The sequence below is a fragment of the Siphateles boraxobius genome, unplaced genomic scaffold (assembly GCF_051911475.1).
Source record: "Siphateles boraxobius isolate OS27281-9 unplaced genomic scaffold, OSU_SipBor_1 22, whole genome shotgun sequence".
Lineage (NCBI taxonomy): Eukaryota > Metazoa > Chordata > Actinopteri > Cypriniformes > Leuciscidae > Siphateles > Siphateles boraxobius.
In genome coordinates, this window is record NW_027508833.1 from 38366008 (window position 1) to 38426955 (window position 60948).

Here is a 60948-nt window from a genome sequence, read left to right on the forward strand (position 1 = left end):
CTAACAAACACTCCCAAGACCTTAGCAACCCCATAGCAACATGTTAACCAACGCTCCCAACACCTTAGCAACCCCATAGCAACATCCTAACAAACACTCCCAACACCTTAGCAACCCCATAGCAACATCCTAACAAACACTCCCAACACCTTAGAAACCCCATAGCAACATCCTAACAAACACTCCCAACACCTTAGCAACCCCATAGCAACATGCTAACAACCACTCCCAACATCATAGCAACCCCATAGCAACATGGTAACAACCACTCAGTAGTGCAGTTCCCAAGAGCATCCTTAAAGTTATAACCAGTCTTAAAGAAATACTTCACTTGAAAATTTAAATTCTGTCATCCTTTATTCATTCTCAAGTTGTTTCAAACCTGTATGAATTTCTTTCTTCTGCTGAACACAAAGGAAGATATTTTGAAGAATGTTGGTAACCAGACAGTTAATGTACCCCATTGACTTCCATAGTATTTTTCTTCCTTTGTGTAAAGAAATATGTAGTTAATTGTAACCAGTGGCAGATTATTACAGTACAGGGAAAACACTAAACTGAAAAGAGATTTATAGGGAAATGCTTTGTAAAAAGGCCCATTTGAGAAACCTTAAAAAAAAACCCAAGTAGTATGCAGTGGTAAAAATGTCATTTTTAAAACGGAGGATAAGCTGAAATGTGCTGGAAACGGTATGTACTATTACATCTACAATGTAGTTGGCTACAAACTTTATAAGAATTCCATAACTCGTGACTCTGAGCATCTTAATAACACATAAAACTGCAGTGTTATTCTTGGGCAAATGTAATAATCCCCTTTGGTCCGTCGCATCGTACTGCTTGCCCATTTAAAGTCACTTTCACCAAAGGAAACTTCAAAAATATCCTGTCATAAAACCGTTGAAGGAAACTGTACTGCCGTTGCAACTCTGATGAGTGAAGAAAGCGAGACCTTGGTATACGAGGCCATGCAAATTTAGATTAATTGGCAGTTTCTCTATTTGAGTATACTTATACAGGTTTATCACATAATAGCTCCACAGCAGTTTCAGTTCTGTTATTGCATCTAAAAATCTGAAATATCCTTCCTGTGGGTTGCAAGTGTGAGGGGTTGTAATCCGCACAGCTGTGTGATCTCAATTATATTGCTATAAAAATAGATGCATTTCAGTATATGCATGCTCAATGCTTCTTTCTCTGAAAAATATTTTAAATAGCAATGCGGGGAACAACCCTTTCTCTCTGTCTCATTCTTTCATTCCAGATCTCACCATGATAAAGGAGCGTTGTTCAGGGGCAAATGCTAAAGAGAGACATGCTGAGCCTTGGCCAAGTCACTGTTGGTTTTTGTTTGTGTCTGTTACCATAGCGACCGCTGTCCTCTGACCCAGCAGCAGCCGCTCTGTGTTGGATGGTGGGAAGGAGTTGAAGGGGTGTAGGCACACAAGTCAAACAGTCACAGACTGGAAGTGACACTCCCTTTCGAGCCAGTCACTTCGAAATATATGTGGGATTCAGTATGTGTTCATTCTGGTATGTTACCATATAAGGGTATTCTAAACTATTCAATAGTTACCGATTAACCCTTCGAGCAGGTTGTTTCCTGGTCTTCCATGATTTGGAAATGGCATTACTCTAAATTAACCATGGGTGCTTCTCATTTCTTATTTGTGCATCCTGGTTTCCTTTCCTCGCTTCCTTTCCTATTGTCTCAGCTCCACCCCCTGTAGGTTGTGAGGGAAGAAAATTAGGACGGAGGAATCGAATGAAAGCTTTTTTTATACATTGGAATACTTGATCACTCGAGCTTCACTTCACAGCGGCATCAGCAGCGCTCAAAGGATCTGCCCTTATGTTGTTGAAGTTTGGTTATTTAAGAAATTCATAATGAATAATAATAAAGCCAAGATACCCTGGGTGCTTCTCAATATCGCTCCTCGTCTCCTCGCTCCTCTGTCCTCCATCCTATGACCCGGAAACCAATCAAGCACAGCCATCTTGAAGGACATCTCAATTCTCTAATTGCACCGCGAGGAGTCGAGGAGTTTCTGGAACTGTGTCAGTGATGATTAGTTTTTCAATATAAAGCTCAACATCTGTTGGCTTCACCTCCTCTCAAAGTGGAAATTGCTTTGTTAAAGAGCCATCTTGTATGGTGGGGCAATATTAACACTCGCCAAGTGCCAAATAAAATAATAATAAATCTCCAGTTGGCCGGTGTCCTAAAGCTTTTCTTCTTCTCCACGTGAAATATTTATCACATTAAGCTTCTAAAATGAAAAGAGAAGTAACAAAATCATGATGCATCATCTCATATGATGTTATAAGTGACACATTTGGTCACAAATGTGTAGGAAACTATCATTAGCAGCATTTACATGGAGCCTAATAATCCTTTTGTAACCACGTCAATCGGAATGAATTGGCAAAATCTTGTAAGATGTGAATTAAACTTTTCTAATCAGTTCGGAAATGTAAACCGAAACTGGAATGTTCTGCGTATGTGCAATGACATAAAAATGGCGTAATGAGTCACGGAACGAGTTGTTGTTGTTGTTGAACGCATACATCCCTACTATATAGTAGGCGAAAAACAGTATGTGACAAAAGTAGTAGGTCCGAATTCACAGTACTCATAAAAAAGTAAGCAAAAAGTACCTGGATAACCTACTACTTCCAGCGAGATTCTGAAGTGTGCATACGCACTACCGGCACATCCGGGAACTTACCTGTCAATTTCGTCCCCGCCCCTTTTTAGGGGAAAACAAACTAGACTTCCCATAGACTTCAATACAAAATAACGGCACAAACCAACGTCCGTACACAGCCGACAGCCGTGAATAACTTAAGAAATCACTAATATAAAACATGTCAAGTAATTATATGTCCACCCTGCCTGCCATAGAGCGTGAAAGATAGACAAAAAACAATTTGGTCAATTTGAAAACATCATTCTCTCAGCATCAAATTGGTGTAACAACCCCACCCAGTGGGGTTATATATTATTAGATATATTATAATGTATATCATAAGACATAATACATATTTAAAGATGTTTATTTTAAAAACGAAGTAAAATCATTCACTTGCTTACTGGTTACTCGATGAGGTACGACTACGAGTAAATGTCCAGGTAAGACACCTCTGGCCACTTGGTGGGGTTGTTACACCAATTTGATAATTGATAATGACAACGTGGCGAATGTAGTACACACATTCCTTGTCCTTGCTTCAGACTCTCATCCACAGACGCCCAGTTCTGGGTGCGGGAAGCTGCGTTTTTACTGCATAATTAATATAAGCAGCATCGCATAAGCTTTATGTGCTTGACGTCTTCTGATTAGGACCCAAAATAGATCGATATTAAACGTGCAGTGTGTGATTTTTCTAGTGGTGAGGTTACGAATTGCAATCAACAAAAGTTACGGTGGCCGGTGCCAAAAGTTGGATGTTCCTGCACTTGTTCTTGTTTTGTTTTAGGCCTTGTCCTGCCTTTGTTTTGTGTTTGATTTATGTTTGGTATTAAAAGTTTGCGTTTGTGACCTCATCAGCTCGCCTCCTGTGAATTGATTCGTAACAATATTTGTGCAGTGTCTGTGTGTCAAATGATCAATTCTGATTTAAAGCTTGTGACATATAAATGCAAACATCAACCCGACTTTATTTAGCGTTCATGTAAACGCTATGTTAAGATTCATCAATCGGAATGATTTCAAAACAAAGTGTCCATGTAAATGTAGCTATTGTCAAAAGGATAATAAAAAAAAACCAATGCAACATTTTGTTTTGTGGATGGACAAATATATTTCTAATATATTTGATCATTTCATTTGAGGAAAAAAATGTGAGGGACAAGTGTAGAGGTTTAAAACGTACATTTAATGTATAAAGTTCAGTTTAATTATAAAGGGGTCCCTTCATTGACTAGTACCCAAATGAAACATCATTGTGTGCTGCTATAGCAGACAACATTTAAAAAAAAACTGATTATACAAATTAGTACTTTCTAAAACATGGCATGGCTTGGTCATTTTGTCTTTGGTTTAACAATATGTGGGTAAAAATAGTGGCATAAACAAAAAACAAAAATCAAGCTCTTCTAAAAAACAAGCTTATGGAGTGAGAAAAGCCTGTAAATGGAAAAGAAGAGTACAGTTAGTGCATGTCACATCATCTACTTTGAGTATAAGTTAAATTGATCCTTTTTATTTTGTAAACTCACCTGTGCAATTGCCTATTTGAATGTGTGGCTCTCAGTGCCGCCACGTCCAAAACCTGAGGGCAAAAAGAGAATTAAAATTAAACATTCATTTTAGGACACTGAGAATTAAAACCACAAAACACTCTCTGAATTAGTGTAAGGGAGACATTTGCATTAAGTACCACTGGATAATGCAAGAAATTTGAATAAATTCATGCGATGAGAGATTGTATAGTGGTCAAGTACTGTCCCCAGTTCATGTGCTTATGAGGTGAAGCAGTAGTCTGTCATGTGATACTCTAGTTTAACAGTAACCCTATACAGCACAGTAAAATGATGCATTGTAGAAACGTACCTTTAGGTCCAAAGAGTGCAGCGTAGCATGGGTTGTTACAATAGGGCTTCCCCTCATGCTGTGAGGTGAAACACATTAGTCAGTACATTAACGGACTTGAACAGGGCCATTATGAAAGACATACTACTCTGACAGCCCAACCTCCTGAAGTGTTTATGCAAGGTAAAAGTATGCCAAAAGTGAACTGAACTCCATTAAGTCTGCCTGGAGCATTAATCTGTCCCAGTAAGAGGTTGGCATTACGTGTGTAATTCTGCTACTGACTTACCTCTGCATGTGAGCCAGCCGACAGGGTCTTATTGCATTTCTCACACTTCAGACACGGTCTATGCCAGTCTTTGCCAAGTGATGACACTCTCTCCGCTGAAACATTAATGATAAACATAATTGATTCATAAAACCACATAAAATGGGCCAACATGGATTGATTTCTGCAGAATTGCAGTGCACATTATTTACAAAATTTCCCAGCCCCTAATTGTTTATTTATTTAATTTGTATGCATTTTGTAGACACTTTTAACCAAAGTGGCTTACATAGCATGCATTTCGAGGTAGGCTATATTTTTTATCAGTTCCCAGGGAATTAAATATTTGGCTTTAGAGGTACCAACCCCTTCCCCTTCCAGTGATGCCAGTTCTTAGCCAAAATATGGAAATTGTTTTATAAATATTTAAAGGGATAGTTCACCCAAAAATTTACTCACACTTTTGTTGTTTAAAACCTCTGTGACTTTCTTCCATTGAACACAAACGATATTTTTAACAACGACTTGACTTATGATTAGTGAAAGTCAATGTAGTTCAGTGCTGTTTTGGACCCCATTGACTTCCATTGTATAGACAAAAACAGTTCAACGTTCTTCAAAAGATCTTCTTCTATGTTCTGAAGAAGAAAGAAAGTCAAACCGGTTTGGAACAACATCAGGGTGAATGAAAAATGACTGAATAAAATTTTTTGGATGATCTATCGCTTTAAATATTTAATAAATAATTTAATATTTTTGGTTAAGAATGGGAATCATCGGTGGGAATAGGAGATTTATTTTAACACAGTTTAACGTTTAAATCCATTGATCTAAAGATGCAAAGATTCCCTCTAAAAAAAATGCTTAAACTTCGTTCCATCTGGGCCAGTTTATGACCTCATCGACATCTTGGAAGAATCGAAATGATCACTCATTAGTCGTAAAGTTGTTTTAACAAAAGAGTCGGGAATGCAAAGTCAATCAGATGTGGGGAAATGAGTTGATTTGCAGACATTATGTGGTCCAATTAAAGTCATGATGAGCTTTTAATCTTAACAAAGCTCAATCTGAAGTCTCAAATCTGTCAGATTTTCTCTGAAGTCTTCCTGCGCGCTACAAGTCTTGTCAGATTATTGTGTTCTCGGCTCTAAAGTCATGACGGCGAGAACATGGGTGGGTGTGGACGCTGTATGCAGGACACTCCCAGAGGAATTCATTCCTCCCTTTCCCTTTAAAATGTCCATAAAGAAGTCTTTATCTGCAGCCCTCAGCAGAAAGATTCCTCCAAACAACCCTCATGATGAACATCATAAAAGAAGTGGGGAGGGAAGACAAAGTAATGCATGCTCAGGCATCTCCAGTTAGGGGAGGCGCTCGATCGTGTCCTTTACGAGGGAGGTTTTGGGCAAGCATCTATATCTCATAGACTGTCTGAAAGCATGGCACTCTGAAAGATGTCAGATTCATCAGCTTTGTTTTGGCATGCAGAAACTAAAGGATGGACAAAGAGCAGATTAACAGTTCCCATCTGTGACATAAATGTGATGAGGTGATGGCAAAGACCCCAGACACCAAGTAATGCTTCATAATTCATGTAGTAGGCAGAGTGTTGACGGATAACACATAACACTACATAATCCCCACTGTTATGTACTACTGTGAGCTGCTATAATTGCATACAACAGCTGTAATAAGAGTCATACTCGTCCCAGCTCAGCTAGTCAGTCACACTACGGTGGATGACGCAGGAAGCTCTTTTGTTTAGTACTGGACTGTGAACTCATGATCCAGACATACTGGGAGAGAATCAATGGTCCATGTGAGAAAGAACATTTTAAAGGACAAAACAGGCCGAAAGGAATTCACCAGGATGGGTTTGGGCCCTTGCAGTGCTGCCAAGAAATAGTATGGTCATCTGAGCCACACCTAAGACGGTAATTACTTAACTTCCCTCAGTCAAATACACAGAGGACACACTAATCTCTCTCTGTAAATGCTCTATATCAATGCAAAGTGTCCTAGACTGGGTGTAAAGTCTACAACACAGAGATTTGTAATCCCCCCATAACATATGAAAACATGAAACTGTTACTCATTCTCATGTGCAAGTAATTAAAAAAACATTAAATAATAAAATAAATAATAATAAAAATATCAATTATCATTAATAAAATTATTTCATATTTATTTAAAATGTGTTATTTTCAATTGCTTGCAGAGGATTTTTAGCTAAAATGTGATTTTTTTTTCTTCAATGTTAAAATATTTCCACTCAGAATTTGAACTATCAAAAACATTTCTCTGTTTGTTTAAGCTTCCTGACCAGCCAGACAGAGCAACAGTGACTCATGCCAATTGTGTGATTTTGGGGCGGGACTATCTGTTTGACTGACCAATAGGAGTGATTGGGAAACCCGTTTCAAAACTGTCATTAACAGTAAAAATAAAAATTACACACTTTAGCTATAAAGTTGTTGAAACTGCAAGTATTGTAATTAAAACAAATCTCTGAAAGCGAACCACAAAAAATTAGACTTTCTGAATCATCATACCTGTGCATATATATATATATATATATATATATATATATATAAAATTTATTTTATTATTTAAGTGTAATTTCAGTTAATATATATATATATATATATATATATATATGTTAACTGAAATTACACTTCAGAACAACCACGTTTTATTTGCAGTTTCGGAAAAGCTGGAAAATAATTTTATTTGGATTATACCAGTCTCTATAATCTCTATCTTATCTTCACGGTGGATTTTGTCTTTCCATCTCTGAGAGGCTGCGGTTGTTAAAGCTTCCATACGAACATTAAACAAGTCCGAGTGAAGGCAGACCAGCACCAGCCACATGAGGCAGTTTTGTATGATGGAAAAGTTGCAGGTTTAGCGGTGAACAGGATGGATGGTGGTGTGAGATGCGGTATGAGGGCTTTATCTTTTTCTTACTTTAGAGAAAATGTATGTAAATCATATAAATAATAGATACAACTTTTAATAAAACGCTGGCTATGAAATTGTTTTTTAGAGAAAGACTTTGTTTCAAAGTGACTGAAAACGTCTGTAACTGTTGAATGGTAGAAACCTACCACAAACTGCCTGCCATGTTTATATTGGCTATGAATGTACAGTAAATAGCAAATAAGAAAAAAGAGGTAGAATGGATGGTCAGGACAAAACCCAAGCCCAGACTTGCAGTATGAGAGAGTCTCAGTGGAGAAGCTTGGCATGCTATTCACAAATTCATTTGCCATAGGCTATTACATTTTCCATATTATTTCCCTATAATTCTTTGATAGAGATACATATCTGATTCCTGGATCAATCGGAGCCAAATAGTTGCCTAAAGTTCTTTAAACCATTGTCTTGATGCCTTCATGTACATAAGATATTCAAATAGTTTGTTTGAATACAGAATGCAAAAAGGTTACTTTACAATGTAAAGCCGAATTTGACGTTGTCGTTTGCATAGTTAGCCTCGGCTGTGCTGACCCCTCTCTGATATTTATGTTATTATTATTTCTTAATTATTATAAATATAAATAATGTAAATTACAGTCACATTCATAGTATGATATATTTTCTGTTTTTCAAAACTAATTTAAGATTTAGTCTAACCACCCTACAGCAACATACAACACAACACTGTGCAACTCTCTATTAATTCTAACAATTCTTTATTCAAACGTTTATATATATGCTGCAAACATGTCTGCACAAGCTATTTTGTAAATGCTGTTTTGCAAAAGTTTCGAGCAGGAAATAGTGTCCACATGCATCAGTTGACATCTCTCTTCCTGATTAATCCCTCGTGCATTCAAACTAGTTTACACATTCATTTAAACATCGAAATATTTATAATAAAATATACAACAACAACACAGTAGAGTATTTTGACCTTCTTTTCACCCTTTTCCTTAAAGTAAAAAAGTAGACTGTATGTAAATATGAATATTTTTCTTACCGAAGTACACTTCCTTCTCGCACTTGGGGCATTTAGGCATGTTTGCGGTGATTTAGTTCCTCGGAGGAGAAAAGTCCAGCTTGAATAGAGTTGAGATGGAGTCCACCTGCACACTGCCACGCCTTTAGTGTAAGACTATCAACTCTGCAGCCTTATTTATAGTACTGTGGAAATAGTTTGCACACGGTCACGGAGAGAGGGAGAGAGATAGAGAGCGGGAGCGCGCATGTGTGCGTACATGAGAACGCGCCTTAATTCATCTAGCTATAGCCTATTCTTCGTGTTTTTTACTCTGTTCATTCTGTAGGCTATTTATTTGGCTTTTAATTAGTTTGCAGAGAGAATGCAAACAACGGAGATGAATTGCGTGTGTGAATAACCTCAGGTTTGCGCTCAAAGCAGATGAGTTCTGTGCTTGCTTGAAATGAAGATGGAAATGTGACAGAGAGTAGAAATATGATCCTGTACTAGGTACAAACCTTCATTCCATTCAGAACGATTCTTTTTCAGAAGAGACCATCCATGCTGAACGACGCATTCATAATCAAACAGCCATGTGGAACGTTGGCCATATGATGTCATCAAACAGTAAAGTTTTTAGAATGTTCGTTTTTACTCAGAATATCATAGACAAAAGCACATGAACTAGGCTTCTTTCTCATTCATTCACTATTATGAATCGGGTGCATTGTAGAGTACTGTACGTGTATGTCTGAGTAGCTATTTTATGAATGCCTATGCGTTTTAACATTTCGTAACATCAGTATTTAGATAGATCAAATATTTCCTGAGAGGATATAGGTGTGTCTCTGCCCAACCCCTGAACTGATCAAATGCACCATGGCAACTGCTCAACATGTTTTGAAGGGAAGCGAAATACATCATTGATGTACAAAATTGAGTGTCATTGATGTATCAATATCAATCTCATTGAAACATCAATGACGCGCGCGCGCACACACACACACACACACACACACACACACACACACACACACACACACACACACACACACACACACACACACACACACACACACACACACACACACACACACACAGATATTTTATGGCTGTTTAACCAGATTAAATGACATGACACATTGTGTCTGGATTTATTAATTTATTCATAAATATTTTAAAAATGTAATTCATACATGCAGTGACTTCAATACACCTGTACTATGATCAACACGTTTATGAATTAAAATCCACTTCTATATTTCTGCATAAAGTAAAAAATACCAGGGTGATATCCTGATTTAATAATGAACAGATAAATAAATATTTTATAGGTAGCCTATTTTCAGAAAAAAAAAATAATGTAGCAGTTTTTTATATTAATAATATTTGAAAGAAATCTGTTTAGGTTGTGCGAAGAAAAACTGATATAAAACTGATATGATATCACATTCATACTGTAACTTTGTGTCAAGTTCAATAAGTTTCTTCGAATATCAGAACATTATGCTATTTATGAATTAAAGTTTTTTTTACTTTTTACCTTTTCAAATACGTGTGCACTAACATTTTAAAAATCCCCAAACATTAATTTGAACTTAATGTCGACATGAAACGAAAGTTTAGGTAGTCTTTTCTTTCCTATTGTGACGTATATCTAAGTGAAACGAATTTGTGCACGAATAAATTAATTATAATAAGCACTGCAATATTCAATAAAAAAAAAAAAAACAGAATTGTCTATTTTGCTTTCATGGTGACTTTAACATGAAAAACAAAGTGGTCACAGACTGTTGGACACCACTGTAATATATTGTATGTTTGTGCACCGAATAGGAATATATACTGAATATTTATGCTGAATATGAATGATTCTTGTGACACAGTATGTGTATGTATGCAACCCTCTCTCTGTCTCTTCTTTCCTGTGTTTGATTTATCATGACAGCTCTACCCTCAGCTAATCCATCAGCAAGCTCCCAACTATCCTGCCACCCATGTTTACCCAGTCATGCCTGGCCACGGTTTCATCTCCGCAGGCTCCTACTGCCAGCAAACAACCCACCCGCCGTTTCATCTCTAGCTTTCCCAGTGTTACACTGTGAGGTTCACCATCAAGGATTTTCCACTGATCTTCATTTCCTCCCTCTGTTGACAGTAGATCCAGCAATCCATGCTGAGAGAGAAACTTTCCTGCCAGTCTCTTCCAGCTCTATTATCATTGTCTGCTTACCATCACCAAAAGCGTTATCTGATCTGGACACCCTCATTGCTCGCTTCCCCCGACTGTTTATTTTTTAACGATGCATAAGCATTAAGCTTTAAATTTGTTGATTGAATCATCATGTGACTGTCACATAAAAACAGACATGCGTTAGAACAGGGTCACCGTGATTTTGCCAAGTAAGACATGTTCCTGGAACAACTTTCAGATCAAGCAATAAGATTTGAGGGACAAGTTTACAGTTTATGTCAATTTTAGGCTTAGAACCAGGGTAAGGTGATTCAACATCAGTGTTATTCAACTATTATTTCCCTCTGATTTTATGGAAAAGTTATGGGTAGGGTTAGGTTTAGGGATAGAGTACGGACTAAATTTTGGGGCAGTAATGTTGTTCCAGGATCAACAAAATATGTTGATCCAGGATCATGTCTTACTTGGCAAAATCACGGTGACCCCCAAAATTTAGTCCTTACCCTATCCCTATCCCTAAGCCTAACCCTACCCATAACTTTTCCCTAAAATCAGAGTGAAATGGTGAATAACACTGATGTTGAATCTCCTTACCCTGGTTCTAAGCCTAAACTTGACGTAAACTGTAAACTTGTCCCTCAAATCTGATTGGTTGATCTAAAAGTTGTTCCAGATTGTTGTTTTTGTTGAAATCACGTTCACCAACGAACAGTGCTACTCATGAAAGAAGTTGCTCGTTCTTTATTGTTATCGTTCACACCATAGACCTTATTCAGACCGGCGCCATGACATGTATGAAAGCAAGGTATGTTTTCAATGGCATTCGCTGTAAAAAGCTAAATAAAGCTCCCCGATTACTTATAATTTTCCACAGCTCATGTGTTCGGAGTTTTTTGTACTGTAACTTCTTGGAAAGATATTTTTGCAGTGTTTCATCAGCAGAACAATCCAGAAACATTAAAGCGGCACTATGCCGTTTATTTTTTTATTTTTAGCTTAACTGAACAGCTTAGGAGTTATTGTATGGTTATATGACTCTTTTCGGGTCCCACTGAAAAGATGTGTCTATCCCTCACTGCCTCGCTTTCATTCCAGTTAAAGATCAAAGATGGCGCTACTGTGAATAAGGTCTATAGCCTTTAAAACAATTATGAACAGTGTGTCTCCACTTCATTCCATTGTAATATCACAAAATATCCCAGTAACGGTCTTGCCAATACGTCGTTCAGAGCCCAAGTCTGCGCTCAATCGCAAGCACAGCTGTTAATCATGGCGTTACACCCCGTTTTTTTTTTGCATCAATTAATTGAATAAACCAAACCTATTAGAAAATATAAAATATAGAATTATGATCTATACTGCAGGGGGCGATCGAAATGCTTTGGCTTCACTTTTCAGGACCTGTGCGGTACACTTGGTTCACACCAAGAACGATAACTAAATATAACTGTAACGATAACTATGTTAACATCCACACCAACACACAATAACGTTCTGTTTAAGCGCGCGCTACAGTTAAGTCGTCTGCCGCTTTAAATGCTTTCTAATGCTCATCAATTAAAGCAGGAGGGATTCTCATTGGCTGTCACTGTTTTTATTGTTCATCAGCTAGAATTTTTTTTTTGGAGTGCACTCAACTAAGTCTGTCCAACATGTGATGAAGAATTGCATATGAAAAGGAAAGAAAGGAATTATAGAAAGTACTTGGCAAATTGAAACTAAACTTCACTTTAAAAAAGGTGAAGGTACCTTGGCGTTCTTTTGAAAGAAACAGGTCTGATGAAGTGAGTATAAAAGTAAAAAAATATAAATATACTGTAAATATAATTTTTATTTTTCCCCTTCCCCCCTATCCTGCCAAATCTTCGGATCCACACTCCGGTCCAGTAGGTGGCGGTAAAGCACCTAAAAGCTGGTTTGCAAACCGGCAAAAAAAAAAAAACTACGAAGAAATCGTTTTTAAAGTAATTCTAACTTTATCATTAATTTGTGTCTTTATAGTTGTGGGTTTAGACTCCTATTCTTTTACATTTAGAATGATTTTTTGCGCTTGAACTATATCTTTATCGTTATCATTATATTATTGTACTTGAACAGGCCTTAACTCTGGAACTGGGAAAGCTACATTATATTGAAAAGTGCTGAGCTCCAGCCACGCTACTGAAAATACAGTAAGTTAATAGAGTTGCTTATTCCAGTCAGTTACTCCACAACACTGCATCGGTCAATGGTCAAAACATTCATACGTCTCTGAGGGAGCACGATTGTAATCTGTCTGGCAGCCAATATTTGGCATTAGCGAACTGCCGTGGTTCACAGATCATTACTCTAAAATGCTTCTCTTATAAATAACTTGATTTCCTGGTGTTATTCACTACAAAAAGTAAGCGTAAAATCATATTTTTGGCATAATCGCAGATTGTTTTGGAGCGTAGTGGGCTATTTGTGGCAGCCCAATGCCAGTTAGAGAGAGAGAGAGAGAGAGAGAGAGAGAGAGAGAGAGAGAGAGAGAGAGAGAGAGAGAGAGAGAGAGAGAGAGAGATGAAAACAAACACAGACGTCTGTGATTAATCAATCAGGATCTGTGGAATAACAGTTATCTGGACTAAACTCATCACTGCTGAACACAAAGGGAGGGCTGAGATTCAAGAAATGTGTTCTTTTTATGAGCTGAGAACAGACAAAATGTTATAGCTTGACAATGAGTCAAAGATGAGGAAACACACACACACACACACACACACACACACACACACACACACACACACACACACACACACACACACAGACAGAGAGAGACAGTCTACAGACCTTGAGGGTGATTCGTTTATTGCCCATTACTGTTGCATCACATGTTCACACAGCAATGATGATGTCAATATGGGTGGGTGGAGATGTTGCCATAGTAACTCTGTTATGGGTGAGTCTGTACCCTTGATTGACAGCTGAAAGATTTTTATCACTCTCTCAACACACGTGATTGTTGAAAAAATAAAATCACGGACATGTTATTATCCACTTTACATTAACAACGTCATCATTCTATTCATCTCAGGCTTACTGTACTAGCTACAACACCTTCTCATGTACGTCATTACAACAGTTGCATGTCAATACCGTTAATAATGTGTATCTTGGAAAAGTTTCAAGATGGTTCACACAGTCACAGGATTGTTTAACTCATACTTGTCAACCCATGTTTTTAGTAAAACGGTACATTTCTCTTTGTAAAGTAACCTGTTTGTGTTTCAGCCCTTAAGTATGTTTATTTAAAAAAAAAAAAAAAAAAAAAAAAAAAAAAATATGCAGATGTAATCGGTTCACTTGGGACTGGTTTACATGTGATAATCTCAAACGATCATCATTAAGCTTCATTTTTGGTGTGGCACAATATGGAAAGAATACAACTATTTTCTCAAAAAGGAGAAAAAAAATTGTTTCCTTAGCAACCGGCTGTTATTTGTCATAGTTTACTTCCTGTGCTATGGTAACAAGAAATAAAACAGGATATGATGAGCTTGCATGTGTTTTGAAGAATTTAACAGTGTTGCAAGTCGTTACACTGCACGGAAAGGCGATTGTATCATCCCATGTCTGTTTTTATTTGCCAGACAAATATTTATGTTAACATGTTATCAAGTTAGATGGCATAATGTATTTGATTAGCCTACTGTCGTTTGTTAACTAAATGGCAAGCATATGTTGCGTCAAATTTATGCTAGAACAGAAGAGAAAACTGACACCCTTAGAAGAAGAAAAAAGAGAAAGGAAAGAACTGTTTGTTTCCTTGCACTTCCTGTGTAATTATTGTGAGATTTGACTTATCACCGGGAGTGCATACTTTGTGCAGGAGTTTCACGGTTCTCCTTATTTACTACCACTAAAACTTTATGGCCTGAGCTGTTCATGATTTGGCAACAGTTTGGCATTAAACGCCTGTGTTTCATGCTGGGGTGTAATTGGCATTTATTTTCCAAGGTAGCTGTTGCCTGAGCTGAATGATGAGGATTTTTCCAGTATAATGGGCAAATGTTGAGAGAGCATGTCACATGAAGCTGAGATGTGTGATATAATCACTGGCAGACAGACACCAGCTGGGCGAGAAGCGAATCCCTGCTGGCCTTCAGCAAGCAAGTGCTCGACACAATGCTTGGGTTAACGTAACTGGGTCATCCTACAGAACGGCTGACTTTTGTTTCCCTCATTAACGTGTAAAAATTAACAATGAATATCTGATGCAATTTTTGTTGTCTCTGTGCTAACATTATTATAAATAATCAACAACAAACATACAAAAAAAAAACACATTTTTATTTTTTAAATGTTTTTTTTCTTTCATCATGAGGATGTGGCCCCAGACAAATGTTTCAAGTTTCCCCAAATTCATCTGAAAATTATCAACCCCTTGAATTGAATCCCTCACAACAACACAAATCTGCAAATCGGGTGTTGTCTCAAGCACACCTGATGCAACTCATCAAGGGCTTCATTACAGTTGCACCAGGTTTGAACACATGAAATACCTGAACTGGCTGAGTGTCACGTTTGACTGCATGTTAGAAAAATGGTTATTTCAAAAGAATGTTCTAAAAAGTTAAGAGAATATATCATCGTTCTTTACAAACAAGGAACAGGAAACAAGAAGATAGCGAAGACACTTAATGTTCCTGGAGACACTGTTGGAAACATAGTTCACAGGTTAAAAGTTAAAGGGGAACTTGGCAACTATTTCAACTTAATAAAACCGTGTAGAAATCATTCGGATGGTTTAATAACCTGTTCTGGTGAGAATGGTGAATTTCCCCGCTCCCCCCAGCGTTCCCTGGCGGAAAACCAACCTTGCAACATGGGGATTAACTAGGGTGGCCATTTCCATAACACCAAAAAGGAGGACACAGACATCACAACCTTCAAGAAGTCATTTTACGGCTATATATTTTGGTGATCAGTTTTGTTGACGGGGGGTTGGGTTGGTGCTGAGGGCACGCAAGGTCTCTCGCTGTCTCCCTCTCTGCCGTGCGCACGCTACACGGTTTGGAGCACATACAGTAGGCCATGTTCTGTATCGCATGGGCGGCTCTAGATTCCAGGAGATTTGAACTAATTTACGGGCATCAGGGAGCCGCTATCAATATGCGGGATTTTTATAGGTTAATTTTTTTAAAACAATTCAGCGCAACTCCAAAAAGGAGGACAAATGAGTGTCCGGCTTGAGGCTGAGCCGGGTGCGGACAGGGGGCTTAAAATCCGGACTGTCCGGCAAAAATCCAGACGTATGGCCACCCTAGGACTAACGTCCCGGTAAATTGGAAATCTCGTGAGGAGCGAGAACGAGCGAGAAACACGAACTGCTTTACGGTAATTCGACATTAACATACACATACATAACATACATTAACATACTCCACATGATAAAGTTGGCCGGCTCCGATAATAACAACTGCACATGATCAGCGGTAGAAAAGGGGAGGGAAGACCGCAAGTGAGTTTTTTTTACGACAGTGTTGTGAAATATACACCTCACAGCTGTAGGGGGAGCTCTCTGAGAAAACATGCGACAACAAAAGTGAAAATCAGAGAAGAAATGGCTAGAGTTGCCGAGTTCCCCTTTAAAGGAACAGTGGTTGCACTACCTGGACGGGCAGAAAAAGGAAGCTATCTAAAGCTGCAACCAGATTTCTGAGAAGGCAGGTTCAGAAAAAACCCATGAGTAACTGCAGAAGACCTGCAGCAAGACTTGCTGACAACAGGCACTGAGGTTTCAGCTTTTACAGAAAGGCGCATGCAAACAAGCACAAGAAAAGTCGGGTACAATTTGCTCAAAATCATATAAATATGCCACAGAAGTTTTGGGATTCTGTTCTGTGGAGCAATGAAAGAAATTGAACTTTTCAGCCCTATGGATCAGCGGTATGTCTGGAGGAAGAAGGACAAAGCATGTGCTGAAACAAACACTCTTCTTACAGTTCAGCATGGTGGTGCTCTTTGATGCTCTGGGGCTGCTTTGCATCCTCTGGCACTGGAAACCTGCAGTGTGTGGAAGACAAGATGGACTCATTGAAGTATCAGAAAATTCTAGGAGAAACATCACGCCGTCTGAAAGGAAGCTGAAGCATTGGACCTTCAAACAGGACAATGATCCCGAGCATACCTCAAATTCCACCAAAGCCCCTTTCACACAGAGATTCCGGAAAATACACGGATAAAGTGACCTGTGATTTGACCCGGGTTCGTTTGACTTTGGTTCATTCACACTGCCAGTGATTTTCCGGAATCAGAGAGTGCGTTCACAGACAACCCGTAAAAATCCCGTAATGACACGTGACATCGATGTGACATGTAATGTCTCAGCAGCGTCTATAGTTTGCTTATTTCTCTCTCGAGAAACCACGCTTGTGCATTTTTTTTTCTCTGATTCGATCATAAACTAGCGCCGTAGCCTACCGTTTCACGCTGGCGAACGATCCCGGCTTATGGCCCATCATTACGACACGGCATTGATTACGGCTTTTGTTCACACAGCGTGCGTTCCGGGACTGAACACGGCAATGTTACTAGATCCCCAACCCGGCATCGATCCCGGCATCAATCCCGGGTCGTGTTTGCGTTTACACAGAAGGTGTTCTGGCAATTTCCCGGGATCAACGCGCTGTGTGAAAGAGGCTCAAGGCTTGGTTGCAGAAGAAGTCCTGGAACATCGTACAGTGGTCATCACTGTCACCTGACTTGAACCCCTCAGAAAATCTCTGGTGGGATTTGAAGAAGGCGGTTGCAGCATGCAAACCCAAGAATAATACTGAACTGGAGGCCATTGCTCATGAGGAATGGGCTCAGATTCATCAGAAACGCTGCAGTTGGTACATCGCGTTTGCAAAAGGGTGCTCTACTAAGTACTAAAGATGCTTAAAATGAAAGGGTTGAATACTTTTGAGACTGCAGAAGTCATTAAAAGTTATATTTCAGTTGAATTTGGGGAAACCACTTGACAAATTTGAGTGTTGAGCTATTTTAATTACTTTTGTTTGATCTGTTCATTGAAAACAGCTGAAAGTCTGTACATTTTGCAATGGGGCTTAGATAATTTTGTTTACAACTGTATAAACTTTTATCCCAGTACTTCTGTGATAATATGATTATTTTTAACACATAAATTACATTTGAATCGCGATCATGATCGCTTTCTTTTAACCATTAATCATGCATCTCTAGTAGAAACATCAGCTTTAATTTAACTAAGCTTATAGTTTCATAACCTTGAGAACAAGGAGGAACTTTCAACCCTGTTCCTGTGGACACTGTAACCATCATATTTCCCATTCCAAGGTAATGTATAGTTTAATGTCATAATGACATTATCATTCTTTTAAGAAGTGAACTTTTTAAGGACAAGTTAAAATCTCCTATTGTTTCGATTTTCCCCTAACGACAAAACGTGAACCCTGTTAACTGTGGATAATTTTGGATAATTTAAAAGTTTTTTTAAAGTCTAAAACATAAGTGTACTTCATAATATTCCCCGCTCAAAGTCAAATTACAATGAGAACTTTTTAGAGTGCTTTCAAATAAAGTTTTTGAGAGTGAAAAAAGTGTGTGCTGTGGGTTCATAATTGCCTAAATGAATGATTTACTTTCTTTAAAATGTTATCTGTCAAGCACACCTGAGTACTAGACTCATTTTTAAATATTAACCACAATCTCAGTTAAGTGTGATATCTGAACTCTGAATAAACTTGATAAAAAAACAAAACAATTATATTAACTGTACTTGAAACATCTATTACTGTATTTCAGCTATTGCACACTAGTAGAAAATATCAGACAAAATCAGCTTTGTAAAGTGCCAAGTTTCCATGCAGTTTCTGTTTTCACTCACTTGATAGGTAGTCTAGCAATAGGCAAATCAAACTTGACTTTATTTTGGCTTTATTTTACAGCAGAGAAAATTACTCTCATATGCAACAGTACAACTGGTTGAAAAGCCCTGTCTACCGAAAGAAAATGTGGAAGACAGAAATGTTACATTTTGCAGGATTTCAGAGGCAGATCAATAAGCCTCAAAGTGCATTTATTGCTGGATTACCGCCACAAGAATACCACAATCATCCACTTTACTGTGACACCGCCTTACCCTTTCTTGGCCATATATACTACCATAAATCCATTGATACAAAATCAGACATAATATTTGGGCAGGCCACATATCCACACGGTTTCAATTATGAGGCCACCAAGCCACAGATGGCATAGATCAGTAACACAAATGACCAGGAATAAAAGTTTATTGGTGTCTTGGTGAAGCTTTGAACTTGGGGATTTTCTTCACCATGTTCTTGCAATAGATCCGCAAGGCTCCTGCATTTCAGGCAGTTAGGCAGTTTCCATTTGTGAACTCCGGAGTCTTCATTAAATCAGTTTATCAGCACGGAAATGACTGTGGTTGAAATTGAGAGAGTTTGGCGTGGGACACATGGTTATGTCATAATGGAGTAATAGGCTGAAGGAAAGCAGAACATACAGGAAAACGACTGTTCGGTAACGATGGTAACCTGCCACTGTTATACAGTATCAATTCCCTAATCCATAACTTTAGGCATTTAACACCTATCTGTAAAATAAACCAGTGAGTAATAGAGTGAGAAAACTTGTCAGCACACTGAAGAAAAAGATTTAAGGATAGTAAAACTTTTATGTCAAGCCAATACTCTGGCATGCCTCAGAATAAACTAGAATGAATGAAAGTGGTTTTATATGGAAACTGTGCAATTTAAGAATGGCAGACTGTAGGACATCAGGAAAATGTCCTGTGGATCAGGATCCTGGAGAAGCGATCATGCTCTTCTACTGTATTTGGCACTGCTCCATCATTGTGCTGCAACCAAAGGGAAATGTTTAAGCCATTATGTTGGAGATGGGTTGATGTTTGTTCTTCTCCAAAAGCCTCTTTGTGTTAAAATCATTTCCAGCATAAAATGGAATGGTTTTTATTTGAAGGGTGTAGTGGAAATCTTTATGCTGATAAGGCTCTTAAAGATTTTGGCTAATGTATCACAGATCCTAATATTATTGTGGTTAAGTAATCATTAAATATTAGGCTGGGGATTCTGTGGTCACATGTTTGTGAATACTGTTGTCGTTATAAAACTGGCCCATTTAATATGGCATTACTGTGGAAACAGCTTGTAAATCAATGTCGTGAAATAAAGGACTCTAAGGGGAAAAGGAATGAGAAACACATTATATTTTGAACTCTAAATCACCACAAATCTGTCTATTCTTTGTCATTATGCCTTATGGAATCCTGTGTAGGTCCTCTAAAGTGTCTCTGATTACTAAAACAAACCCATTTGTATAACACTTAATTGTACCTTGCTGATTGGGTCTGAAAATCCACGTTATTAATCCACGAGTTCTTCCTCGTTTAACTGTTTGTATCTCTCTGCTTCTTGTCTGAGGACAGGACAGCTGCTGGTTCAGAGTAATGGGCTTGCCAAAAGAGTTGTTCTGAAAAATAGGGACGTGTCCAAAGGTACACAATGCTACAACAGAAACTAACCCCTAACCCTACCCACACACTAACGATCAATTGACCTTTCAGCACATCTTCTATGTTTCAGCACGTCTATTACTTCAACCTTGGGTACCATCCATCTTCATCATCATCACATCTGCACTCTCTCCCTGCAGGATTCACTATGTCACTATGACCTCATCTTCCTCATTACAGAATGACACCTCATCCTCACCCTCATCAACTGACAGTTGTGTTTTATACCTTTTTAGGTACTATAGAAAACGTGCAGATCATAATATGTGCAGATTTAGTATGTGATTTACTATTCATTACAAAATCATGCAAAAATTAAAACATATTTGGATAATTCTAACAATTTTCCTTACAAATATAATATACACTGAACAAAATTATAAACGCAACACTTTTGTTTTGTCCCCCATTTTTCATGAGCTGAACTCAAAAGTTCTAAGACTTTCTCTATTTACACAAAAGGCCTATTTCTCTCAAATATTGTTCACAAATCTGTCTTAATTTCTGTTAGTGAGCACTTCTGCTTTGCCGAGATAATCCATCCACCTCACAGGTGTGGCATATCAAGATGCTGATTAGACACCATGGTTATTGCACAGGTGTGCCTTAGGCTGGCCACAATAAAAGGCCACTCTAAAATGTGCAGTTTTATCACACGGCCAAGTATTGAGGGAGTGTGCAATTCATACTTTGCACGTGACGTCACAAGTACTGGCTGGCGGGCAAGAATGTCGTTCTCTAGCAACGAAACCCAGTAAACTAATCAATGATCTTGCCAGGACGTCGCCAGTTTTAATATACAAAAGTTGGTGTTTTGAGGTGTAAACGGCATGCCAGATAGTTGTTGTGTGATTGGATGCACTATTATTCAGCGTAATCGGGTTAAGAACGTGCATGTAAACTCGCTCATTCCCCGAAAGTGAAAGTAGAAACGGACTGAGCTTTCAGCATCTGTCGCTGCATTAATGTCGCGTTCTCTCAGAGACGACGATGGATATAACGGTAAAGCGACGACTATCTTAATTTACTGCCTTAATATTTCTCTTGTGGACCTACATTAATGACATTAATGAAATATTAATTTTTGAAACAAGTTTTTGAAGCTGCTTTTGATTTTCACAGATGACAGAGTTGTGCTGTTCGTGAACTAAAGACTGCTATTTTGTTTCCATAGCACATTAACAAAACATTTAATGACACTAATAACACTAAAAACAATACAATTACTAAATATTAATAATATCACTAAAATGATATAGAGCTCGGGATCGTTTAGTCATTTTAGTGATATTATTAATATTTAGTAATTGTATTGTTTTTAGTGTTATTAGTGTAATTAAACGTTTTGTTAGTGTGCTATGGAAACAAAATAGCCTCACTTTTTATAATTGATTATTGGAAATTTGCAAGGCTGCAATTCCCCTGGCTGCCCACTGTTTGTCGCCATTTTGTCAGCGTTTGCTGCCCGCCAGGTATCCATGGTAGTCACGTGACTGTAAAGTATGAATTGGCATGCTGACTACAGGGATGTCCACCAGAGCTGTTGCCCGTGAATTGAATATTGATTTCTCTACCATAAGCCGTCTCCAAAGGCGTTTCAGAGAATTTGGCAGTATATCCAACCGGCCTCACAACTACAGACCACGTGTAACCACAGCAGCCCAGGACCTCCACATCCAGATCTTCACCTTCAGGATCGTCTGAGACCAGCCACCTGGACAGCAGCTGCAACAATCGATTTGCATGACAAAATAATTTCTGCACAAACTGTCAGAAACCGTCTCAGGGAAGCTCATCTGCATGCTCGTCGTAGACCTGACTGCAGTTCGTCGTCGTAACCGACTTGAATGGGGGAGTATGTTATAGAGAACGAACACAGGTGCATTTTATTGATGGCATTTTGAATGCACAGAGATACCGTGACGAGATCCTGAGGCCCATTGTAGTGCCATTCATCCACGACCAAAAAAGGGGCAAAAACAAAAGTGTTACGTTTATAATTTTGTACAGTGTATTTGTATCCAACCTAGTATGCCTGGTGTGGCCTTATGCGATTCTGTTGTGGTACAATGTTGCCCTTAGGCAACACACAGTTTTTTGTCATGTCCTCTAAAACATTTGATGATATATGATGTAAAGTTCTTGAAAATACTTCTTTTTATTGCCAGTGAAAGTGACTCATATTTTCTGTTGGTGATTAACTGGATGGAAATTAGTACATATGGAAAATATGGAGCCATGTGACCTGGGCACGTGTGCTGAAATAAGACTCAAAATAGACCCCTGTGGGTCATATGACCACGTTTTTGCACTTTCATTGATAAGTATTTGAGTTCTTCAGTGAAATAGGCTTGACCAATAAATGGGCGTCTCATTTTATTAAAAATAAATGAAAATAGACTTTTGCCTGGAGGCAACACCGTACCATAGAGGGTTAATACGTTCCACAGGTTTGGGCGTCTTCTGATCTGGTTCTTTGTTGGCTGCCGTTTTACTTGCTAATCAAGCGCTAATCACATGTTAGCGTACTAACAGATCAAGAGAGATTTTCTGAGGTCATTTTGAGGGCTCATTTGTCTTTTAAAATTAGAATCAATGTTAAACAGAGACCTCACTTTTCTTAGTGGCCCCTAGTTAATATTAGCCTAATCTTTCTCCTGGAGGAAATAAGAGGGAGGGTTTATTTAACATGCCTGTTGCATCAAAGAAAGAAAAAAAATAGAAGAAATATTCTGGAATGCTGAATGTCTGAGAAACCTTCTGTCTCTATGGAAACCGTTGCTCAACACAAACAAATGCTGATTCGCTCTCCAGAAGTGAAAAGAGAAGAAACGTTTTCCCAAAGGAAAGAGTTGGACCAAAGGGTTCCTCTGGTGGGTTTATGTGGGAACTCTTTCAGACCACTGATGAATTCTGCCAAGTCAAAGAATAGCAGAGCAGCTGCTTTATCTATCGCAGGACACTGGGCATATTTCAGTCTGCCTGTCAACCCTTTTTTAATAGCATTTATCAAAGTATACTGCTTCTACAAAACTGGTGAGAGAAAAAACGAATAAAAGACTAATATTAGAGTCTCTGACATTTTTGAGCTTTTATTGCAAGGCGAGGTTAGTTGAGGTTGTAAAAAAAATTATACTTAGGCTATATTAATAATTCATGATATTTGTAAAATAAATACCTTTATTTTTTTAATTAGTCAAACTTCAATTTTTTTTTACAAATATTTTTGAAAATAATGGACACATTTAATCACATATGTAAGAAACATTTCTTAATATTTTTATTATACTTTTTTTTAAAACCCTATGATAGAAACATTTCCAAAAACTTTTTTTTTGGGCAAAAATTTTGTGCCGTCTTATTTGTTATTGTGGGGAACTGCAAAGGCATGTCTATAGAGGGCTGGGTTTTAATGGCATCCATGCACAACTCTATACTGTTGCTATAGAGTTCTGTTGCTATTCAGGTTTTTAATTGAAGTCTATGGGACTGTAAAGTAAGCAATGATGTTACAAGGGTGTTGCCTCTTTGGCTGCTGTACAATTATTGGTTTTGGCCTTGAAGAAGAGTGCTTAGTTTGGCATAGATCATGTCTTCGCATGATTTTGAGGTAATCCTACGAAAAAATATAGAAGTCTTGAACAAAAAATGTGCATGAACTCCCGTTTGTCACTTTATTAGTGTGTCTAAATCAGTGTGTCAACCATTTTAGTGCGTAACTGAGGAACAGATGAGGAACATCAAAATAAAAGACTACAGAGATGGAAAAGAGTCTGGGTTGGATTAATGGTGGGAATGCAGCCCAGTTTAGATGCTGGGATGGGGAGGCAAACACATAACAGGAAGTTCAATGGTAAAAGAAAGGAAAGATTGAGCGAGACCTGAGGAAGGGCCAGAATTGTCACATAATCAGTTTAACAGTTTTTCCCCATTTCTTCAATGAAAGAAGGAAGTTTCTGTAGCCTATGCTGGTGGTCTCAACTGGATTGTTTTAATGTAGAATGGTATACGTTGTCCGTCTTTGCAATGATTTAGTTGCCTCCGTTGTCTTTGACTGTGTTTTCTACACAGATTTTTTGGATTGTCTTTAGCCACACGTTTGGCTGTCATGCAAATGCTGTCAGAAAGTTGTTGTAGGCTTTGTTGGGCAATGGACCGTGAAGGCCGGCCACTGTCAGCAACCTTGTGTGCCTTAAAAAGGGGTTTGTGTTTCATAATGCATAATGTATTTGATTCTACACAGCACATTTCAAGTATGGTACACTTTGATGTCCATCCTGACATGAAGTGAACCCTTTCGATTGCACCCTTATTTATTTTTTGTTTTTTGGAATATTGCAATATTTAATGTAAATTATTTTTCTGTGCACATTTTTTAAAAATCCATAAATTGTAATCTTAATCAAAATAACTTCCCCTCCCTCTTCCCCAGACAGCAACATAGTGTCGGCCCAGATCCGGGCCACATCTGGTACATGTGGATCTCACCCGTACCAGATGCGGGCCGGATCTGGGAAACTATGTTGCTGTCTGGGTCTCTTCTCTGGTGGGACAGCTTGTCATCACTCTTGCTTGCACAATCAAGTGCAAAACATTTCCATTTAAAATCCGTTTAACACAGTTATACATCACAATAGGGAAAGGAAAAGACATCACAACTTTCGTTTCATGCCAACTTTAATTTGCACCTTATTTGTGGAAAATGCCACATAAAGCAAGACTCACTATTGTAAATGTTTTCTTTTTTAAGTATAATTTTTGTGTGTTCTCATGTTTCCATTTTTCCTCTCCGTATCCGCAGGGAATGTTTTTCCATTGTTTTGTTTTTTTAAAGTCTGACTTCCTAAATTTGACAATAGTCAAACAGTTCCAGCTTGAGAAATGAAAAGACAAAGAGATCAGCATATGGAGGAGTTTTATGTTTGGCTGCACAGAAGGGCTCAGCGTCACTGTCAGATCTCTGCGTGTGGTCATCGACAGTATGTGATCTGCCATCAAACAGATCCATTAATGATATTTGTACTTCAGGGTTAGGGATATACTTGGAATATTTGAATGTTTGGCTTTTGCTTTGTTAAACCTAAAACAAAATAGTACTTTTAAAGATACAATAATTAAGATTTTTGCATTAAAATATCCAAAAACCACTAGAAAAAATGGCATATATTTTGTTGACTTGTGTACTTGTTTTTTTGCAATTTTTATAAAATTTTTTTTTTACATTTTTACAATGTTTAAATCCATAGAAATACGCAATTTTAACCTGTGAAACGATCATATCCCCGTACCCTCAGCTGTCAGAAACCATGAGAACACACAGTGTGCTTCCTGAAAAAATGCAGAAGTGGTGAAACTAACATACTGTGCCTTTTAATTATTAAAAGTAATAATTTTGATTATTTTAAGCAGTATTGGGTAAGTTACTTTAAACAGTGTAATTCGATTACTGTACTAATTACACTCTCTAAAAAGTATTTATAAATCCCATATCAACCTCGAGTTGATCAATACAAGGATAGATGAAACTGCTCTTTTAATTCTTTCATATAAACAATATACACTATTGTTTTATATAGAATTGGCTAACACTTTAGAATACTGTTCCGTCATTAATGAATAACACAGAAACAAATGAGTAATGCAATATTAACACACTAATAACTACTAACTAACAAGAAACTCTGATTAACGAATTAGTAAGTAATATTGCTCAGTTGAATGTGGTAGTTCACTATCAGCTTATCAGTAACTACTACTTTTTTCATACCTCTGAAAAAAAGAAAACTAAGAACTATACAGGTTCATAATTAATATGAGTAATGTATAATAATAATAATAGTAATAATTCATTTTATTTTTGGGCGCCTTTCAAGACACTCAAGGACACCTTACAAACAGTTAAATACATTAACAATGAATATACAATACAATACAATACAATTTTATTTGTATAGCACATTTAAAAACAACTGGCGTTGACCAAACTGCTTAACAAGGCCCAAAAGACATACAATACAAGTAAAAATATAAGCATAAAACACACATATCAAAATATATTAAAAGCTATTGAGAAAAAATACGTTTTCAAAGTAGACTTAAAAACTGACAATGATTGGGCAGATCTAATGTAAGCCGGTAGGCTGTTCCATAGCTTCGGTCCAATATAAACATGAACAAAAATGGTGTCATTCAGAATAAGCTAATTTTACATGATTTAAAAATTGAAAGACTAGAACTATTGCGTATGTCTTGAGGTAAGATATTCCAAAGTCTCGAAGCAGCACAACTACAGACGTACAGATGCATTACTAGAGTCGTAGTAGAAGAAGACCTAAGAGATCGAGTAGATGAATACACATGAAGTTCAATCAAATATGAAGGTGCTAGATTATGGAGAGCCTTATAAGTGAAAAGTAACATTTTAAATTGAATGCGATAACTAACTGGAAGCCAATGGAGTTGCATTAAAAGTGGAGTAATTTTCTCAATGAACAATACAATTCATTCTTAAGTGAAGATCATGGTAACCCACTAGTAAGGACTCAAGTATTACCAAATCCTTTAGAAGGAATTACTAATTATTTGGATCAGCATTCTAAGCTTTTGAGGTTTTTGTATAGTAATGACTCTACATCCTTTTAAAAGAACTACTAATTATTGGGATCAGTTATCAAAGCATGATAACTCCCTAGTAATGGCTGCAAGTCATTGTAAACTTTTGAAGTTTTTGTACTTTTTTTGGAAGGTTTTGGATAGTAATTCCTTCTGATGGATTTGGCAATACTTGAGTCATTACTAGTGAGTTACCATGTTTTGAAATATATTATTTATATTAATTATGAACCTGTATATAGTAGTTCTTAGTTTTCCTCTGGGATGTATGGAAAAAGTAGTAGTTATTGATTATCTAATAGTGAACTACCACATTCAACTGAGCGTTATATTACTTACTTATTCGTTAATCAGAGTTTCTAGTTAATAGTATACAACTAGCATGTTAATAGAGCGTTACTCAATTACAGAAGAAGGTTACACTTTATTTTAAGGTGTCATTGTTTCAGTGTAATTATATATTTAAGTACTGAGTAGTATTAAAGGTGCAATGTGTAATATTTCTGAGGATCTATTGACAGAAATGCAATATAAGATCCATAACTATGTTTTCAGTGGTGTATAAAGACCTTACTATGCAGTTTTTTTATCTTAACTGAACAGCTTCAGAGTCATTGGAATGGTTATATGACTCTTTTCGGGTTGAATGGTGGTCGTCTCGCCCCCCTCTGGTGCCTGTGAGCGGAAAAACCGGACTTGCAACTTTGGGCCGGCGGACCGAGAATCTGACAGCGCGAGGAACCGGACAAGAGTCCCACTCGCTCAGGCTTTCACTGTTAAAGTTGATTCCTGCGATTATCATGAGAACAGTTGTCAATATCTCACATAATTATCAGGACATAAATAAGCCTGCATGTTGTAAATAGTGTAAATGAGCGCAATTTGCGAACTATTAAGATAAATTGCAATAATCATGTCTAACAACATCATGATAACGGACATTGCTATGAAATAATGCGACGTACATGATGTAACTTTATTGATGTCATCTGGCATTTAGGCTCAAGTTAGCCTAACGCGGTAGGCTACTTTATTATTATAAAGTGGAGAGGCCGTGAGTTCAGACCATAGACTGTTACGCTCTGCGTGAGTTGTTCTTACAACAGTAAGGTCAAAAAGTACTCTACAGCAACTCTAGGGGTCGCTGTTTGACAAAAACGGAATTCCTGCATATACGTGTGACGTAGCTCTACGCTATCACACTACGTTAACTGACTTAGAGAAGGAAATGAATAGTTGAAATAAAGTCGTTATTTTTGTTTGTTTTTGCGCACAAAAAGTATTCTCGTCGTTTGATAAACTTAAGATTGAGCCACTGTAGTCACTTGGACTATTTTAACGATGTCTTTAATTACTTTTCGGGGAACAAGTTTCAATCCCTTAGAAGCCTATGGAGGAGTGATCCAGCTCTCAGATTTCATCAAAAATATCTTAATTCGTGTTCCGAAGATGAACGAAGGTCTTACGGGGTTGAACAACATGAGGGAGAGTAATTACTGACAGAATTTTCATTTTTGGTTGAACTATCCCTATCCCTGTAAAATAAAGTGTTACCCAGAAAAATTAAGAGTAATCCTTTACTTTTCCAAGGGAAAAGTAATTTAATTACAGTCAATAGATTACTTAATAATTAATTACAACCAACACTGATTTTAAGGAAAGAAAAAACAAGTCAACTGGTCATTATCGCAAAGTAGATCCTGACAGATGATCAGGATCCTGATGTGGCACAAAGTGGTAATGAAAAATGTGGTTGTGCAAACACAGCCCTGAACAAACTCAGAAACGTGCAAACCCTCTGGCCTTCAGTCCTGATTGTGGCAGGGTGCCATCTTCTCAGATCTCTCTTTTATATCCGCCAGTTTGGATATCTGCCAGCCCACCTGTGCAGCTCAATCACAATTGTGGGACGATGACGGCAGAAACGTGAGATAGGGGTTCAGTGTTTAAGGTAATGCTGTGGGCTCTTAAGGTATCAGGGCTATGGACTTGCATTCTGCTCTCTTTCATCATTGCTGACGTTATAAAAATCAGGGCTTACAGTGCCAAATATCAGTAATGTGTTTTTCCCTGCAGGCTGGAATGAGGCGAATACAAGTAGAAGGGAATTTCCCATGATGCACCAAACGTTCAAATCCCAGTAACACATGTGGCATCAAGGCTGCGCTTGCAGCTTAAGAAAGAAATTGGACTTATAAACATAAAGTGTTTTCATGCCAGTGCGGATGCACATCTGTGTATCATTACAAGAGGAAAGAAAAGAAAACACACTGAGCAGTGAAAGAGACTTGGATAATATACAATAAAAGATTGTTTTAGGCAGGTCAGTGCTGAAGGCTTTGCAGTGTGTTACAATGATGGATAGAGAAATCATTGACATTGCATTGATTTTGCAAAGTCGTTGAATGATTCGATTTGTTGAATTACAGCAGTTTATTCAGATGCGGAGAGTTTTTCTGTATGTCAAGTAAAGTGCTACTTCATAGCAAAGTTTTATTAAAAGCAGACATTGCATTCACCCTTGTCTTGACATTTAACAATTTAATTATCTGGGATAAACACATGCAGTTAATGTGCAGATTCTACGGGAGCCAAACGATGACTTCATTCATTTGGGTTAGAAAACATCCGTTTGGCTAAAATGCTGATAAGGCATAAAGGCTACAATTCATTTAGATTTTTATTTTTGTGGCATAAAGTAAAAAATATTAAGTTGATTCAACTGTCCTGATTTATTGAAGAAAAAAGCCTAATTAAAATGTAAAAATTCTTGAAAAAATAGGTGCAACCAACAAAGTCATGCGGTGCAACCAACATGCAAAATATGCATAAACAAAAACATAAAACAGGAAAATACCCCTGCAGATCCTCATGACTGTGTCAAGGTCAATTTAAGTTGTTTATGTCATGAGGTGCAACCCTCCAAAAAATTTAAAGATAATTATGAATTAATATTAATTCATGGAATTTATAAAAAACAAAACTCTACATTGAGAAATGTATTTTTAAATGCACTCCCATATACAGTAGTCAACATTTACAATGGATCAAAAAAGTTAATCAAAGTTGTCCTAGACGAGAACGGGTATTGTTCAAAATTCATGTATAACTTTGATGAAAGGTTTTGTTCCACATCAAATGTTGACTACTGTATTTAAAACTACTCATTTGTAATCATTGATTATGAGTATAAAATACTTTTGAGCCTGACTCAATCTTTTCCAATGCTTAATGGGGGTGAGCGGTCACAGGGTGACAGAAATGTGTGTTTTCGTGGTAAAAGCAACTTGTCTGATTCGCCCATCTCTCCTCAGCATTATGAGTATAGTGTAGTTCTTTACTGGTAATTCAACATTTAAAAAATAAATAAAGTTAAAATCATGCTTACTTGCGGCTTCCATAGATGCATATACCTTTGCTTCACCTCAAAGCTCAGGATAGGTCTGAAAGATTTATACATTATTGCTATAAATAAATTGCTACGTCTTTCTATGGAGACCATAAATGAAGCCTTCCATAGCTCTGCAGAAAACCAGATCTTATCATTCTATTGAGTCTTTGACTTCACTAAATGCTTTTGCAGGAATCTGTGAAATAATTCAATTCAATGGGGACGAACTCAGTCAACCCTGAGATGACGTAGTAGGTACTTTTGATACTGATTTTGGTCCTAGATGTAATTTAGTGACCTATTGAAACTCCACATACCACAGTCACTTTATTTAGGTGAAAACCATCTGGTGGATGAATCTATGGGCTTTTCACTGTATAGGAAAATCCGGTTTCAGAAATTAGACTAAGCAAACACTCATTCAGAGCATGATGAAAGATAATATTAAGAATAGGTGCAACATATTTCCACTTTTTTTGTGTGTGTTTCCACCCATTTCTGCCCAGTGCCGCCCATGGGTCTGGCCTTTATTGCTGGGCAATGTGCTGATGAACTAAGCCTGACAATAGCCAAACTGTTCCAAGTTGAGAAATGAAATGTGCAGCAGACATTAGCCATCTGGTGGATGAATTTTATACTTTCCCCCCACAAAACTAGAAGAGGAAATTAAAAACATTCTTAAATGAAAATTAAGCAAAATTTGATTTAAAAGTACACTCTATTTTTAAGTACAATCAATTTGGATGTTTAAGTCATTTCAACTTAAATGACATTAAACTGACTTAAGAAAATGAGTTGAATCTTGTATAGCTTATAAAAAAGTTGAAAATTGCTTAACTTATTTTGATGAATTAAAGCAATGTCCAAATTTTTTTTTACAGTGTACATTCAAAAAATATACATGAAATAAAAAGCCTTTATTTTGTATCCAGAAATATTTACTACTGTACAGTTTTACCCCAAAGAAGTGAGTAACCTTTCTTACAAATATGTTTAAATGATGCTCTATATCTAACCAGACTGTGTTGCCAAAGTGGCGGTTTTTATTTATTTCCACTTTGCAGAGGCAGATTTTTTTTGTTTTTTTTCCAGTCATGGAGTTGATTGAGTTTAAAACGTTTGGGAATGGACCGGAAGTGTATCCTGGTAACCAAATTGCTCCCGTGTGTATGGCAGGAGCCACTGTCCAGTCAAGTTGAAGACAGAACTGCAGTATTAGGATCTTACCAAATATGGAAGATTAAGAAAATTAATAGAAAAGCTCAAAACAGCATTACATAATCTGTTGAAAGGCGCCAGTTTGCAGGAAGTTTCGACAGTTTAAAGGAATTTACTACAGTGTTTAGATTAGCACAGTGGTTGATAATCCTCCGCCTGTGTGTTTTTTAAGAAGTTCTCAGGGTGTATGCGGAAACTGTAATGCGGCTTTACTCCAGTTACTGTATGTACAATGATGTCAGGGTTAAACTCCACAGAAACTGACTCTCAGTCGAATTCCATGTGTGTACAATTATTATTACTCTTTCTGTGGTTATAAACAGTGGCCCTAAAAAAGTATCCGGACAATTATGCCACACTTCAAAAAATGTATGAGTTTAATTGCATTAGATTACAACATTGGCAAACTGGCAGAATATCAAGTGGCATTTGCAAGCAAATGATGTTAAACCTTTTCTCAGAACTAAATTCACTTTTCTGAGCCATTACTTTAAACCAAATGATCCTATTTTTAGTGGCTGTATTTCCCTAAAGTTCACTCATCAGGTGACTTTGAACATGATCCAATAACGTTTGAGAGAATTCCAGAACAACAATCGTTATTGTCTATTTATCCATGTTTGTTGCTGTCTGACATTTAAAAATATATATTTCAAATGTCTTTATAACAAAAATTATAACACACCTGCAATATTTCAACTAGATGACAGCATTCAGTGATAGTTTTGATGGGTAAGTCATTGGTTGCTTTAAATGGGATTGTTTATGGCATTGAATGATGAAGTTGCTGTAATCTGAAAGCAAACATGCCGCAGACTCAGTGAGAACATTAAAGAGTGCGAGTTTGACAGTCACAGCTCTAAACATGTTGAATATGAATGGACAGTTATCACAGCATCATAAATCTTCTATTCTACAGCTTTGATTTGTTAGTAGAGGTTATCCACTCTTCTGTTTGCATTGGGATTGCACAGTCACACTGTTTTTGTCACAGAAAATGATTTTTTTTTTTTGCATTTAACTCTTTTGGAAGCAGATTTTTTTTTACAAAAATGAATGAAGCTCTATTCATAAAAGCTTATAAAAAAAAAAAAAAAAAATATATATATATATATATATATATATATATATATATTTATATACCAGTCTCAAGCACCAATGCTCTGCAGACTCACACAGTTCTACATTTTTCTTTGAAGCAAATGTATGAAACTATTAATAATAAGAATCATCATCATCATCATCAATACACAGACAAAACTGAGCAGGTCTAATATGACCGAATATAGCCTTAACTGCAGAAACTCAGATCACAAGAGTATTCCCAAAACCACCCCTTAATTGTAAAATGGAGGAAAACAAATTGTTACAAAGTTATTTTAGGATAAGAGCACAATTCACATCCACTTAATGATATAATAAATAATATTAATGGAAAATAGTAACAATGGCAGTGCTTTCAAAATCATCTACATCAATTTACCTTCATTCCCATATTGTTTGTCTTGTTATAGCATGTCTCAATACAACAGACACATTCAGCTAGACATAAATAAGATATTCAAGACGAGGGAAAAGCATTATGTAAACTTTATTATGGGGTTAAACGTACAGAAGCAGCAGGACTTGACTTGCAGGCTCTGCATAAGAAAGTTCTCAAAAGAAAATAGGCCTGATACAGCAAAAATCAGACTTAGAGTACAAATGCACATTCAGTAAGAAAGTAGTCGAACTTACTACAAACTAAAGCGAAACATAATACTTCAGTTTCAACACTTTGAGAAACTGGGGTTCATCTAAATATTCAGATCACAAACAATACAAAAGATTTATCTTTTCCTTAATCCATTTCCATGTGTTATGTAACAGTAATAGATTGGCATTAGAAATATTAGCTGCAGCTACTTGGTCATCAAGCACCAATCACATACACCAACTGTCCCTGTGGACTTCCACTAGCTACCCCATAAATCAGCGGTGTCCGGGGACGCTCCTGCAGAATCTAGCTCTATCCTGTCCCAACACACCAGCCTAAAGTTTCTAGTAATCTGGAAGACCTTGATTAGCTGGTTCAGGTGTATTTAATTCGAGTTGAAGCAGGACGGTGGCCCTGCGGGAGCAGGATCTGTCCTCCTCTTAAAAATAGGAGCTTGGCAATTTTAGTTTACTGTCGTGTACATCCTGAAAAACTTCTACATTTTTAAAACTCAGGAATGTTGCCATATAGCCAAAAAGTAAATCTGGGTTTGAGAATATGTTTTAGATTTATGATGATGTGCTCCTGAAAGCATCTGTGCACAAAGCCTCGAAGGAGAGATTCTGCTCTCTGTCAGCAAGATTTTCAAAAAGCCCGGCTCCTCTGCATAAAACAAAGCTCCCCAAGTGAACTTCTGTTGTTTTATCTGCTACTAGAACACACATTACACACACATCCTACTGTACATGCAGTATTGTGAAAGTGGGGTCTTGGTTTTGTCCTTAGTAGTGGAGCTATATGCAACATTGTAATAACTACACAAACAAAGATAGTGTATACAATTAAATAAATTAGCTTTAAATTAATTGTAGGATAGAAGCTCAAATTTTCCTTTTGTTGCGGACAGTTGGAATTGGGGTCGAGGACTATCAAGTGGACCAATAGGAAGAGCCCAAGGGACTGTCAGTGGTGCAGTTGGAGCTGAAGGCGTGGTTGTGGCATGTGGTGTCACTTTTCTGCAGAAAGATCCGTGATAAGGCAAGAAGTGGGGCAATATGTGAAAGTGCGTGAGGTACTGGTAGTGGCTGTTGTTATAGTATAGTTGAGCTTCCCAAAGACTGAAAATCAAGGCTGAGCCTCCGTGTTGGGCTCCTTGTCGTAAATGTAGCTGCCGACCCCACCAGTGTTTACACCTAGAAATCCAAAAGAGCCAATCAGACTGGGTTGATAACCAATTTAACTAGGACATATACAGTTATCAAGTAATTAAGAAAGCAAAGGATCATAGAACATCAAAAAATGCATGAAAAGTGCTTTATCTTTAATACTAATAAAAAACGACACTATTTTGAAACCAGATTATGGTCAGTAAATGAAGCAATAGCTCCCCCTAGAGTTGAAAATTATCACAGTACCTTTTGGGCCGAAGAGGACAGCATAACACGGCTTATGGCAGTAGGGCTGGCCATCGTGCTATAACACATAAAAACACATTTTAGGACAGATTCACGCCTTCAGTTGATAATTGTATAGGTATCATCACTACCAACTGAATACACTTTCAATGCCTTTTTACTTTTCACTGCACATCAGCTAAAAAATGTATTGTGTACATGCATATACAGTCAGTAAAACATTATTTCATTGGCTTCTATTGGGACACAGGAAAGTTATATAAAGTAATATTCGTTATTGTCATATTGTCAAAGTCATATTGAGATTTCATTTTTACTACGAGTAATTGTACAGCTTTACTCCCAAAGAAAATGTTCAAAAACATCGAAAACAAACAAACTGGGAATTGTAAATTAAGATTTTAATACTTCTTAATGGCCTTTATTTCCAGCAAATGACCCACAGATGGCCTGCGGCTTATTCAAGATTTATAATGTAAAATTGATTCTTGATTAACCTCTTTTACATGGACAGAATTAATAAAAGCAACATGGCATCCATCTATGCACTTGTACTATAAGCAAACTTTATTTTCCTCTCACCTCTGCGTGGCTGCCCGCCGCCAGGGTCTTTCTACATCTTTCACAGCGCAGACACGGGCGATGCCAGTCCTTCCCCAGTGATGTCACCTTCTCAGCTGCCGCAAGAACGTAAAAGAACATGTTATTCTGCTAGCTCCATTACACTTCCATATGCATTCCCTATAATTAAAATCCAAGACACAGTATGAAATGTTATTAGGACAGAGAGAAACATACCAAAATACACCTTCTTGTTGCATCTGGGACACAGGTTTGCTTCCCCAGAGAAGGTGGTGATGCATCCAGCTGAAATGAGAGGTGCATTCACTCTTTGATCCAAATAAACTGTAATATGTCATACGTTATATTGCAAAACATTTAGAACACAATTGTTTGTAGCTAAAGGGAAATGCATATAACCTCTATGTTGCAGATCAGAATAAGTCAGTTGCTGCTGATTCCTACTGTTGTTTGTACCTTTAGATGGCAGCCTTGAAGATGCTGGGACCCATTTCTCCTGAGCTTTGGGTGCGGAGTCCACGGTGCATCCGGGTGGGGAATTGTTGGCGGGATTTTCATACACATATGATCCTGCACCTCCAATGTTCACACCTACATATTGAACAGAGTTTCATGAAAATATCCCACTATCATGCGAAATGTTCATTCGTTAAAATTAGCTAATGCATTAGATATTAACTGACAATCCTATGCTATGGGATTTTTCACCTCATTCATGTACTATGTATAATTAAAAAATGAACAATAGTATATAATCTAACATTAACCTACATTGATGCTTATTGTAAAGTGTTGCCAGTTGCCAGTCTTTCTCCAAACAAAAAGATTCCTAATGCCCAGCAGAGGGCACTCTTTATTTTCAGAATAACAATGTTGCATATGTAACCATTTATTCATTTTTTAGACTCTTTGCCATGGCCTATATGTACCAGAGAGCAAAAATCTAAGTCAAATCAATCATTTCACAACCTAATACACTGTTATAAATGGGCAGAGATCAGAACACAGTTAGTTCCATGGTAATAGACCGTATTCAGAGCAGTGCCATGACAGGTATTAAAGCGAGGCTGTGAAGGATAGCGCTGTAAAAAGCTGTAAAGCTCCTATAGATCACTTATAATTTTCCACAGCTCATGTTGTCTGTTCCATAAAAGTTTCTTGGATAGATATTTTTGCAGTGTTTCATTAGCATAACAATTTAAAAACACATTAAATACCAGTACAACCCAATGAAGAGATGCATGTCTATGTCCCTTACAGCCTCGCTTTCATTCCTGTTAAAAATGGCAAAGATGGCGCTGCTGTGAATAATGTTGATGTCACAGAACTTCGACTTGAAATGCTAATTGTGTACTCACCTTTTGGACCAAAGAGGGCAGCATAGCATGGCTTGTGGCAGTATGGTTTCCCATCATGCTGTGAGGATGTAAAACAGAATAAAAAACGTCTCGGTTACGTATGTAACCCTAGTTCCCTGATAGGGAACGAGACGCTGCGTCAAACGCTGCGGGAACGCCCCTGCGTTGTGCGTCATGAAGCACGTATGGAATCAGCCCAATGGAGAGATGAAACGTCATAGGCGGGTGACGTCATCGACCAGGAAACTATAAAGCACCCCAAAAACACAAGCGCATTAGCTTCTGATAGGCTTGAAGGAAGCGCTAACGGGAGTGCCGGGAGTATGGCGGAGCGACGCAGCGTCTCGTTCCCTATCAGGGAACTAGGGTTACATACGTAACCGAGACGTTCCCTTTCAAGGGAACTTCGAGCTGCGTCAAACGCTGCGGGAACGCGAATACCCACGTCGCCATAGGACCAAATGACCGTCATGTGAGACTAGCGCACAGAGGACGAGAGCACCTGTGCCCCAGGGGTAGAGCTTAAGTCTAGGTCATAGAACTTAATAAAAGTATGCGGTGAAGACCATCCAGCCGCATCACAAACATCACTCAGGGAAACCCCCGACAAAAGAGCTTTAGAAGCAGCCATACTCCTGGTAGAGTGAGCTCGGACAACCAAAGGTGAAGGCTGGCCAGCCGACTCATAAGCAAGTGAGATAGCCTCAACCACCCACTTGCTCATTCTCTGTTTAGACGCCGGACACCCTTTCCTGGGTGGCCCGAAACATACAAAAAGTTGTTCTGATTTCCTCCACAGGGCAGCTCTGTGGACATAAGCGTCTAATGCCCTAACAGGGCAGAGTGAATTAAGTTTCTCCTGGTCCGATGACATAAATGGAGGAGGACAGAAAGCCTGCAGAACCGTAGGTCTAACAATATTAGTAGGAACCTTAGGAACGTAACCTGGTCTAGGATGCAGAAAAGCTTTAACCATGCCAGGTGCAAATTCCAGGCACGAGGGTGAAACCGACAGAGCCTGCAAATCTCCGATTCTTTTTAGTGAAGAGATAGCAAGCAAAAAGATAGTCTTAAAAGTGAGAAACTTCTCGGGAACTTCTTCGATAGGTTCAAAAGGAGCTAGGGAAAGACCTTCTAATACAATGGCCAGATCCCAAGTCGGCACCCTCGTACGAACTGCTGGCCTCAGCCTCAAAGTGCCACGGAGGAAACGAGTTATAAGCGGGTGTCTCCCAAGAGAAACTCCACTGAAAGGGACGTGGTAAGCAGCTAGTGCCGCCACATACACCTTTAGTGTGGAGGGGGATAACCCTGTGGAGAAGCGCTCCTGCAGGAATTCCAGCACTGCACCCACTGGGCAGTTAACTGGGTCCTGCAGGTGTTCTCCACACCAAGAAGTGAAAAGTTTCCACTTCAAGGCATAAAGCTTCCTCGTGGATGGAGCTCTGGAGTTAAGAATGGTCTCAACAACCTCGGTTGAGAGACCGGAGTCTATGAGCTGGGCCCCCTCAGAGGCCAAGCCCACAGTTTCCACAATTCTGGGCGGGGGTGAAGTATCGTGCCCCCCGCCTGGGAGAGTAGATCCCTCCTGACCGGGAGCTCCAAAGGAGAACCGTCCAGGAGAGAAATCAGGTCCGCAAACCATACTCGGGCCGGCCAGAACGGGGCTACTAGTAGTAGACTGACCCCGTCCCGGCGGACCCTCTCCAGAACTCCTGGTAACAGAGCAATCGGGGGAAAGGCGTACAGACGTGACCTCGGCCACGGCTGCACCATAGCATCCAACCCCAGGGGGGCTGGAAGAGTGATGGAGAACCACCGATGACAATGAGTGGTCTCCTTGGAAGCGAATAGGTCCACCTCGGCGCGACCGAAACTCAACCAAAGGAGCTCCACCACCTCGGGGTGGAGTCTCCATTCCCCTGGCCTCGGCCCCTGCCTCGACAGGGAGTCTGCTACCACATTCAAATACCCAGGGAGATACATTGCTCTCAGAGATAGTAGCTTCCCTTGGGACCACAGGAGGATCTGACGGGCCAACTTGTAAAGCCGGCGAGACCGCAGGCCCCCCTGATGATTTATATAAGAGACCACCGACGTGTTGTCTGATTGAACTAACACATGATGGCCTCTCAGGTCTGTTAGGAAGTGTTTCAGAGCCTGAAACACAGCCAACATCTCTAGACAATTTATGTGCCACGAAAGATGATGATCCTGCCACAGACCTTGGGCTGGGCGACCACTCATGACCGCCCCCCACCCTGTGAGGGAAGCATCCGTCGTTAGCGTTATGCGACGACAAAGAGCCCCCAGCACAGGACCTTTGGATAGGAACCAAGTTTCTCTCCACATGACCAGAGCACGAAGGCAGCGCCGCGTGACTTTGAACGTGCGGAGCGGATTTCCCCTCGGGGAGAATCCCTTGGTCCTGAGCCACCACTGTAGCGGTCTCATGTACAACAGGCCGCAAGGTATAACGTTGGACGCTGCTGCCATCAGACCCAACAGTCTCTGAAACTGCTTGACAGTGAGTAGCTGGCCTAGCTTCACTTGTTTCACAGCTGAGAGAATCGAAGCGATGCGGGTCGGAGAGAGTCGCGCCCGCATCGATACCGAATCCCAAACGACACCCAGAAAAGTGGTCTTCTGGGAAGGAGATAATACACTTTTCTTTGCGTTCAGCCTCAACCCCAACTTTCTGATATGAGCGAGGACGACATCTCGATGCCGAACCGCCATCTGCTCGGTCTGAGCTAAAATCAACCAATCGTCGATGTAATTGAGAATACGAATGCCCTGAAGCCTCAGAGGCACTAGTGCTGCATCCATGCATTTCGTGAAAGTGCGGGGAGATAAAGCTAGGCCAAACGGAAGAACCCTGTACTGGTACGCCTCGCCCCCGAAGGCGAACCTCAGGAACTTCCTGTGTTGTGGAAGGATGGACACATGGAAGTATGCGTCCTTCAGATCTATCGTGACAAACCAGTCCTCGGACCTGATTTGAGACACGATCTGCTTGATAGTGAGCATCTTGAATTTTAGCTTCCCTACCGAGCGATTCAATATGCGCAGGTCTAAAATTGGACGCAACCCCCCATCCTTCTTTGGAACGATGAAATATCGGCTGTAATAACCTGACTCCAAACTGGGAGGAGGAACCCGTTCTATAGCCTCTTTTTGAAGGAGCGTTTTCACCTCTTGTTCCAATACCAGAGCCTGCTCGGGGCCCACCACTGTGTGCAGAACCCCTCTGAATTTTGGTGGACGACACCTGAACTGGATAGCATAACCCTTTTCTACTGTCTGCAGGACCCAATGAGATATTTTTGGAAGGCTTTTCCACTCTGCCAGAAATTCTACTAAGGGTACCAGCCTCTCGAGACTGGCCTCTGGTGTAACTTGAGCAGCAGACGCAGCGCCCTGTAACGGCGCACCGGCAGGGAACAACTGGTCTGACCGCTCTGAGACCCTCCTCAGAGGGAGCGAGCGTCCCTCGGGAAAGCGCTCGCTGGGATCGTCTGTGCCCCGGCATAAAGGCGGGGTTGGCAGAACGAGCCCCTGAGGGCACCGAGGAGGAATGGGCACCGTAAAAAGAGGTGAACACCTTTCCGCCTCGGTGGGGACCACCCTCAGCATCCTGAACGGCTTGGCGTCAGGACTTCTTCTTAGCCGAAGCCTTCTTAGCCAATATAACTGTCCTCAGATCAGTTCTACTGGGAGAAGGCTTCGGCTGAGAGTGTCGCGGCTGAGCCCACTGTCCAGCAGGGGGAGCACGAGACGCGACACTCTGCCTCTGCTGCGCTCTATGTGATGAGCTCGAAGACGGCCGGGGCTGCTCCCGCCCAGCAGCCCCAGGGACATGAACTTTAAGGGGAAGAAACTTTTTAAAAGCTGCAGTTTGTTTCTTTTCTTCTTGGAATTTATCGATAACTGAATTCACAGCATCACCAAACAACCCCATGGGAGAAAGAGGAGCATCTAAAAGAAAAGCTTTTTCTCTCTCTTTAATATTAGTCTGATTTAACCACAAATGTCTTTCTGCGGCCACCAGAGCTGCCATAGAACGACCCATTAATTTGGCCGATTCTCTGGTGGCACGCAGGGATAAATCAGCAGCCTGACGCAGTTCGCGAACTACGTCAGTACTGACCTCCTCACTCTCACTCATGTCCCTTAGCAGATCAGCCTGGTATGCCTGCAAGATTGACATAGTATGCAGACATGACGCAGCCTGACCTGCTGCCGAATATGCTTTACCCACCAAAGCCGAAGTGTTTCTTAAAGGCTTGGTGGGTAATGCCGGTGCCTTAAAAGATGATGCTGCTTCGGGGGAGAGATGGCTCGCAAGCGTCTCTTCCACACGAGGCAACGCACCATAACCATGAGCCTTGGCTCCCATAATATTAGCGTATGTTGAAGTCTGGGGACTAAACACTCTATATGACACCGGTTTTCTCCATGATTTCGACACCTCGGTGTGGAGATCATGGAAAAACGGCAGGCACCGGCGTGGAGGCTGCACACGTGACGGCAAAAATCTCTCATCCAACTTTGATTTAGAAACAGACTCCTGTCTAGTCACTGGCCATTCAATATTAAGTTTTTCAACAGCTCTTGTTAACACCTCCATAAGCTCATCACTCTCAGGAGTGTGGGGTGGCGAATCCTCCACATCTCCCTCAACACTAACAACATCAAGTTCCTCAGAACTGGATAGCATTGGTGCCTCAGCCCGAGCGGAAGAAACCGCAGCGCGTGCTTCCGAACCCGGGACTGAGGCACTGGATCTCACAGGTGAAGGGAGAGATAAGGCAGAGCCCGTCTCAAACCCCGCTGTGAGATCCACCTGCGATCCCCACGATAAGCGCCGCCGCTCTGCCTCGGCAGAAGCGGGACCCGAACCGCGGGGAGCGCGCACCGAACCGCTCTCCTCAAAGAGCGACCGGCGGGAGCGGAGCGTCCTTAACGGCAAACGCTCGCAATGCTCACAGTCTGCTCCCTCGAGAGCAAACTGGGCATGCTGAACTCCCAAACAAACAACACAAAGATCATGTGTATCCCCGCTCGTTAAATAACGCGAGCAGGGAGGAACACACTTTCTAAACTGCTGTTCGTCCGCCATAATCTCTCAATATATATATATATAGGGATAAATTGTTTGTGTGGTGCAGGGTATGTAAGACAGACAATATCACACAGGGACAGATTCACATGTAGCGCGACTGAAAGCACAGAAGCTAATGCGCTTGTGTTTTTGGGGTGCTTTATAGTTTCCTGGTCGATGACGTCACCCGCCTATGACGTTTCATCTCTCCATTGGGCTGATTCCATACGTGCTTCATGACGCACAACGCAGGGGCGTTCCCGCAGCGTTTGACGCAGCTCGAAGTTCCCTTGAAAGGGAACAGTCATTCCAGTCTTATATTCCATCAATCAAGACTCTACAAGTGAATGAGTGCGCGTTTGCTGGCTTAAGTTTCTGATTTAACCCGCTGCTTGTACACTATCCTACAGTAAATGTCACAGACGGGGCTTTTCTTGGTGCCCTCTCCCTGATAACACTCACAGCAGTTACTAATCTATGTTGCAGTTCTGTGTCTTTGAGTGTGTCTCGGCGTGTGTATATGGAAGGTTTTGGACAGAACATTCTTCAGTGGTAGTTGCTCCCAGACCCCTTTGGTGAGGGCCATGGCGGGAAAGGGTTGCCATGGGAACCGTCAGACGGCAACTGTGTGACTGTTTCAGCTGCGAGGGTCAGGAGAAAGCAACGGAAAGGGCAGAGAACAGTGGCCATGTGCCAGTAAAGAAGTATGCAAGGGGGGAAAAAATGCGTAATGAGCCCCACATTCCAACAACGACTAGCAGACACCTTCCCGCCTCAATTCCCATGATGGAAAACTTGATGATGTTGTTACACATCAATACTTCTAAAAAAGGAAAAAACAAAACAACAAAAACCCTACAGAGGTAGCCTGGCTCCGCCCTCCTACATACTTCCGCTCAATTTTCATTTTCCTTCAGTACTACGTCTGGGATTGTGCTGTAGACTTTGGTTTTCTCCGGTCAATATTTTACCGGGCCAATCAGCGAACAGAGGGAGTGGCTGAGAACGATGGCGTTGTGCGTTATTTTGAGTTGTAGTTCAGTAATTGCAGCGGAGAAAGATGCGAGCGAAGCCATTCGGTCTGTTGTGGCAACGCTGCCGAATATCAAGAAGTAAAAGCCGGAGCAAGAACAATCTTTGCTTAGTTTTGTTGGTGGCCATGATGTTGTGGCCCTCCTCCCCACGGGGTTCGACATGACATACGTCACGACCAAACGTTAGCGATTGGTTATGGCAGATCCAGAGTGACTCTGGGCAGATCCAATAGTTTTAGACTTCAAAAGAGTACCCGCCTACAAGGAAGTTAACGCTTGTCAAGGGAGCGGTGCCAGACTCTATGTACAAATGAAATGTACGAGAGTCTGGTGGGACCAGGCTACTACAGAGGTGGTTCTGGTGTAGATCAATCAGGACCCTGAAGTAGTAGCCCAACCAGACCACTAGCACAAGCAGAGACTTCACCAACACACCTAAGTTTAGTCTCACATGTGACTTTGGCATAAAGTCTGGTCAACTTTACAGCTTATTCTAGCAAAGATCCTATAGGGGAATCTGAAATGTGTGCTCAAGGAAATATACTTGCTGTTTCAAAAAGATTAAATGCCATCAACCTCATAAACATCAAATCCAGTGACTAGTTCTTCTGTGAAACCGCTAACTTTAGCACATCTTGACCGTTTGGATTCCTGGCAGATTGAAAAATAGCCAAGTTTAGACCCTAAAGATGCTGTTACACTGACAGCGTTTTAACCACTGGAGGTCATCAAGTCTCTGAGTTACTAGTTAGTTTTCCAGCAGGCGCCCTAACTCTGACTGCAGTATCCAACGGCAGATCATGTGAGCTTCACTACCTGCACTCCCATTAGTTAATCACCACATCGAGTCACTCTGCATTGGCAAATGGTGGTCAACTGTCTCTAAGGTTATTATCACTTCAGCTTCACTTTTACTCTGTTTACACCTGGTATTAGATGCGTTTTGATCGACGGGATCACAAGTGGACGATGCTAAATACAGGTGTAAACAGGGTTTAAAACGTTTTGAGCTTGTCCACTTTCGACCACTTCCAAAAGTAGTCGAAAACACATTTTTCCAGACTGCTTTCGTGGTGTAGACGCTCATGAGGGCGAATGTGTTCGAACAGCCACAAAAGACCACCTACTCTCCTCCTACCGAACTAATGCATAAACATTATGGGAAGCGTGCTAGCCAGACAAGATTTAAAATTTGTCAGCTGAAGACCCAAGTTTGGTTTGAAGATGAAAAACGTACCAATAACAATGTTATCTCACCATTTCTGATTTCTAACATGCACTCACAGAGTTCGGCATGATCTTGCTGCTTTCAGAGCAGAAACTAAAGAGGCTGCTCTCCGCTTATTTTGTCCATTAGATCGATAGATCTGAAGAAAACCTGATACATTTACCTGCTCATATACTCTCCCCTTAAGGAAATCAAGACAGAAGTGGATGAAAGTGGACAAAAGAGACAGATTAAAACACCAGGTGTAAATGGGAATGTCTCTGCCTCGTCTACTTGTGATCCAATCAATCAAAACGCATCTTAAATCCAGGTGTAAACAGGGCCTCTGTTGCACACCCCTTGACTCCTGTAAATGGATCTTGCCGTTTTGAGAACATTTTTGTGTGCAATATGCATTAGACGGATAGTGAATAGTCTGTGGGTGTGATGGAATAGTTTCATCAGTTTTGGGCAGTGAATAGTCTGTGGGTGTGATGTCTAAGTCAGATACAACACTTAGTCCACCAGCTCCCATTACAGTTGTCACTGGTCAACTCTCACCGGTCATATAGAGCAGCTCACCAGCCCACACTTTTCCCAGAACCAAGAATCACATCCACCCCCATTCCCATAAACGTGCTTTACCCGTCTTCACAAACCCATCTTCATTCCTGTACCATGTAACAAACAACAGAAACCTCAACATAGCAACATGACCTACATCCAGATTTAGGCTGTTGTTAGCTGTGAGGATGTTAATATGCTTACACAGAGATTACAGAGAGAATTCCTTCTATTTGTGACTCTTCCTGGAGTAAATGCAACACTTCTGTTTCCTACTCTTATCCTTGTGGAATACAGACTCAAGGCAACATGATGACGACAATACCTCTGGCTCTAAAACATCACAGCCCTGTCCTTTGCCCTCTGCTGCCATTACGATCTAGACACGGTCATCACAGTGTGATGTAACAGGATGCTGGAAGGTCTCTGAGAATTGAATTTGGCTCACAGTCATGCACACAGGAACACTCGGGCCGTACAACGCTGGCCAGCAAGTTTTCAACAAATCACTGAAAACGAGCATCATTACGAGACATGATTACAACAGCTTTCCAAAACAAAAAAGAAAAGGAAAATGCTTATTGTATCATGGATTAGACTTTGTGATGGTTTTACTTGCCTTTGTATTTTCATTTTTTTGAAATTGTATCATTGTTGTATACAATTGTATCATATTTAATACCTCTTAAAATGTTTATGTCAAGCTAGCACCCGACACACATAATGCCACGTGACAGGCTTCAGTCCTGGTGTTGGACTCTTCAAATAGAGCACCGATCCTCTGATGGAAACGTGCAGTGCCATAAAGTCAATACTCAGCTGCTGGAGTTTGAGTCTGCCCAACTAGACTGTAGAGAGAGGTAGTGTGAGATCTAGTAGTGAGTCTTACCTCAGCATGGCCTCCGGCTGTCAGCGTCTTACTGCAGCGCTCGCACTTCAGACAGAACTTGTGCCAGTCCTTCCCCAGTGACGACACCTTCTCAGCTGGGAGATGAAAAAGAGAAAAAGATTGATTTTTACACTTTTTGATAAGAAAAGGTGAGTTTGCACATGAAAAACTTGTCCAATACTAGGGTTGGCCAGTGGTTGCCAAGTCAGTGTAATTATTAGAGAATTGCTAGGGTGGTTACTAGGGTATTGAGTCATTGCTATGAGATTTTTCACCTCAGAATTTGAGGTTTAATTAATGTACATAACACTAATGGTTAAAACTTTTGGGTTAGGTGTTTGTTCAAATCCCTAACTCGGAGTAGTAACAATAGTGTAATAGTAACAGTGATGCTTGTCTTCAAATGAGACACATTCACTTGTCTTGAGCAAGGCACCGAACCCCCAATCGCCGCCCCCCCCCCAATGGAACTAGTAAATAAAAGGCCTCTGCACTCAATTGGATAGAACTAGAACCACTCAGAGCAACGGAGCAAGTGACATATGTTGAGAGATAGATTAAAGTTGCTAGATTAAACTTTTTCCGAATCCCGTAGGAAGGACGGCAAAAACATATTTCCCATCGACAAATGCCTTGATCGCGGTTCTCCGTTCCTCTTCTAAAATTAATGCGCTGTCTATATCTTCCATAACACACGCGATAGCGGAATATACACAACTCAATTCTCCAGCGTCAGCCATGAATCCAACCCAAGCGCTCTGATGACGTGGATGGTTACGTTACCGTTGCTCTTGTCACATAGATATGATGTCTATGGTTGCTCATCTGTCCATCATCGTATAAAGCCCGCCCTGACAATTTGATTGGTCCGAACAATTTTTGTTCGTGCATAATAGCTCCTCAACGGATTGAGTCCAGACCGAACTTCCCGACCTAAAAATTTTGTGGGCGGGGTTCAGGCTGGCATCCAGGCTAGCTGAGGGCAGCAAAACGAAACACTGCTGAAAAAAACAGCTCCGTCTGGCGTGTGCAATGATGACGCAGTGAATAGTGACGATTCTCTCTGACCAATCAGCAGTCTGCAGTGTTTTCACGCCACATTTTAGTATCGCCTCAGCTCGCTCAGAACCTCGCCGGAGATGATACGAAAAAAAGTACCGAAAGCAGGTACAGGTACAACTTTTACACAGTGGAAAACCAAACAAAGGAGAGTCGAGTCAAGTCGAGCTGGTACTGTGTAGTGGAAAAGCGCCATCTCAATGCATTCTTCCCCACTATATAGTAGATGAAATACTATGCATCCAATGGACAATTCCCTATCCCATGAGGCCACAGGAGAGGATTTGTGAATGGAAGTGAAGTGAGGCCACTCATAGTTAGACCACATGACAATGACACGATGAATGTCCGGGAAACAGTCATATATAGATCTCACTTTTTAAAATGTTTTAAGTACTCATTTAAAAAGTATCTACTCAGGGAGTATGCAACTTTGAAAGCAGTATATGCGTCATATTGTGAATTTGTGATAATATGTGACCCTGGATGACAAAACCAGTCTTATGGGTCATTATTTTGAAATTGAGATTTATACATCACATGAAAGCTGAACAAATAAGCTTTCCATTGATGTATGGTTTGTTAGGATATGACAATATTTGGCCGATATACAACTATTTGAAAATCTGGAATCTGAGGGTGCAAAAAAATCGAAACATTGAGAAAATCGCCTTTAAAGTTGTCCATTTATGTTCACGATTGTACTGCATTCACTCACAAAAATAAATGTTTTATACATTTACGGTAGGAAATGTACAAAATATCTTCATGGAACATGATCTTTACTTAATATCCTAATGATTTTTGGCATGAAAGAAAAATTGATAATTTTGACCCATACAATGTATTGTTGGCTATTCCCACAAATATACCCGTGCTACTTAAGACTGGTTTTGTGATCCAGGGTCACATATTGTGTTGCTGCTGATAGTGAACCTGCCTGTAACCACACCCTAGAATCTCTTATCATCTAAACGTAGTGTAGAAGGATTTTGAAGCTAGCTTTATGCTGCAAGTTTCCCTTCCACTCAAATATGAATGGCTCCAGCTCCTGATTAGCTATGAATGTGCCATGGAAACTTCCTGTCTGAGAATCCAAAATCCTAAAAGTATGTACAAAAGTATGTTGTGCATTTCCTCAGAAGGTTAAAAGAAAAGAGCCTCTCCCTGTTGTGAAGGAAAAATTGAGCGAGAGTCTCCACACAAGATTATTAATGGTGGATTTGTAGAGTTTTAAGAGCCAGGCTAGCTTTATATTTTGAGGATGAAATGTGTGCAGAAATGTGTTGACGTGCAACACAAGGAAATGCAGTGGTAGGGGGTTATTACAGCCGGACAGCTAAGTGATGACATCTAGTACAGAGACCCACTTCTCCATTTCCCCTCCTGTCCCGTTTCTTCAGGAGGGTCCCGGGAGACTTCCCCAGACCTAATATTACTCTTTCCATTTATATACCTCGCTCTCAAGACAATGCATAACACTGGCCTGCTGGGACAACTCTCTCACTCTGGAGGAAACACCTTCGCTTATCAAAAAGGGGCACAATCGGCTGGAGAGAACAGTTCATTTCCTCCTGTTTTCCTCTCCTTCCTTGCTTTCCCGCCTGGAAAAGCATTGTTTTCATTCAGTCAGTTTTACAGCCCTCGTAGCCCGTCTCTTGGGGGGGTCTAGGTCAGTACAGCAGAGATCAGTTTCATCATCAGAGGAGTTTTTAGACAGCTAAAGTAAAGCAAAAACTCCTACTTCACTGAGATACCCAACTAGATCCACACATGGAGGCAGAGGAACAATTTGAAATGTGTGGGCATGGATCATTAAAAAGTATGACAATCTCCAGGACATCTAGATGTTCGCAACAGCAACCCCTTTGTTTAGTGGTAAATCGAAGTTCAAAATACATGACCAGCGATATACTGTTATCGATCGTCTCATGCCACCCACACAGCTGAGAGCGACCGTTAGATGAATATGTAAATATGTGCTGCATGCTTTCCTCTCGGTAACAAAATAAACACCAAAATTGAGAAAACATCAAGCTTTTCTTTAAAAACCATAAGAAAAGCATCCGATCATTGGAATGTGGATATGTTTGCACGAGCTCTGTAATTCAGCACTCAAGTAAAGTCATGTTTATATAAATATAGCACTTTATACAGTAATTGCTTAACATCAAGCAGCTTTACCATATTAAACATGAAAAACACTGTCAGTGTCTCGTTTCATCAGAAGTACAACTTCATTTCCTACTATAAAGGATCTCCTCTAGTGTGTTCATGTTTTCACTCACGGAGATTTGATCGTATTCGACTCGTGAAGTGGAAAAGATTTCCATGTGAAAGAAGGTGGAGCATCAGAGCCACACCTACCCATTATGTAATCGCCACAAACCAATGGTAGAACAAAGGTGTTTACCAGCCGAAGCAAACTTTTCTGGAAAGTTCACTTTGGTAAGCTGTTTTGAACTCCAAACGAAGTACATTTTGGATTGATTTTGTTCAAAATGATGTCACATCAGTTTGTTCTTTGATTTCGCTTGAAGTATATCGGGGCCTTAAGCGAATAACTTCACCGTGAGTATATCAATGCCTTTACTGGCCCGAGTCAAATTAGTCCACCCTCAAGTTCTGGTCTGCAGGTCCCCGCTTGAGTCTGCAGGACTTTTTTACATTTTATTTTACGTCTGATAAACATTATAAATTTGATTGCCTAGAAAAGTGTTAGCACAACTCTCCTTACCCGGACACGTGATTCAAGGAATCCTTCATGCACATTGATATATCTAACTAACATAGTGGTTTCATGCAGAAATATAACATGTACGAAACTATTTTTAAAAAATTGTTATGTACTATAGATGTAATCCTATAAATTAATTCTAAGCTCACATTGGAGAGACATAGAGGCCCAGACAGTATAAATCACTGGTTTACAGCAGAAGGCTAATCCAAGATAAATGTAATTTCACAGTCAATGGCCCAACCGGATATAAATAGAGAGAACGTCTCCACAGGGAAGAAGCCAAAGCCAGTGAGTACTATACAACGATAAGTGTGTGTACATGGTGGTTGACGAAGTGCAGATGAACAGAGCTGCCATTAAAAGGGCTTCTGTTGTTGTACAAGTGTGAGGTGGCTGGGAAGCCGTTTCAGTTATTGGTGTTGTTTTGCGTGGGCGGAGGGAATAGCTAATCGCACATCAAGCTGAATAGACCCCTGGACGACCTCCAGTCACAGTCCAACACATCCTTTTACTACGACCAAAATCAGTGTCTTGGGTGGTATATTTACAAGCAGCTTTGTCCGCAGAAAAAAATTGCAAGCCTGGTTTCTGCTTTCCAATAGAAACGGGCTATAGCGATATCCTAACAGCACTGTCATCTCGTACGTCCCTGAGGGGAAACATTCGACCGGAGAGACACGGGAGACCAGAGAGTGTTTCATTAGAGAGTCAGGTTACCTTGGATGCGAGGCGTAGATGCATGAGAGCCGTAATGGACGGTTGTGTAAGATTATATGAGAGGCTGTGATACCTCCCAATGACCAGCTCTAATGAGCACAAGCAGAGGTTAAGAGTGCAATATGTGCACTGATATGCAGCGTAGTGCTTTGTTTTGAATTGCAGAGGTAATCTCTTTAGTCCTGCCGGTGCTGTCTGTAGAGGTATCATCTCCTGTCAGCCATGGGTTGTGTGTTTTCCCTCAGTTTGCTCCCACAATCAAATCAGATGAGAACACTTCTAACGCCAAGGATCGGGTCAACTGATCCGTGAGCAACACAGAGGTTCGTTTAATATGTTCTGGCTGGGGCGCAAAGGGACTTCACACGAATGAGCTTGTGCCATCTCAGCAGGTTTGGATGTGGGCTAATGGAACTACACTATGCAGTCAGCAATCATTTCAAAAGCAAATCAGTCACGACACACAACTCTCTCAAACCAACGAGAGTCATATGAGATTTAATGAAGTCAACAATACAGAGCAAGATTTATGAACCTAATGTCGGATAAATAAGTTTCTCTGTAAACATGTCATGCTCAATATCTTGGGGTTCTTCCAGAATAGAAGAGGCTCTCAAAAAGTCCTACAGTGCCAGAAAACTCAAGCCGTGAGAGAGATGCATCAACATCAGTCTCCATTTAATCACTCTTATTAAGTTTGTCTAGGCACAACACATGCCTCTATTACTCAAGAACATAGGGACACCGTGTTCGTAGTTATTAGCGTTTCTCTTTAGCCAGCATGGCTGATCATTTTTGAAACTGATGTGATTGACCATTCTCTCCAGCCCCTTGCTAATTCAGACAAGCTTTACAGAACATCTCTTTTGTAAGACAGCTGTAAAATGAACTGAAGAAATGCCACTTTTATCCTCTCTGGGTACTAGTGTGAGCACCTGTCTCGCTTTGTGTTGTACCGCACAGCATTTTCACCCCTTGTACCGCACGTCGCATATTGAGAAAATGTCCCGCATTTTCATCAGTCTATTGGTTTTTGAATATCATATTAAGAAAATGTGCATGCGATCTTTTGCCTTTTTAAGAAAGCATTTTATTTATTATTTTTGCTGCGTAGTTTTTCTCCTATATTTAACAGCGCTTCGTCAGAAGTACAAATACAACAGACGTTTTTAAAATCCAGTCCAATGGTTGAAAGGACAGGAGTAAACACGGTCACTAGTGGGTTGTGACGGCTGTCAATCAAAATGTGGAGCGGTGATTCCCTGTCAGAAAACAAATGGATAATTCTGTAAATTTAATTTTAAATTTAACAGAATTTATCAACTTGTTTCCTGCTGTGGTTGTTTTAATTCACAATCTTTGTAAAAAATATGAAAGTTTTTGGCGTGATATATTCTTAATATATAAAACTGTAAATGTTCTAATTTCATGTTGGTTTATATTTTATTTGTTCATTATTTATTTTGTTGGATTTTAGTTGGACTTGGTCAGAACTGTTTCAAAAATAGTGATCTGCATAGTGCCCGATGCCTTTGGGCGCAGTGATGTTACATGTCATGTTAAAATAAAGATGTTATGTTACATTGTGATGTAATGGTGTTTTCTGGAACAAAGAATTTTTATCAGCTAAAAGGTAGAATATACAAATGTTTTTATTAAGTTAGATAAACATTATATAACAGTTTCAGGTTATGTTTAATGTTGGTAACATAACATGTCCCACATTGCCCCACACAAACTTATAATCGTCCCACATTTGGTTTGTTTGATGGTGGTCACCCTACTGGGTACCTTCTGTCTCTATTATAAGCTGGCTACAATGTTTTAACATATTTTTGGATAATTTCCATAAAGACTATCCAAACTTTCAAAAAATCCATAGACTAACATTTGAAAATAAAAGCTTTTCTATGAAAATGAAGGACAACAAAAGTTGTTAAGGTAGAATTAGTCAATAAAACTAAGGCCTTTATTATTGATAAGGCAGATGAAGCAATGACAGGATGTAATAGGAGAGCAGAAGGGAACGGACCACATGCCAGGACTTGAACTCGGATGCCCAAACGCTAGAAGTCAGAGAGCTACCCACAAGGCTATGGCTTCAGTAAGTCGTTTTAAGGAGGGATTCAGCGAAGGGTCAGTTAGGTGGGTTTAAGCTACAAGGTTGTGGTCAAAAACAGAAGGTTTATCCACCTGAGTGGGCATGGACATTTTTAACTTGCATGGTTTAGCCGCTATCAGTTATTCTAGCTGTACAAAAACAGTTTGTTATGTTTCTTGATATTGAAAACTTATATTATTTGAATTTATTATCGAAAATAAAAACCACACTGATTTCTAGAGCTAATAGTTTACTCCAATTTGTTATTCTTTTAGATTAAAGATTATGAAGACAAAGATTTTCTTTAGAATATTGTGCATAATGTGCAAGGAGAGAATGATAAGGAAGGTCTGTTATACTGAAACTGCCGGAGATGTAATCACAAATAAACAGCTATAGGCCTCAACAACATTTACACAGCTGAACACCCTACGGGCTCCACAGCAGGAATGCTCTCTAAAACCTACTCCATTATCCTCAGCAGACACTTTCTGTATGTTAAAAATGGATTTTTATAGACCAGAAAAAGCAAAACTATATATCTAAAAAAAGAATATGAACATACAAGTTAATGGGTGGCACTGGCTTGACATTAATTGTACTTGGTTTTAAGAACCAGCCATGCAAGTCCCTAACTGATTTAGGACTCAAACGATTGGCAAAATGGCATGGGTTATATATCTTTCTACTCACTGTGTTCATACACATGGAAATCAATTTGAAAGGCAAGGACAGATTTGCTTCCACTTCAGCAGCCAATAATGTGGACCCATCTGTTTAGAGAGAGCACTACAATGAACTCCCTGACTGTATCCTCTCATACTGCAAAAGCAACATGATGCGCACCATCTGGGTCCAACATGGCGCTTTACTTCAAGTCACTGATTACAGCCTGACCTGCTAGCCTTGCACCTGAGGGCCTTCAGGCCATAGGCAAACCAAGATAAAACCGTGCTCAAATGTACACAAAATCATTACATGCACTTCCTAGCTCCATTAACCAGGGAGATGATTGCTGTGGTTAGTTCCCATGATCCTCAGCTTTTTCAGACTATAAATAGCACACATGCTCCTCGCTCAAATCATGTTTTGTAGCTCTGTTAATGACCCTACTCTTCTGTGGTGGCGAACAGTGCCTTTCTGTGAGACCCTGCCCGTAACCATCAACTCCTGAATGGCAGTTCCTTCTCCAAACAAATCCCAACAGGCATCTGATTGCAAGCTTGGTTTTCCAATTTACAGTAGCTTGTGAATTTCCTAACTGGAGTGCGGAAAGGCTGGGAGTGGTTTAGGCCCATGCTGCACAGATGTGGCCTGGCTGACGCAAGGCACGGCAAGATGTCTGTCTCTTCAGTCCAGCACAGTTTCCTCTTGATATAAATTAAGCAACCTCAAGATTTTCAGTTGTCTGGCCTGAATGAGAGCTGCATGTACTGTATGCTCTGGGCTGCTACTGTGGTGCCCACGGCTGTCAGTGCAAATCAATGCATCACTCAGTTTCCCTACAGCCAATATAAAAACACTACTGATCCACACATTTCAATGGTTGTGTGGATATCATGAAACCTATTATTAACATACCAGGATCAGGGTGTATTCCAAAATCGAAAGTAAGAAATTGCTGCTTAAACTAGTCACTTAGTAGCTTTTCATTTTGTTTATATGTCTATGTGGTGTTCTTAATATGCTTTGAGACGAACCATGTGCAATTTCATAAGTCGACAGCATTGCTGAGTATTTTCTCCTTAAAACTACAGTCTCAAAAACAAGGTTTGAAATCGCTGGCGTTTCTGACGTCACAAACTACCTTATAACAAATAACGTCAAAGTGTGATCGTCAACGAGTGGATCTCTGAGCTGAGTGAGTGAGTGGAGGCGGGGCTCATCTGCATATTCATATAACTGCATTTACTAAATGCGGCAAGGGTGTAGAATTACATTCAAGCTATTTTTAGGCATGAAGAATTTGTTTTCAAGGAAAAAACGTTTAAATATGTAATTTTGGCAAACATATGAGTTTTAAGGGATACAATTATAGACTACAGAGGGATCTTTTGCATTGTAATTTTTTCATGACACTTAAGCCCATTTCTCAGTTCAGTTCTCATTAATGCAACAGTATTCATTACCATAATATGAAAAATATTTATATAATATTTTAATATACATGGCTGCCTTTTCTGTGCTGACTTGTAATTCATGCTGATTTAAATAGTCAAATTACTGTATTTACAGTGTTTTTTTACTATCTAAATCTAAATCCGCACTGGGAAATAATAGGAAATGCTGAAAAAAAAGAATGTCGGGGTAATGCTAATTGTCAAAAAATAGAGCCCAGAAGTCACAATACAAAAAAAAAAAACAATGGTCCTAAAATAAGCATCATTTTAATTATGCTACAAATAATTTAGTTTTTTTGCCTTTTGATTTTGGGGTGAAAAATCAAAATTTTGACACAAAATTTATTTTTGTGAGATTCGCCCAGTTATAATTCAGATTTTTTTATTTCAATAAATTCTGATAATGCATGCATGTGCTAATTTATGAACAATCTAGAGGGGAAAAAATACAAGCAACAGCATTAAATTTCCCTTTATGTGTCTCAACGTAGAGCAGATTTATCGAGACAAATTATGGGCCTTCGGGTAGGTCGAATCAGAATAATGTGAGTTTAAAGACTAGTCCTATAAAACACAAGTATAATTACATGATGGCTTAGGTCTTTCTTCTTGCTAACCTTGCAACAAAAGCAAAAAAACATCTTGTAACTATGGTCGAGGTTCATGCCAGCCAGGAATCCTGACAGATGAGGAGAATGGCCCCCAATTATGACTCACAAGATTACGCAATGCCTCTAAAAAGTGGGGTAGCCATCTACACACAGGGTTTTATGATGGACACAGCCAGTAAATGTGCATGACACAGTAAGTGGACAGAGAAAGAAAAAATAGATAAAAAGGAATAATGAGGGTTAAACAACTTTCCATTCAACCAACAGGAGGACAATGAGTTCTGTCTGTCTCTAAACTAAAACCAAAGGATGACATGATGGAGATGCCGTCTCACATTTTGATGTGACAGGCATCTAAGAAAGAAAGCATTCTTAAAGGGATAGTTCACCCAAAAATGTAAATTCTGTCAGAACTTATTACTCACCCTCATGTTGTTCAACCCCGCAAGACCTTCGTTCCTCTTCAGAACTCAAATTAAGATATTTTTGATGAAATCTGAGAGCTGGATCACTCCTCCATAGGCTTCTAAGGGATTGAAACTTGTTCCCCAAAAAGTTATTAAAGACATCGTTAAAATAGTCCAAGTGACTACAGTGGCTCAATCTTAAGTTTATCAAGCGACGAGAATACTTTTTGTGCGCAAAAACACACAAAAATAACAACTTTATTTCAACTATTGATTTCCGTCTCTGTGGGCCTCGAGTGAGTTCACTAGTGTAACAGTGCAGCGCTTCTGTGTTGTACGTCACACGCATCACACACATGACCAGCGTCATTAGTGTGATAGCGTAGAGCTACGTCACACGTAGGCTCACTATTGGCCGACGCTGGTCATGTGTGTGATGCGTGTGACGTACAACACAGAAGCGCTGCGCTGTTACACTAGTGAACTCACTCGAGGCCCACAGAGACGGAAATCAATAGTTGAAAAAGTTGTCTTTAATAACTTTTCGGGGAACTTTTCAATCCCTTAGAAGCCTATGGAGGAGTGATCCAGCTCTCAGATTTAATCAAAAATATCTTAATTCGTGTTCTGAAGATGAGGGAGAGTAATTACTGACAGAATTTTCATTTTTGGGTGAACTATCCCTTTAACATCTATTCAAGAATGAGTGCAGACTTTCAAAGGAGAAAAATGAGAAAGATGTTGCAGGAATTACATACAGAGCTGCATTTGTTTTTATAGGCATAATTGCTTCTAAAGGTGTGTTGAGTAATGTGTGTGTACAGATCTGGAAATGGGTATAATGCAGATAATACAGATTTAAACAGACTTAAATTCAAATGTTCCACCCATTTTGATTGAAGAAAAGTATGAAAAATGGGAAAGCACTGATTCCATGCGAAAAACAAAGCTTTTACGCTTGCTCTTATGCAAGTAAAACCCACAGCATCTGCTAACAGCTGTCCAATAAATGAATAAAAGGTTCAACTGAAAAGTTTCCACTCAATACAGTGGCTTACCATTTAGGTTTGAAACAGGATATAGTCAGGAAGGAATTTACAGGAACACATGCACTGACTCCCACAAACTCAATTTGGAAATACCATCTGGCGCAGCTGCGTTTGCAAAAAAAAAAACAGAATTTGGTAATACTGATCTTTTTAAATTATTTATTAATTTTCACTCTCACATTTTATATTGAATATAAACTATGATAAATAAATAAATAAAACAATTGATTATTATTAAATAATAATACATGTTTTTATTTCGTAAACTGTTTTCCGCTCGTTCTATGTCTAGACTGTGGATTTGGATGCGGTCTTCATCTTCACCCTCAAATATTCCACTCGGTGACATTTTCATATTCAGACTGAAAGGACCAGAAGTGGAGGACCGCACCCTTGCTCTTCCACAGCTGGATGGAATGTGTCTTGGCTTCAACGTGAGTCTAATAAAAGCACAGTCACCCGCATCTCAAACAGCTCCCTCGTGACGTAAACCGAGGTCTTGGGTGAAACCCTGCTTTGTCCTTTCTTCTGCACTATGGCATCATGAAACACTAGCACTGTCTGTGACGTCAGCAACATGTGCAACAACACAGCTCCAATTCCTCACTTATAGTAAAAAAAAAAATCTAAATGAAGCAAATATTGCATCAAACCCAGCCATAATGCCTTAAAAACCTGTGTCTCAAAGGCTTCACCCAAAAATGAAAATTCTGCCATCATTTACTCGCCATCATGTCGTTCCAAACTCGTAAGACTTTCGTTCATGTTCAGAACACAAATGAAGATCTTTTTGATGAAATCTGAGAGCTTTCTGTCCCTCCGTTGACAGCTACGCAACTACCACTTTAACGCTTCAAAAAGTTCACAAAGAGATCGTAAAAGTAATCCATATGAATTGAGTGGTTTAGTCCAAATTTTTAAAATATTTAATTTAGGCATTTATTCACATATAAACATGGACCAGCGAACATAAACAGAAGCTCAACCGTACGTTCTTGATGGTCAAGGAAGTTTGTATGTGAATAAAAGCCTAAATTCAATCCGTTCATCGTTTAAAGTGATCACGTCTCTTCAGAAAATTTATACTAAACCGCTCAATTCATATGGATTAGTTTTACGATCTCTTTGTGAACTTTTTGAAGAGTCGAAGTGTAGATGCATAGCTGTCAACGGAGGGACAGAAAGCTCTCAGATTTCATCAAAAAGATCTTAATTTATGTTCTGGAGATGAACGAAAGTCTTACGGGTTTGGAATGACATTTTTGGGTGAACTTATGGAGCTAGAATTGTGTCTTTATTACATGCGAGAAAATAAATGATCTGAGAGAAAAAAAAAAGTTGGAGAGAAAAAGTTATCACACTGATAGCAAAAAAAGCATTTCATGAGAGAAAAACGAATATTTGAGAGAAAAAGTTTTCATACCAATAACACACAACTCGATTGGTAGCTGGCTGAGCAAGTTCAGCATCACTGAAGATTAAACATAAAAAAATAGCACTCATATTCATGAATGAGTGTGTATTATATTATTAGCTTGCTAATCGCTATGAATCGCTTGGAGCTCATGAATATGAGTGCTATTTTTTTATGTTTAATCTTCAGTGATGCTGAACTTGCTCAGCCAGCTACCAATCGAGTTGTGCGTGTCATCATCTTACCCAAACATTGGAGCGTCCGTGCTCAACTAAGGCAGAGGCGGCATCTAGCTAGGTGAACCGAACAATGGTGCAATTTTTCAGTTCGACTACCAAGACAAGACGATGCTCACCCGACTGGCCAACAGGAACGTGGCTCCGCCCATGACAATTTGTACAGCGAAAGCAAAATCCTGACACTAGAGCAAGAAATTGCATAGAGAGCAAAGAAAAGCGTTTTGAGGGAAACACTTTTTCTTTTGGAGAAAATGTTTTCACACTGATAGCAAAAAATTTATATTTTAGATTTTTTTTCAAAGTATTTTGAGAGATTTTTTTTCTCAGAAATAATTTAAAAAAATTCAAATTTATACATTTTTATGTTCTATGAGAAAATACTTTCTCTCAAAACTTTTTTTCAGTCTCAAATATTATTATTTTTTGCTATTGGTATGAAAACTTTTTCTCTCAAATAATCTTTTTTCTCTCATTAAATGCTTTTTTGCTATCAGTGTGATAACTTTTTGTTATCAAACTCTCAAACTTTTTTTTTTTCTCCCTAAGATCATTTATTTTCTCGCATGTAATAAAGACACAATTCTAGCTCCATAGTACTAACCCTTTAAACAAAATAGTTCATTTTTGTATTTGACCTGTCATGTTTATCATTTTGGATATTGCTGGGTCTAAGGTTGATGGGAATATCAATGCATTTTGTAGATGTCCAATGTGAAATCTTGATCCTGAAGCTAAAACCAGCCTTTAAAAAGAGAAATCTCTGCCCACCCACTAAACACACAGCCATGGAAAGAGCTGCACATGCTTTTATATAACAGCACCTCGCTCACACCATCGATTCAAAACAACCCGACAGCTTTATTGGTCGTGTGTTATGACTTTTCGGTTGACCCACAGATTAATATAACGTAAATAAGAGCTGAATAATCATCTCAGTTTAGAGCACACAGGCACTGATGCACTGATTAATAACCTTATAAATATGAGAACAGGCTATTCAACCGTTTAATGGATTGAGATGTATATATATATATTGAGCAGGCATCAATGTTGACTAGAAAGTGTGTATAAATGAAGAGAAGAGGCAAGTCATTCACACATCTTTCAGCTCCCCAAACTTCCACACAAAGAGCCACGTGATGAATTCTTAAAGAAAACATTTAAGTCTATAAAAGCAATGTACAGCAACTTTCAAGCTTTCATTTTAGTGTTTATAAAAATAGCCCATCATCTGGTCAAGAGAGTGGAACATAAAGTTTATGTCAAAAAAAGATGATTGTAACAACTGCAGACAGGACTTAGACACAACTGTTTATTATTAGTGTTACAGAAGTGGGCAATAAATTGTATGAATATAAACTGGCTGCTATTGCACTCAGTGGCCTGAAAGTAAAAAGCTGACATTCAAAGTTTACTTTTACATATTTAATTTTACGTATGGTACTTTCCACAGATACAGTACAAAATAGGGCCAGAAAAGGCAAAGCTTAAAAATTATGCGTTCATTTCTTAACAAATGGTCCGGGTAAGGATGAGAATAGCCTTCAAAAAATTCTGATCATCAACCAGAAAAACTAATTTGAATATGCAACACTGCATGTCTAAATACAGTTTAAATCCATGATTTGTCAGATTTTGCAATTTTCTACAACAATTTAAAGTTAAATGTATACAACTAATTCATGAATAAATGTAATATATAAATAAATATGCACATTTTAAATTCTTAAAACTCTTAACTGAATTTCAGTTTAATAAATGACATGATTTTAATTGTTAGATCAAGACGTCTGAAGTGGAACAGGCCAAGTGTCAGTGAGGAGGATACAGACATTTGATTTATTTAAAAGTAGTTACTTTTCATACAGAGTTTAATTTTGTGTGACAATTATTAATAAAGTAATGTTTATTTGTTTTCCTCACATCTGAAAAGCATATAATTTCTCGCTGTAATGCTTTGCAAAAGTCATGGGAAACACGGCATTCATGGAAGGAGCCGCATCTCCTCGTCATCAAGTTCAAGATTGTGTTAATTTTGTAGAGTTATGAAAGCGGTAAGTAAGCCACTAGAAAGTATAACTAGTTTCCTAATTGCGAGTGATTTATGCGATGTATCACAAACCCTCAGCAGTTTCAATCGGTTTTATCAACACCTGTGTAAACAAATAATCGCTTTCCTTGATTATAAGCTAACTTACGGCGTGGATGTCATTCATCATACCAAAACATAACGGTGAATGAGTTTTAAAAAGAGGTACAGAATAAACCAGAAACATAACTCAAACTTACCAAAATACACAGTCTTTTCGCATTTAGGGCACTTTGAAGCCATGGTGAATTCAAACTGGATTCTCTCACAAGGTTTGTCTTGCACGCGCTCAATCCGACCAATGGCTGAGAGCTGGAGCGCATCTCTTATTATCCTACTGAAAGCACCGCGCTGTATTTGCATAGCCCCGCCCTCTCACGCAGGTCTCCTTTCAGAGCTTCATTCTGACAGCTTCTCTCATTGGTCAGGAAACCCGTCAGTCACAATGTGGGCGGGGCCGTGTGGTTCAGCAGCGCTGCTGGCAGGGGCTTCAGTCTGCTTACTTACTGCCACTGGCTCTTCCTTTTTACATCCTTCATCGGGAATGTGAAAGCCATCCAACAATAGCTCCTTTCACTTCTCATGAATAGGGATTCTTCAGCACTTGCCAGACCGTTACTAGTGGAAATCAGTGGGAGAATGATATTGGCAGGTCCTAGTCGTGCTTACAACACATCTTTTTTTGTTTGGGTTGAGGTCACTATATGGCAGTATTACATTTTTGACTAGTTTACATCACTGTTCCACACACCCAAAAATGTGTGTCACCACGTCTTTTTTTAGACTCAGATCTTTGCCAGCTCTTACAGGCTTTTGCCTCAACCACGTGTCCACGTAATTTCTCCCTT

The 60948-nt window shown here is 39.4% G+C and overlaps 2 protein-coding genes across 3 annotated transcripts; both read right to left on the bottom strand.

Moving 5' to 3' along the window:
* Positions 1–3860: 3860 nt before the first annotated feature.
* On the bottom strand, positions 3861–9518 carry crip1 (cysteine-rich protein 1). Its single transcript, XM_077240113.1, has 5 exons — positions 8786–9518; positions 4825–4919; positions 4557–4614; positions 4223–4275; positions 3861–4130 (listed from the first exon to the last, which is right to left on the bottom strand). The coding sequence occupies exons 1-4, from the start codon at positions 8823–8825 to the stop codon at positions 4235–4237; spliced, it is 234 nt and encodes a 77-aa protein (XP_077096228.1). The 5' UTR covers positions 8826–9518; the 3' UTR covers positions 3861–4130; positions 4223–4234.
* A 23762-nt stretch (positions 9519–33280) lies between these two features.
* On the bottom strand, positions 33281–60397 carry crip2 (cysteine-rich protein 2). Of its 2 annotated transcripts, none has more exons than XM_077240087.1 (8): positions 60301–60397; positions 45555–45649; positions 36757–36814; positions 35855–35989; positions 35615–35683; positions 35399–35493; positions 34817–34874; positions 33281–34594 (listed from the first exon to the last, which is right to left on the bottom strand). In XM_077240087.1, exons 1-8 carry the CDS (start codon positions 60341–60343, stop codon positions 34527–34529), a joined length of 621 nt encoding a protein of 206 aa, XP_077096202.1. In that variant the 5' UTR covers positions 60344–60397; the 3' UTR covers positions 33281–34526. The 2 variants fall into 2 exon arrangements, with proteins under 2 accessions (XP_077096202.1, XP_077096203.1); XM_077240088.1 differs by having other exon boundaries at positions 34473–34594; positions 34757–34874; positions 60301–60396.
* Positions 60398–60948: the final 551 nt, after the last annotated feature.

What these genes read in the sequence shown, in the direction of transcription:
- crip1 (XM_077240113.1), bottom strand. Translation starts at nt 8,825, where the DNA reads ATGCCTAAATGCCCCAAGTGCGAGAAGGAAGTGTACTTCG. An exon ending in CGGCTGGCTCACATGCAGAG is followed by an intron (nt 4,615 to 4,824) that starts GTAAGTCAGTAG and finishes TTCACCTCACAG; the next exon opens with CATGAGGGGAAGCCCTATTG. An exon ending in TGCACTCTTTGGACCTAAAG is followed by an intron (nt 4,276 to 4,556) that starts GTACGTTTCTAC and finishes TTTTGCCCTCAG; the next exon opens with GTTTTGGACGTGGCGGCACT.
- crip2 (XM_077240087.1), bottom strand. Translation starts at nt 60,343, where the DNA reads ATGGCTTCAAAGTGCCCTAAATGCGAAAAGACTGTGTATTTTG. An exon ending in CGAAAAGACTGTGTATTTTG is followed by an intron (nt 45,650 to 60,300) that starts GTAAGTTTGAGT and finishes TTCATCTCCCAG; the next exon opens with CTGAGAAGGTGTCGTCACTG. An exon ending in CAGCCGGAGGCCATGCTGAG is followed by an intron (nt 36,815 to 45,554) that starts GTAAGACTCACT and finishes ACATCCTCACAG; the next exon opens with CATGATGGGAAACCATACTG.